Source organism: Rhipicephalus sanguineus, chromosome 10, assembly GCF_013339695.2.
Source record: "Rhipicephalus sanguineus isolate Rsan-2018 chromosome 10, BIME_Rsan_1.4, whole genome shotgun sequence".
Taxonomy (NCBI): domain Eukaryota; kingdom Metazoa; phylum Arthropoda; class Arachnida; order Ixodida; family Ixodidae; genus Rhipicephalus; species Rhipicephalus sanguineus.
Window position 1 is genome coordinate 13,061,297 of NC_051185.1, and position 72,089 is coordinate 13,133,385.

At 48.7% G+C, this 72,089-nt stretch overlaps 2 protein-coding genes and 1 long non-coding RNA gene across 3 annotated transcripts in view; all 3 read right to left on the reverse strand.

Moving 5' to 3' along the window:
• Window positions 1–5,218: 5,218 nt before the first annotated feature.
• On the reverse strand, window positions 5,219–33,617 carry LOC119372355 (ATP-binding cassette sub-family C member 2-like). The gene is made up of 10 exons (XM_049419873.1): window positions 33,594–33,617; window positions 32,628–32,838; window positions 30,543–30,853; window positions 24,879–25,211; window positions 22,810–22,911; window positions 13,668–13,841; window positions 10,110–10,268; window positions 9,168–9,334; window positions 6,206–6,400; window positions 5,219–5,366 (listed from the first exon to the last, which is right to left on the reverse strand). Exons 1-10 carry the CDS (start codon window positions 33,615–33,617, stop codon window positions 5,219–5,221), a joined length of 1,824 nt encoding a protein of 607 aa, XP_049275830.1.
• A 4,690-nt stretch (window positions 33,618–38,307) lies between these two features.
• LOC125760141 (multidrug resistance-associated protein 1-like) lies at window positions 38,308–42,244 on the reverse strand. The gene is made up of 4 exons (XM_049419874.1): window positions 42,189–42,244; window positions 40,929–41,105; window positions 39,967–40,134; window positions 38,308–38,493 (listed from the first exon to the last, which is right to left on the reverse strand). The coding sequence occupies exons 1-4, from the start codon at window positions 42,219–42,221 to the stop codon at window positions 38,308–38,310; spliced, it is 564 nt and encodes a 187-aa protein (XP_049275831.1). The 5' UTR covers window positions 42,222–42,244.
• Window positions 42,245–68,507: 26,263 nt separating this feature from the next.
• The window catches only part of LOC119407064 (uncharacterized), a 10,800-nt gene continuing 7,218 nt past the window's right edge, over window positions 68,508–72,089 (reverse strand). Inside the window, exons 2-3 of the long non-coding RNA XR_005186608.2 lie at window positions 69,306–69,464; window positions 68,508–68,644 (exon numbers count right to left, since the gene is read on the reverse strand). This is a non-coding gene — a long non-coding RNA (uncharacterized LOC119407064). The remainder of the gene's footprint in view (window positions 68,645–69,305; window positions 69,465–72,089) is intronic.

The following is a 72,089-nucleotide window of genomic DNA, read 5'->3' on the forward strand; positions in this document are numbered from 1 at the left end:
TTCAAGGCTGGTGCAAGAGCATTCGTCGGGACATCGAGACGGCCACCAAGATAGTCAAGACAGACCTCAACATCGAAAAGATGGATAGCAGATTGGCGCACCTGTTGGAGGCCAAAGAATCTATCGCTCGACGCTGGCAGGAGCAAAGACACAACCGGAGACTCCGTAAAAGGATATCCACCCTAAACAAAAAAATCGAGGCGCACTGCGACACCCTTTGCAAACAACAATGGGACGAGCTGTGCGAATCGATTGACGGCCAACTCCGAAACGGGAAAGCGTGGAACTTCATTAAACACCTCCTGGACGAGAAAGGATCGAGATCTAATCAAAATCATAACCTAGCCCGAGCGCTTCACGAAGCATGCAGAAACCAACCGGTGGAAGAAGTCATTGACCAACTGGTATCCAAGTATATGCCAATCGAAGAAGAAGGGGATAGGGTGGTCTTCCCCGAGTACGGAGGCCCACCGCTACCCGAAATGGACGAAGCTTTCACGGTAGCCGATATCAGACGCGTCGTCCAAGCACTCAACCGAAAATCAGCCCCGGGGCCGGACGGGATCTCAAACAGAACCTTAAGAAATCTCGACGACACATCTCTCGAACGGCTCACCGACTTTGTCAACGAAGCGTGGAGCAGGGGCCACGTGCCGGAAGAATGGAAGACTGCCAACACGGTGCTTATTCCGAAACCCGGCAAAGCTCCCAGCATCGACAACTTGCGACCGATCGCCCTCACGTCGTGCGTGGGAAAAGTGGCAGAACACGCGATCCTGAACAAGCTAAACGACTACCTCGAAGACAACAATGTTTACACATACAACATGGTCGGCTTCAGAGCCGGCCTCTCAACGCAAGATGCGATGAAACTCATCAAGCACGAAATTCTGGACGGATATTCCAGGGACACCAAGGCCATCCTCGGTCTGGACCTAGAAAAAGCTTTCGACAACGTCAAGCACGAATTCATCTTAGCGACGATCGAAAGTCTCGGGTTGGGACGCAGATTCTACGACTACGTCAGGTCCTTCCTGTCGGGGCGAAAAGCAAAACTACGCATCGGAGACCTGCACACGGAAGAGGTCACATTGGGACACCGAGGGACGCCTCAAGGCGCCGTCATCTCCCCAGTACTCTTCAACCTGTGCATGATCGGCCTCTCCAAGAAACTCGCCAACATCGACAGCATCAAGCACACCATATACGCCGATGACGTCACAATCTGGTGCGCCAGCGGCAGCGAAGGCAAAGTACAAGACGCCCTACAAGAAGCCATCGACACGATAGAATTGTACCTCCGGCCGACGGGTCTGAGGTGCTCGCCCACAAAATCAGAACTGCTGCTATACAGGAAAGAGCGAGGAGCGAGACCCAAGGGTTGGAAGCCGGTGGAAGAAAGCGACATTCGCCTTCACACGAGCGACGGAGCCGAAATTCCGAGGGTCAACAACATCAGAATCCTCGGCTTCTTCATCGAATCCGGTGGCGGCAACGGCACCGCCTTAAAAAAATTGCCGCCAAGACTGACAATGCTTTTCGCTTGATCAAGAGAATCTCCGGCAGGCATCGAGGACTTAAAGAAGACAATCTGCTGAGGTTAGTAAACGCTTTCGCTCTTTGCCACCTGTCCTATGCGGTGTCAATGCACAACTGGCTAAAGTCGGAGTGGACCAAACTCGACGCCATCGTAAAGAAAACGGTCAAGAAGGCTCTAGGTCTACCGATCCGAACCAGGACTGAAAACCTCCTCAAGCTCGGAGTGCACAACTCGGCGGCCGAGATCGCCGAAGCTCAAGAACGATCGCAACTGGCAAGACTATCTGGCACAACGACCGGCCGAAGAATCCTCGCCGAATTAGGATTAAACCCCACCAGCGATTCCGGCGGCGACGACTATGCACGAATACCGAAAGCGGCGCTGGAAGAAATCACGGTCGCCCCGATCCCACGCAACATCCATCCTGTCCACAACGAAGGGCGAAGAACGTCGAGGGCCAAGTGCCTACTGAAACAACTGGGCAAGAACGGCGCACCCGCACGCTTCGTCGACGCGGCCGCGCACAAGGACGGCAAGAAATACGCAGTCGCAGTCGTAGATCCACTCGGATCGGTAACCAACTGCGCCACTGTCATAACCTCGAAACCAGAAATTGCAGAACAAGTCGCCATAGCCCTCGCCCTGATCGACGATCGATGCGGGGAGGTGTACAGTGACTCGAAAACCGCCATCAAGGCATTTCAAAGAGGTCGCATCGCTAAGCAAGCGGCCCGTATTCTTAATCTCCGTGGCAATAGCGTGTTTCACACCTGCACCATTTACTGGTTCCCCGCACACGTCGGCTCGATCGAGGGAGTTGCCGTCAACCCCAACGAGTCCGCCCACGAAGCGGCGCGCGCATTAACTGACCGCACCGCTCACCTTACGGGCGACGACTCGACAACCGACTTCGACGGGGCACACAAAGATTCCCAAGCACGTACAACGAGGTCACCAAATATTATTACATGGCCAGAAGAGAGTTTCCACCTCCTCACCCCAAACTCAATAGAGCTCAGGCGGTCTCGTTACGATTATTGCAGACACACTCGTATCCGTCACTCGCACACCTTAACGAAATCTACCCGCATAAGTACCCTGACGCCTCCTGCACCGCATGTGGTCAGGAGGTCGCTACCCTAGCTCACATGCTCTTGGAGTGCGGGTCGCTAGGCCCAACCTACAGCAAGCCCAGATGGGAAGCCATGCTGCACAGCCCGAAGCCGCAAGACCAAATCCTGGCCGTCCGATACGCCCGCGACAGGGCCCACAGGCTAGACCTGTCGGTCCCCACGTGGGAATAGCCGGGTGGGCGCGGGGGATGCTCTTCCCCACGTCTGTAACGGACCACAATAAAGTTGTTCTCTCTCTCTCTCTCTCTCTCTCTCACGGAGGCAGTGCAAAACCACGTGAGGTGCAGAAAGCTTGCAGTGTCTCCGATCCTGGAGGCAGTGCAAAACGACGTTAGTTTCAGAAAGCTTTAGGAGGGGGGCGAGGGAGGATCGATACATATACTGAGAAGAAAAAGAGGAACGTGGCTTTCGCCTTCGAGTCGTCTTAGGCGAACGCATAAGGGAGTCTGAGTTTTTTTCCCCTCTTTAATAGCGTTTCTATTAGGGCAGGCTTGCTCTCTACTCTTTCTCTGAAACCTGAACTTGGCAGAGCTTACATAAACACAAAGAAAAGGGCCTGAAAAGAAGTACGAACGACGCGAATAAAGAAAGGATTCATAGAGTTCAAGGGAGGGTAACCAGGGTGTATAATCTGTCGTTGACTACCTACATTAGAGGCAAGTGTAAAGCTTGTAAAGGAGTCAATGACAACATTAAAAGGGTAATGACACGGTCACTCAAGAATTTCCGGATTTCAGCAAAAAGAAAAAAAACAAAAAAAACGTAAAGGACTTATTGTGCTCATACGTGTATGAAAAATAAACAGTAAAATAATATTTCAGTGCAAAATAAGCCCTAGAAGGTGCCGGCTATACATTATAAACCCCTCCCACAACCAGCGACCACCATTTTGCCATGGCATGTGTGACTTCATGTGCTGCATGGAGCGCAGCCCTCGTCTTCTATAAGTTTAAGCCGTTCTAAATCGTTCAATTTCAATGTCAAGCTGAACAAATATAAAATAGCTCGATTGCATGCGCAGCTGATCACGGAAAAAATCATCACCGGACTGCAAGTGCTCGCACAGCAAGCAGCTGGTTATGTCAAGGCTCACGAGAGCGCCACTTGCGTGTAATATATCCTTATAATTTACCTGCTCAACCTAATGCGCTAAAACGTCGACAGCATATTCGTGAAGGCACAAGGATTACCTCACATACCACAGATTATGATCGTCAATAGAGTGTCATGGCCCCTTTAAGCAGTTGACGACATAATATCGCAATGCCAGAAGCTTGGTTTGCGTAGTTGGCGCAATGAAAATGCGCGAGGATTGTACACAAGGAGCGTACGTTTAACAAAATAAAGAGAAAATATAATTTAATGCAGTCCGATTAGTCCGTCCCGTCTTTCTTCGGTACACAATGAATTTTATCGTAGCGGTGCTCCTCTTGAAGCAGTGTCAACTGAATACACACTATTCAATCCCTGTTTGTAAAGAATGTTAACAAGTAAGAATAAATTAGACTGTAATAAATGTTCTCTTCAAAAGATGGCATGGGCTATGAGGGGGTTCGTTGCCGTCTGCCCCAAGAACCAAGGCCATAGCTAGTTTAACTATAAGATAACACTTTCACCGCAACAGCGAAGCAATGAATGCGATAGCAACAAATTGTAATGTTATGCGAAGTAAAGCTGGCAGCTAACTCTTCTGGATCCAGTCTCACGTAACTCTAAAAAACGCTGGTTTAAGAGAATACGGCCACTCTAGGGAGTGATGCGGATTTCGCACAGTGTCCTTGCGTTAAGAGCGCAGCACGTAGACGGCTATACGAGCCATCCGCTGATGCCTGCCGAGATAGCGAGCGCGCCAGCGATCGCGACAGCGCCCCTAGAATCAAAGTTCACAGTTGTTGCTCGAACGGCAACCTCCCACACACACACACACACTCCTGCGTCCCTTTACGCTCCCTCAAGACAGGCGGGGCGTTCCCTCCTTGCTTGAGCAGCATTCGACGGCAGGCGTCGCACGCGGGGTGATGTTATCGCATGCGCCCTCCGAGCGACGCAGATGGTTCGTCTCGTTTGATCTCTGCTTCGGCCGCGTTCGTCGCCTCCGCTAGCGCGCTTTTGCCCGCGAGTGGAACATACGATGCGCGGGGGCATCTTATCGATGTGGACATTACACGGAACATGACAGCGACTGCGACGGCAAAAACACGCCGAGAGTGTCCATATAATTGCTATTGCAACAAAAAGAAGTGTTTATTAGTACCAACTGAACTAGAAAAAGCTACGCGCAACACAGGGGCACCCGCGCCTTCCCCTAACCATCGCCGCGCCGGGCACGCACTACCCGCACACACACCAACATCTTTGCCGCGTCCACCACTCTTGAGAGTCCGCCACCAATTGTTCGGGCAGCGCTACGGCTGCCGCTCTTGAACCCAGCCAGTGCGCCAGTGCGCAGCACGTGTCGCTTTGATAGCCGCCTGGCGATGGGCGTGGCTCCCACAGATTGTACACGATATGCAGATGATTAAAAGGCCGCTGTGAAACGCGATTATCACAAATAATTGCTGACAAGTTCCCCTCTTCGAGCACTGTGGATGCCAGCTTCGGTAGCCATATTGAAAAATGTAGACGATTCATTTGAAAGTAGCCGAGATACGGAGTTGAACTCTTTGACCTTGCCGTCTTCGAGAACGAGTATCCTGCAAAGATAAGCAACAAATTTCTGAACATTTTCTACCGACAGGAGCAGCAACAGACAGCATTGCGGCTTACGGATACATTAGGTACACTGCAAGCTAATCTCGATCACCTGTACTATTTATTCAATTAAATTCAAATCAATTGAGTTTATTCAGACAATTTTTTTCCTAGGTTGAAGAGACTAAAGGCAGATTATCACTGCCCACACATTCCACCCATATGGGTCCCTCCAACCAGCAGCCGAAAGACTTAATAAACAGTTCTGTACAGGAGAGTTTGTCGTCAATTCACTCGCTCAAGGCCTCCGTCCGCGAAGAACCTAACGGTGCATTAAATAACACCCGTGTTGTTGACGCGCTGGGCTTTAGCGGTACCTCCAGCCGACCTTGGAGGCTCTGCAATCACATCATGATCCCGGGCGCACTGCGTCACATGGTAACGCCATCGCATTTCTGTGTCATAACCATGAGACGTCAAGTTAGTAGTAGTAGTAGTAGTAGTAGTAGTAGTAGTAGTAGTAGTAGTAGTAGTAGTAGTAGTAGCAGCAGCAGCAGTAGTAGTAGTAGTAGTAGTAGTAGTAGTAGTAGTAGTAGCAGTAGTAGTAGTAATAATCATCTCTGGGGTTACGATGTCACGTTATGTGAAGACAGTGACGCCATTATGAAGTCACAGTGGCGTCATCAATGATGATAATTTTTTTTGCATCGCTTCGTGTTGGCGCCGCCACCGACGACCACTTTTCGCGTTTGATGAGGAATCTAAGACTATCGTCTTAATAATAAACTCGTAAGCGTCAAGGCGATGCTAGCGTTGCAATTATTGCATTTTCTGACCTTACCTGTCGTAGTCGAGGACGGTGTGTATGCGATGCGCGATTGTGAAGAGCGTGCATTGCGCAAAGGCGTCCCTCAGCGCCACCTGGATGAGCTGGTCGGTGTCTCCGTCCATCTGTGACGTGGCCTCGTCCAGGAGGAGTATCTTGGTTCCGCGAAGCAGAGCCCGCGCGAGGCACACCAGCTGGCGCTGGCCCACGCTGCAACCAAGAATCCGAGTGGAGGGTAGTTGCACACCAAGGCAAATCAGGTGCATTAAAAAGACAGGGGTCACATCTCTAAGTGTCCGTGAAGCTTCGCTCCACAAATAACCATGGGTCGCAAGACATCTATAAAAATAAATACATCAGGATAATTAAGATAGATCTCTTACAGGCGATAACTTCCCCGCGATATATTTGAGTATTGCGCTGAAGAACGCACCATGTTGCGATGAAGGCCCGGAGCATTTGCACAAGAAATTTCGTATAGAGCACGTCATTATTCTGCATACTTTGAGAAATCCTGCAGGACGCCAAAGGGTCAACCAGTGGAACCTAGGGCAGTCAATGGGGTGGGGCAGCGGATGACGGTGCTCGCCAAGGGCGTCATACAAAAAAGAGCTAGAACCTGACAGGCGATCTTATCTATGAAACTCGCATGAAGAGGCCTTCGTCATCATGAGCCTGACTGCGCCCACTGCAGGGCAAAGACCTCTCCCATGCTCCACCAATCAACCCGCTCCTGTGCTTTCTGCTGCCAAGTTATATCCACAAACTTCTTAGTTTCATCTGTCCACTTAATTTTTTGTCTCACCATCACGCGTTTGCCTTCTCTTGGGATCCAATCAGTTACTCTTAATGACGAACGTTATTTTGCTTACGCGCTACATGGCCTGCCCACGTCCTTCTTTCTCTTGATTTCGACTAAGATGTCCTTAACACCCGTTTGTTCCCTGACCCACTCTGTTCTCTTCTTGTCCCTTAAGGTTGCACCTATCACTTTCCTTTCTATGGATCACTGCGTCGTCCTCAATTTAAGTTGAACCCTCTCTGTAAGCCTTTCTGCTCCGTGAGTGCCGGTAAGATGCAGCTGTTATATACCATTCTCCTGAGTGACAGTGGTAAACTACCATCCATGATTTGAGAGTGCTTGCCGAAGAGGCCTTGGTGAGCCCCAAACAAACGGACCACTCGGAACACGGATACGCCCAGGCACGTACCGAAATTGGTGGCCTCAACCCACTAGCCGTCGCCATTCTATTTCGCAGTTATATCCTTCATCCTAGGCGGCTTTCTGGTTCTGTGAAAGTACAGCGCCCCCCGTTTTTCCATCATTATCATCATCATCAGCCTGTCTACACCCACTGCAGGGCAAAGGCCTCTCCTATGTTCTGCCAATCAACCCGGTCCTGTGCTTTCTGCTGCCACGTTATACCTACAAACTTCGTAATCTCATCTATCCACCTAATTTTCTGTCTTTCCCTCACGCGTTTGCCATCTCTTGGAATCCAGTCAGTTACCCTTAATGACCACCGGTTATCCTGCCGACGTGCTACGTGCCCGGCCCATATCCATTTCTTCTTCTTGATTTCAGCTATGATATCATTAACCCCCGTTTGTTCCCTGAGCCACTCTACTCTCTTCCTGTCTCTTAAGGTTACACCGTAAGACTTAAGACACTATATTCCAAATGCTCTCTCGAGGCCACTGTTTGTCGGTGTTATATATACTTTAGTATGGTGGACAATCTCACCCCGATATATATCTTGCATCGCGGTGAACCTCAAAGCGAAACACAATAATGTAGCTTGCTGGGCGAGTCTATTTATGCTATTAGGAGGGGGAAACCAGCGAAAAAAACGAAGAGAGTGAAGAAGAAGAACCAGACAGGACAAGCGCTGGACTTACAACTAAATGTTTATTGACGAAAGCTCACAAATCCACACACATGAACCAGTAGCGCATACGTAAACAGGCTATCTGGAGCGCTGTGAAGTTGCAAACCTAACACTACAAAGCCATAAAACGTGTCAATGTGATACAAACAGCACATTGCCACGAAACACCAAAATATCAACGCCAAGTGCACCAACTATCAAGAAACGTGTATTCTTTATCTATAAGGAAAACTGAGGGATCATTCACAAACCAAACATCCGCCAACATTGATACCAATACTCTTGCTGAGGGCCTTGCTGAGAGGTCACGGAGACTCACAGTGAACCCTGGCCAGCCGCTGTGACACAGGGGCAGTGGAGTCCGGCTTCCGTGCGTGAGGTCGCACGTTCGATTCCCTCCGCGGAGGCCGCATCGCGATGAGGTCGGAACGCAAAGCGCTCTCCAATAAAGATCATCCCGTGTACGTTAAATAACTGAAGAACGTAAAAATAAGCCCAAAACCCTGTACTGTCTTCAACACGTAGTAAACAGAATTCACTTTGAAGGAGAAAATCTGGATAATTTATTTATTCCTCTTTTACCGTTATGTAAGCGTGCCATTGGCATGCACTCTTGGTCACGAAAGCAAAAAATTGTGGACAGCTCCACTCTACGTGAACGCTGGGGAAGTGCAATGCACGTCCTGTCCCAGTGTTTCTCATGCGTTTATATTTGCTCGCTTAGCCCTGACGGTGGGATTCGCTCTTCGTCGGCGCTGCCGTTCTCGGGCGAGTGCGTGCTGTCGTTCTCGGCGAGCCTCCTCAGCGGCGTCTATGGCCGAAAAGACCAAGCCGGCGCCTTCCTATTAGCTGTCGTGGTGGCGCTCTCTCTCGGCCTAGCGGGGAAGCTCGGCCGCTGTTTCGCTTGGAACTGCGTGATTACGGATGGACGCTGTTCGCCTTCATTCTAAAAGTGCCTAAACTCACCTTTTAAGGGCTATAAGTTAAAGGGCGAGAAGAGTCGTGCTAAAGCTGTTAATAGCGCCAACTATGCGATGGCTTTCTTCGTATACTGGTCCGTTTAGACTGCTCTACATTAAACTACTTGCCTCAGGTTACTGCCGCCGTCAGCCGTCTCGAGCAGCAGTCCTTTGGGATCGTTGGAGACTTGCTTCGCCAAGTGGGCTCTTTCCAGGCACGCCCATATTTCCTGGTCCGAATGCGAGTCTGTAGGATCCAGGTTCATGCGCAGCGTTCCCCTGACAAGGCTCGGGTCCTGAGAGCCACAACAGAGTACAGGTGCATATAACAGAAGCAACAATCGAAATGAAACCACAACGAAGCTGCTTGATAATCATGTCATGAAAATGTAATTAGTTGTGTGCAGCGAGCCGTCTTACGGAAGACTAATTCCTACATATTTCCTACACGTCGTACTTTTTCGACAGAAATTACATAAATAGCTGTGTAAACTATAGTCGGATACAACTTTAGAAGTCCGTGGCATTTCCTCCTCAAAGGCGGATGTACACAAGCCTGCACCAACGGGCGCGCACTCTTGACTGACCTCACGAGCCCGACTGCCGGTGACCGCGCCTTCGGGGAACACTGCCGAGTGCATGAGTGGGACTATTTCTTTAGTCGCGGAGGCGATCGCCTGCCGCGCTTCAGCCGTCTGAGCGGTGCCTCTCCGGACTTTTTAAGTTGTATCCAACTATAGCAGTGTAGCTCTTTGCGTGTGTCTTCCTTATTTTTGTGACCCATCCCTGATGGAAGCACACAGAATATGGGTACACAGAAAGACAAGGACTGTGTAGTTATTAATTGTTCCATCCTATCCTAGGTAAGTTCCAGCTCCCCAGGTCTGCCATGCTTGTGCCAATCTTTTGACGCGCCTTTCGTGCTACGGTACATTATATGGGGTGTGCCGCATAGATTGAGGCAATAATGCATGGGTAAGAATTAACACTGCCAAGGCTGATGCGGAAGGCTCTTTCGGTAGAGATCTTCTTATTATTCCCCCCCCCCCCCCAGTTTCCGTTGGAAGTTACCTGAGGTATGACAGTGATGCTTCGACGCAGTAGCTTGAGCGGAACTCCTGCGATGTCCACGTTGTCGATGAGGATGCAGCCCTCTGATGCTTTGAGCATGCGTAGTAGAGCGAGCACAAGTGATGATTTGCCAGCCCCCGTGCGCCCGACAACACCGATCTGAAATTGTCAATTAGTACTGTCATGCTGCGCTTCTTCCTGAAAGCAGACTTGAAATATTGAGGCAAACGTATATTTCAGACGTAGACCAATGTGTTGCAGGCGCATGACCGGCGCCTTTAGGCACTGAACGTTATTTGTAGTAGAGGGCTTGCATTTTTGCAGTGGAAGGCAACATGAATGCGCTGAAAAGAAGAGCACGGCTGCGCCCAAAGCAACACACGTTCTATAATATACATTATATTGAGTGGATTTTTACGTGCCAAGCCCACGTTAGGATAAGAGGCAGGCCGAAGTGGAGGACTCCGGAAATTTCGGCCATCTGGTGTTTTTTAACGTGCACTGACATCGCGCAGCACACGGGCCGTCAGCATTTCGCGTTCGTCAATATGCGACCGGCGCGGCCGGGATCAAACCCGCATCCTTCAGGTCAGCAGCCGAGCACCGTAACCACTGCACCACTGCAGCGGACTACGCACGTTCTATCAAAGATGTTCAAACATCTTTTATCAAACACAACGTAATCTTGCGGAAAAGGCGGGAAGGTCCAACTAAATTTTTAAGTTGATATCCCTGAAAGGTAGGCGCCATAGAAGAAATAAATTTTAAGAAAATGCAAGACTCTTCTATTTAAGCGATGTATTTAAGAATGCCGGAGCTGTCCACGGTTGCAAAAGAGAAGCTGAAGATTCCCTCGTTGCGGCAAGGCAGCAAAATAAAGTGACTTTCATTCCCAGCTTAAACCAGCAGTTCTCCTGCAAACGCGCGTCATGCTGCTTCTCCTACGAAAGTGGAAATTTCCTATTTGGGTGCATTGATTGTCCCACATCTTCAGGGTCAAGTTGATGTTTTCTCCTTAGCGCCTGTGCATCAATATCGTAACGCTGTCACAGTGGATGCAGTGAATCTCATTTGAGTCCAACCGGCATCGAATTTCTTAATCGCGATTGGTTCTATCCCTTATCCTGCGCGAGCAAGCCAACTGTGATAAAGAGATAGAATCCCGGCTGAGCACGATTGCAACCGCAGGTACCCCATGTGACAGGCCTATTAGCTGGACCCGTTACAGGTGCCATTATCGTTCGAAATACACTGGGTCAGGGTGGAAGCTACAGATGGGTGTATCAAACACTAATTCAATACAGGGATACACAAGAATAAAAAAAAGCCGGCAGATCCCACGCATTGTGGGAATCGATGTAATGCGAAGCAGCCAGCAAAGAGCTGCATACATCGTCTTGTATGTCTTTGAGGAAAACGCGTGTGATGGTTTTCATATTAACTCCTATTCTTTATGTTCGTCACACAGTAACGTCGCGCAATACCAACTTCGGGGTCGATCAAGGTAGAGAAACGGCCGCCAGCGCCCCATGAGCGTGGCACGCAAGTCATGCTGTACATGACATACGTTTCATGACTTTCATGTTAACTCGTGTTATTTATGTTCCTCACACGGTCACGTCGCAAGATGCCAATTTTGGTGTATATCACGCTAGCGAAATGGCCGCCAGCACCCCATGAGCGTGGCACGTAAGTCATGCTGTACATGACATGCGTGTCATGATTTTCATGTTAACTCGTGTTTTTATGTTCGTCACACAGTCACGTCGCGCAAAACCAATTCCCGGGTAAATCAAGCTAGCGAAACGGCCGCCAGCGCGCCATGATCGTGGCACGTAAGTCATGGTGTACATGACATGCGTGTCATTATTTTCATGTTAACTCGTGTTATTATGTTCGTCACATAGTCACGTCGCGCAAAATCAATTCCGGTGCATATCAATCTAGCGAAACGGCCGCCAGCGCCCCATGAGCGTGGCACGCAAGTCATGCTGTACATGACATACGTGTCATGACTTTCATGTTAACTCGTGTTATTTATGTTCGTCACACGGTCACGTCGCAAGATACCAATTCCGGTGCATATCAATCTAGCGAAACGGCCGCCAGCGCCCCATGAGCGTCGCACGTAAGTCATGCTGTACATGACATGCGTGTCATGATTTTCATGATAACTCGTGTTATTTATGTTCGTCACACGGTCACGTCGCAAGATACCAATTTCGGTGCATATCAATCTAGCGAAACGGCCGCCAGCGCCCCATGAGCGTCGCACGTAAGTCATGCTGTACATGACATGCGCGTCATGATTTTCATGATAACTCGTGTTATTTATGTTCGTCACACGGTCACGTCGCAAGGTACCAATTCCGGTGCATATCAATCTAGCGAAACGGCCGCCAGCGCCCCATGAGCGTGGCACGTAAGTCATGCTGTGCATGACATGCGTGTCATGATGTTCATGATAACTCGTGTTATTTATGTTCGTCACACGGTCACGTCGCAAGATACCAATTTTGGTGTATATCAAGCTAGCGAAACGGCCGCCAGCGCACCATGAGCGTGGCACGTAAGTCATGCTGTACATGACATGCGTGTCATGATTTTCATAATAACTCGTGTTATTTATGTTCGTCACACGGTCACGTCGGAAGAGACCAATATTGGTGTATATCAATCTAGCGAAACGGCCGCCAGCGCCCCATGAGCGTCGCACGTAAGTCATGCTGTACATGACATGCGTGTCATGATTTTCATGATAACTCGTGTTATTTATGTTCGTCACACGGTCACGTCGCAAGATACCAATTTCGGTGCATATCAATCTAGCGAAACGGCCGCCAGCGCCCCAGAGCGTGGCACGTAAGTCATGCTGTACATGACATGCGTGTCATGATTTTCATGTTAACTCGTGTTATTTATGTTCGTCACACAGTCACGTCACAAGATACCAATTTTGGTGTATATCAAGCTAGCGAAACGGCCGCCAGCGCACCATGAGCGTAGCATGTAAATCATGCTGTACATGACATTCGTGTCATGATTTTCATGTTATGACTTGTCATTTATGTTCGTCATACAGTCATGTTACGCCATACCAATTTTGGTGCACATTCGATTAACCAAGCGACGAGGAGAGCACGAAGTCGTAGGCGGCTAGATAGATAGATAGATAGATAGATAGATAGATAGATAGATAGATAGATAGATAGATAGATAGATAGATAGATAGATAGATAGATAGATAGATAGATACGGCCAAAGTCGCAGAAGTTCGCTAAGAAATGCTTCGCATTTAAAAAACAAAGAAAAACACATAATGTAATTTAAATGGTTAACGTGGTCCGGAAACGTAACAAATTGACGTGTTAGCTAGAGAATGCACCTTTCAGGCCCTCTTACAGCATTCAGTCATAGTACGCTAAATTCGACAGTCACTTGTGATCGCAATCCCTGCTTTGACGCTTTGCAAGTAAGTAATACCGTAGTGATTCTAGTGCGAAGAAATACGCTGTGGTGATTGAGGTCGTTCAGACATCGTCAGGTGTGAGGACTCACCTTTTCGCTAGGATTCACCACAAATGTGACATTGCTGAGAACGTTGGGCAGAACACCGGGACGGTAGGAGGCGGAGTAGTTCTGGAACTCTACCTTGCCTTCGTTTGGCCAACACAAGAGGGCACCTCCAACTGGAGCTTTCTCTTCTTCATTGGGCCCGGATGTTACATCCTCCTGAGCAAAGAATTCGGAAACGGTCGATTCCGTTGGAAGTGTAAATTAAGACAAGATATAAATTCTATGTATGCTGTATACTAACTGTTCTCCCTGATCACTAGTGCCAATTTGGTTACATATACATCAGTCATCTAAAGGGAGATGTGAATGTTAAGTTGTCTCCTTCCTGTGCTATACTGTAGTATGTGAACTTACTTAAAAACTTGTTATTTCCCGTAAGTGAGTAGACTCAAGAAAAGACCACACACACACACACACACACACACACACACACACACACACACATATATATATATATATATATATATATATATATATATATATATATATATTATATATATATATATATATATATATATATATATATATATATATATGGGACGAGACGTCCACGTGGCACTGAGTAGTTAAAGGCTTAACTTCTTAAAAAAGCTCCTTTTTTCCCCACACCGCACCGCCGGAGCCACGCGGCGCCGCCTGGTGTTTCGGTTTCTACCTTACTAACCAATCAATTGTGCCAAGCATGACATTTCCCGCAGCACCCATTTGCACAATCAGGAGCCCCCCACTGCGGAATCCAGGAGCGGGCCAAAATTGACATTGCGCCCGCTTGCTAGCCTTTGCGGCAATACACGGTGCCCCCCTTTCGGGGACGAGACATCACCGTGGCACTGAGTAGTTAAAGGCTTAGCTTCTTAAAAAAGCTCCTTTTTTCCCCACACCGCACCGCCGGAGCCACGCGGCGCCGCCTGGTCGGGAACAATGCGTTAATGGAGGGAAGGATATGCAAGCCGCGGACAGGGGGCGGCCGGAGAAAAAAAAAAGGGGGGGGGGAAATCTACCTCATGTGCTTTTTTTTTTTTGCGCATATCCTCTTTTCTTTCAGATTGTATAAAGCTGAGCACCAACGAACTGTACCCTCATTCCTGATGAAGGCCAGACTCTGGCTGAAACGTCGAAATAAACAACGTTGTGACTTCTCACGGCGGATCTACCTGACTATATATATATATATATATATATATATATATATATATATATATATATATATATATATATATATATTGTAGCGAAGCGTTGGAAGTTTGTAATGGGTCGCCCTCTCGAGCGCTTTCTAATGGGTCGTCCCCTTCGGCTCTTCTCTGACAGCATGCTCCTCGCGCTCGGAGTCCGCGCTCTGTCTTGACTGTCGCCGTTGTGCTTCGTCGACTAGTGCCGTAAATAAACGCCTTTATCATTTGGTGGAGAGTGCTGCGCCGTCCAACCAGCTTCGGTCCGTTCGATGCCCCTGGCGCTTCGATCCCGTACCGTGCCCTCTACCATGCCTCAAGACGCCGCCCAGCAAACGCTTCCCCCTGTACCGACACCATGCTCCGGTTCCCCCCGCATCCGCGACCCTCTTATATTCACCGGCGCGGATGGCACTGACGTGGAGGACTGGCTCGCGATATACGAGCGCGTGAGCGTACCCAACAAATGGGACGAGGCAGGAAAGCTGAGCAACCTGGTTTTCTACCTCGCGGGTGTGGCCAGCCTGTGGTACAACAACCACGCAACCGACTTCCTCACGTGGTCTGATTTCAAGACCGCCATCATCAACGTGTTTGGCCGACCTGCCGTACGTAAACTGCAAGCCGAACAGCGTTTACGTGAACGAGCTCAGCAGACCGGTGAGTCGTTTACCAGTTACATCGAAGACGTCCTCGACTTGTGCAAGAAGGCCGATGTAACCATGTCTGAGTCTGACAAGATCCGACACGTTATGAAAGGCATCGACGACGATGCCTTCACCATGCTGCTCGCCAAGAACCCTCGTACCGTGACAGAGGTGATCACGCTCTGCCAAAGCTACGAGGAGCTGCGCCGGCAGCGGTTGCTGACCCGTCGACCTCCATCACGCGACGCCGACCTCGCTGGCTTGTCAGACATTTCCGATCACTCGGGCTTGCTCGCTCGCCGAGGTCAAGTCATTTGTGCGCGAGGAAATTGCCCGCCAGTTTTCTCTACTGACCTTGCCGCAGTCGCAGCATGTTGAACAGCCGTCGACCACACTGCTGCCTCCCTTACGCCGCGCTATTCAACAGGAAATCGCGGAGGTCATGCCGGAATACCACCAGCCACCTCCGGCGCTTGCGCCACTCAGTTACGCGCAAGTTGTAGCCAGGCCACCCCCAGCGATCCCTGTGTCTGCCCCACATCCTTACGCCGAAGTCGTCGCCAGACCACAGGCCTTCCAGGCGAGTGTGCCGGCTGCGTAGGCCGACGTCATTCCTAGGCCACGACTGCAGCCCACCATGCAGTCCTATCAGCCGCCACCCCGTCCACCGCGTCTTCGGCCATGGATGGGACCCACCCCGGCGAACCGATGGCGTACTTCCGACAACCGCCCCATCCGCTTTGCGTGCGGTTGCGCCGGTCACGTCGCCCGCTATTGCAATCGCGTGCAGTCGCCTCAAGTCGCCTCAGCCATGCCAAGCCAGTCGAGCCGCCCGTATTACGATTCACCGCAGCCTATGTCACCGCCGCCTCGCCCAGCGCCCTCTACCCGCCGTTCACCGTCACCACGACGCCGCTCACTGTCCCCGATGCGGCCACGTCTGGTCCCACGCGACCAGGAAAACTAGTCGTCGCAGTCCACGAGGCAAGGGCTGCGACGCGATCGAACTGCGAAAGCCCTCAGCGAAGCCCATCGAACGTGATAGACGTGTTTGTGGACGGTGTTCGTGCATCTGCCCTTATCGACACTGGAGCCGCTGTATCCATTATGGACGCAAAGCTTAGCCGAATACTGCGCAAAGTGACGACGCCACTTTCCGGGCTCTCCCTCCGTACAGCCAGCGCCCAACGTATTCACCCTACAGCGGTGTGCACAGCCCGCGTCATGATTAAGGACGCTATGTACGCCGTCGAACTGATCATAATTCCTGCGTGCTCTCGCGACGTCATCCTCGGATGGGATTTTCTCTCCCGCCACGACGCCGTCATTCATTGCGCACCAGCCGAAATAGAGCTGTCACCGTTCTCTAATTTGACGCCGGAAGACAGTCCATCGGCTGCGAGCAAGGTACTCGTCAAAGACGACATCAAATTGCCTGCAAACTCGTCAACGGCGGTGTCCGTCTATTGCGCCAGTCTATCCGACACCGTTGCACTCCTCTCGCCATACGACCGTATTTGCACGAGGAAAGGCTTGCTGGTGCCTTTCGCGACCGTTCAAATCACTCAGGGAAGCACCTCTATTTTTAGGGGCGAAGCTCCTTAAGGCGGCACCCGTTCGTCCCTCGTCGTGCTAGTAGTAGTGAGTAACAAGTCTTACCCTTTGACCTCCAAGGTGGTGCCGGTGGGAGATTTCTCCTGTGCGTTGTTGAACAATAAAAAATTCGCAGCGTGCGCGTTAACTAAAAGCCGAATTCTTCTGTCTCTGTAGAAGTGTAAGTGTTAGCTAAAAGCCGACTTCTTCTGTCTCTCATTCCCATTAGCAGCCATTGTTTACCTCCAAGGTAGTGCCTGGTGAGATTTCTCCTGTGCGTGATTAAACAATAAAAATTTTGTTCAAAACGCCGTTGATTGATGAAATAAACCAACGAAAGACGCCAGATGTTTTGTAAAAACAAAACGAAAGAACGCCAGATGTTTCTAAAGCAAAACGAAAAAGACGCCAGCTGCTTAACGAAAGACGCAAGGTGTTTTCTAAAGCAATGGTTTTCTAAACAATGAAAATTCACAGCGTACATGTAAAATTAAAGTGAGCTGCAAGTCGTCATAACTCATCGAACCTTTAGTATAAACGCGCCCGATCTCACGTCGGTGATGATGTACTGGGCAGAATTCACGGAAGATTCACGGTTTACCGATGAACCTCCGCAGCTTCGCCCACTCATCATCATTCACTCCGTGGATATGCTGTGATTTTTGTGTAGTCAACCCCTCCCCGTACAGTGTTACGTTGGTGCGAGGGGAATGTCTCGGCAGCGTGGAACCCCTCGAAGACGCACAAGTTATGGACGAACCCGATCACACGCACGGCCGCAGTTCCAGTACGCTCAGTGCTGTTTCGATGTCTGGTTCATCACCCGCTGACGTGTTTGCTTCCACCATAGCTGACAACCTTACGCAGGTCCAGCGTTCCCAGCTTCTGGACCTGTTGGAAGAATTTCGCTCTTCTTTCGATGTCGCTCAAACGTCTCTCGGCCGCACTTCGGCCGTTACGCACGGCATCGATACTGGCGCCCACCTGCCACTGCGGCAACGTCCATATCGCGTATCTCCCACAGAACGCCGTGTAATCACCGAGCAAGTCGACGACATGCTTCGACGCGATGTTATTCGACCCTCCAACAGCCCCTGGGCGTCTCCTGTCGTTCTTGTTGCGAAGAAGGACGGTTCTGTACGGTTCTGTGTCGACTACAGACGACTCAACAAGATCACTCGTAAGGACGTGTATCCACTGCCGCGAATAGACGATGCGATTGACAGCCTGCAAGGCGCCGAATTCTTTTCATCTCTCGATTTGCGCTCAGGGTACTGGCAAGTACCTATGGCTGACGACGCTCGACCGAAGACCGCCTTTGTCACGCCCGACGGCCTGTACGAATTCAACGTCATGCCATTTGGGCTGTGTAATGCGCCCGCCACCTTTGAGCGCATGATGGATACCGTTCTGCGCAACCTGAAATGGCACACGTGCTTGTGCTACCTCGAAGACGTCGTCGTTTTTGCTCCGGACTTTTCCACCCATCTTCAACGCCTACGGCATGTTTTGACGCGTTTGAGCGACGCCGGTCTGCAACTGAATCTAAAGAAGTGCCGATGTTCAGCACGGCAGCTGACAATCCTCGGCTACGTCGTGTCCGAGGAGGGAATTCTCCCCGATACAGGCAAACTTCGCGCCGTGACCGAGTTCCCGAAACCTACGTCCGTCAAAGAACTGCGCAGTTTCGTAGGACTGTGTTCCTACTTTCGGCGCTTCATTCGAAATTTCGCGACCATCACATCGCCTCTGACGAAGCTCCTCGGAAGTAACGGGCCCCTCCATTCATGGTCGTCCGAGTGCGACGACGCTTTCGAAAAGCTCCGCCGTTTGTTGACGTCGCCTCCCATCATACGACGCCACTACGACCCTACGGCTCCTACAGAGGTACACACAGACGCTAGCGGTGTTGGCCTTGGCGCTGTCCTTGCGCAGCGCAAACCAGGGTTCCCTGAATATATCGTGGCATATGCAAGTCGTACGCTTACTAAAGCCGAGACCAATTACACCGTCACCGAAAAGGAATGCCTGGCGATCATCTGTGGCCTTACGAAATTCCGACCTTATTTGTACGGTCGCCCATTTGATGTGATCACCGACCATCATGCACTATGCTGGTTGTCGTCACTGAAGGATCCCTCAGGTCGCCTCGCCCGCTGGGCACTTCGCCTACAGGACTACGATATCCGCGTGATGTGCCGCAATGGACGCCAGCATGCTGACGCCGACGCACTCTCGCGCTCCCCCTTGCCTGACGACAATACCCATAGCTCAGTGTCTCACAATGCCGTTTCTTCTATCGATATTCACACCATCGCTACTGAACAGCGCAAGGATCACTGGATCGCCTCATTGATAGACTAGCTGACTGATCCATCGGCAACACCATCCATTCGCGCGTTGCGTCGTCAAGCCCACCATTTCGCCGTTCGCGACGACCTCCTCCACCGACGCAATTACGGCGACGGCCGCCAGTGGCTACTCGTAATACCCCGCAGTCTGCGTTCTGGCATATGCGAATCGTTCCACTCTGATCCGCAGTGCGCACACTCTGGGGTATCGAAAACCTACCACCGCATTCGCCAACGGTACTTTTGGCGAGGGATGTACCGCTACGTGCAGAAGTTCGTTCGCTCCTGCATCGATTGTCAGCGCCGCAAAACATCAACGCACCTGTCGCCAGCAGTTCTGCAACCTCTGCCTTGCCCTGACCGGCCGTTCGGGCGCGTTGGCATAGACTTGTATGGACCACTTCCTCTAACGTCGGCTGGTAACCGCTGGGCCATCATCGCGGTTGACCACCTTACGCGATACGCCGAAACTGCCGCCCTCCCAGTGGCTACAGCGCACGATGTTGCTTCCTTCCTGCTGCACCGATTCATGCTGCGCCACGGTCCACCCCAGGAGCTGCTCAGCGATCGAGGTCGTGTCTTCTTGTCGGAAGTCGTCGAAGCCATCCTGAAAGAGTGCAACGTTGTTCACCGGAAAACTACTGCTTACCACCCGCAGACGAATGGCCTCACCGAACGCTTTAACCGCACGCTCGGCGACATGCTCTCGATGTACGTCGCCGCCGATCACACAAATTGGGATGCCATTCTGCCTTTTGTCACCAACGCCTATAATACCGCCCCGCAGAGCACTACTGGTTTCTCCCCCTTTTTCTTATTGTACGGCAGACACCCGTCGCACACAATTGACGCAATCCTTCCATACAAGCCGGATCCGTCTGAGTGTGCGCCTATTTCTGCCACAGCCCGACTTGCTGAGGAGTGTCGGGAGCTTGCCAAGACGTTTACTACGCATGACCAAGAGCGGCAAAAGAGCATTCGCGGTGACACCACTACTTCAGCGCCCATGTTCCGCCCTGGAGCACCCGTATGGCTCTCAGTCCCTACCACTGCACCTGGCCTCTCTTCCAAACTGCTGCCCAAGTACGACGGCCCCTACCGTGTCGTCGAACGCACATCCCCGGTCAACTACCTGATCGAGCCCATTGAACCATCTTCGGACATGCGCCGTCGAGGGCGCGACATTGTCAACGTGGAGCGCCTGAAGCCCTATCATGACCCGCTCATAGTGACAAGCAGTTAGGTCGCCAGGCGGCTCCCTTTTTCGTACCCGGGGTAATTGTAGCGAAGCGTTGGAAGTTTGTAATGGGTCGCCCTCTCGAGCGCTTTCTAGTGGGTCGTCCCCTTCGGCTCTTCTCTGACAGCACGCTCCTCGCGCTCGGAGTCCGCGCTCTGTCTTGACTGTCGCCGTTGTGCTTCGTCGACTTGTGCCGTCAATAAACGCCTTTATAATATATATATATATATATATATATATATATATATATATATATATATATATATATATATATATATATATATATATATATATATATATATATATATATATATATATATATATATATATATATATATATCGCCAGACTCTGTTAATGTACACAAACGTAAAACAACATTAGGGAGTTCGACGGAGATGGAGTTGTGGCCATGTCACACGGCGATTTTACGAGCTTTGCACAAAGCCGTAAGGGGTACATTAGGCGCTGCTGCGCCTACGTCTGGATGCAAGATTTCGCGTCTAATCACGCTTGAAAAATTTTCAATCGTTCGTATGATTTTCAAAATTATGCTTTATTCAAAGCGAAGTAAAAAAATTGTTTTGGCTTTTGTCACAGAAACGTGCATCTGCAAGCATGTTGGCAGTCATGTTTACGGGAGTGCTGGTAACATGGTATGTTTGTTTTGGTACGCGTTTTCACTGAGTGCACTGATTGTCAAACACACAGCAAGTTCACACCGATTCCTTTGAAGTTGTGCTACCACCTGGATCGCGTTGGGCTTTCCAATATCGGATGATCGCAGGTCTCACGTTGAGTCCAAGAAGCCCTTGCTGCGGGCGGGTCCCACAACAGTTCACATGTGCCGCCGGCACAACCGCCGGGGTCGACGAAGAAGAGAGAACCCGCGTCACTCACTGCTGCGACTTTTGGTAATGTTGAAGTAGAATGAAGAGCACCGCAATATGAACGGAACGAGATGCACAGACGTAAACACAACGGTGCGCACGGACTCCGAAATGACGGCACGACGATTTTCGCGAGCCATGGTGCGGAGAGTATGTGCACTTATGCGCGTTTTTTTTGGAGCGTTAGCTACACTTGCCTAGCCGGAGCCGATTTCGCGTGGATCCTCATGAGCCGTGCTGCGCATGCGCGAGGATCAGTGATGTCACACAGCTGGCTCACCGGAGCGGGCCTCTCACGCGCTCTCCGCCACCGCCGCGCCCGACTCGCCGCTGCGAGTCTGCGCGTTCGGGAAGAGTGTGTCGTAGCCGCGGCAGACACACTGGCGCCGGCGCGCGCGCGGACTCCGCCACCGCCACGCGCGACTCGCTGCTGCTGGTCTGCGCATTCGAGACTAGTCACGTCGTAGCCATGGCAGACACACTGGCGCCAGCACGCGCGCAGCTATTTGCCTTCGCTGTGCAGTCGCCGTCTGACACTGCGCTCAAGCCGCTTGATAGCGCCTCTGACTGGCGTTTGCAGGTAGGTAACGCCATGGAGAGAGAGCGCAAATGCAGCTAAACGGCGCAGAAAAGCCGAGAAGCTTATCTCATCGGATCCCGAAGTAGTTGCCTGGCAATTAGCGGTTCAGCCTACGAAGAATGAACAGAAGAAGGCTAATAATCCTAGACAATCTGGAAAGCTAAGAATAATCAGCTGCACCTTTGCTAACGCTACGTATAGCCTGGTATAGCCGAGCTAAGCCACTGCAAATAGTTTTTTCGTTAAACGCACGTTATGAACGGTTTATGAAGTGAAATAACCTTAAATATTGATAAAATTGATTATTGTGTGTACTGCGGCTGTTTTGTGTTTGCAGCTTTGTTTCGTGACTACGATTTACTGGGGACGAGAGTACTCTACGGCGCCGCTAACGGATATCACCGAACTACCTTTGAGAAATGCTCCGTTTAACTTCCTTGGCGTAAGGAAGACCATGTCACAGGGACCGCATCTCCGATGATGTAAAGACGAGGAAGTTAAACGGAGCACGACCGGACTCGACTCCTCCTCGCGGAGCAGGAGTCGAGTCCGGCCGTGAACGGAGTTCGCGGGTGCCCGTGTGATAGGGGTATTATATTCTAGGCTATAGACGGACGTGAAAAATGCTTTCTAGGTAAGAAATGGTGCAAGTGGAGTACCTCTGGCGGAAGCTCCGCGTATTCGATGCACCGCTCAATAGCCACGATCATTTGCAGTACGTTGAACAGCATCACGCACAGCGTCGTCAGCGAAAGAGGAACCTGGAAGAAATCAATGAGGTCGAAGCATCAGCAGTCACCTCATTAACGCACGATAATATGCACGCATATGTAGGCGGCACTTAAAAGTTAAGACACACACTTTACCAGTCCCGGTTGGGAAGCCGATATCGCCATAACAGGAACCTCATAAAGGCCAACTCCGGCGATTTTTTGGCCATGTCAAAGTATGTTCCTGAGACGCTCCTGTTACGGGCCCGATAGCAGAAATACTCGGCAAATTGGAGAATAATTTTAAATAAGCAAAAAAGCGCGACACCGAAACCGAAACCCAACCGAGCGTACTGTCTACGTATGACGTAGACGTTGTTACGAACGAACCGGAAGTCGTGCAAGGCATGCCGGTCATGCCGGCGCGGAGTATGAAAACTGTGACAGCCGGGACGACTAGCGAAGCGCCGGCCAAACCAACGCTGCCTGTCGCCTTGTGCACAGCAGACGCTCGCTGTAGTGGCCGAAGCGGCGAAGTTAGCGGTGCCCTCGGCTGCGTCACTTCCGCCGCCTTCCCAATACTGACGTCACAGACGCAATGTTGCCAATAATTGTGGGAAGCCAAGAGGGCGTTTGCAGACAACCTTTAAAATTCATTTGCAAACAATCTGCGCATGTCTCAAGCCTGTAATTTGGCATAAATGACGGAAACGTGCAAAGGAACGTACCCAGCGAATTTCATTGAGATCCATTGACCTCGAAAAATTGCCGGAGTTGCCTTTAAGTCCCAGCAAGCATTTTCCTGTACAATATGGAACTAAGGCCGGGTGTATCGCAGTTATACCAAATGTTTCTATAGGTCTTCGCTTTACTGATTTCAGGAAGAAGCAGAGAGGAATAGAGATTAAGTAAGTGCGTACACCGAACAGCGGTAGCTGGGGGTGCTCCCAAAGTTTCTCATGAAGGCCCGTACGTTTCAGTAACCTGCATAGCGCGAGCGACGTCTTCTGCGTGGAGTTCCTTTGAGAGCACTGCCTCAGAGCATTTTGTTGTGACAGTGCACGACTGTCCAGTAGATGTGGCACTGTGCTCATTACATACCTCTCGGTACTATTTATTTATTTATTTATTTATTTATTTATTTATTTACTTACAATACCCCGAAGGACACACGTGGGAGAGTAATGCATTACTAACGTATGTTTTACAGCAAAATGTGAAATATATCTAGAAGGTGAAATAGCTACAGATGGCTTGCACGTACGTCACTGAGACAGCCATGCCGGGAGCTCCAACATGACGAGACGCGAAGTTTGCATTGTAACGTTAGTGTTAACAGCACATCGCACGTTGGGTCTTTCGTTATTCATGTACAGAGCTAAAAAAAAAACCTTCCATCGGTGTCATTACCACACTGAAGCAAGTCAATCGCCACGTGATTATGATGCCCTGACGTCATCTAAGCCGGCATGTTGTACCACCACTACGTTAAGTACCCGCGTCCGTGACGTCACGCGCAAGCTGACTATATCTGAAGTGAACACACACAAACACACACAAGGAACAACCGCAGATAAGGCGCGGACGATAAGGTAAAGCCGCAGTAGTGCAGCACGTAACGTAGGGCGAGGTTGGAAAAAAATATTCAAGCAGTTTCACTCAAAGCTGTAGGCAGCGCCGAACACTGATTCGTCTGCCCTTAGGCGATGCTGGCGTTTCAAACGCGCAGCCAGCTAGGCGTCCATGGCGGGAATGGAAACCTTCATTTGTGATGATGTAGTGCCCTCCCCCTTCTCCTTTCTCTCCTTCTTACCCTAACATCACTCCTCCTCGCCATCACTTCCCTTTCCCACCCCCTTTTTATAACACACTATACACTGCTATGCTATACATGGTTTTGCCAGCCTGACAAGCGACGACATGAGACGATAGACGATGACAGCATACGACAGCCCGAGCCCCTAAAGTGCTCCGCACACAAAAATGTCAATGAGTAGACGCAGCAGTAGGAAACGCACCGAAATTGCCGAGCTCAGCGCCAGGCCGAGGCCGCTGGGGTCTGGACCACTGGGTCCAGCGAACACGGTGTTGCCCAGTAGGGTACACATGACGACCACGAATCCCGCGACCGAAGTGATCGTGCGCGTGAAGCGATAGGTGATGCTGAAGCCCGCCAATCCGCGCGTCGTGTCATCCGCCAGGCGGCAGAAGTGTCGCCGGAACTTGTCGGTGACGCCGTACGTTCGTACGCTGCTCAGTGCGTCCATTGTCTCGGAAGCGTGCTGCAGCAAGCGCGACGTGGTCACGCTCTCGTAGAAACGGGCACAGTGCGAAGCCTTCACGGCCAGGTTCTGAGCAGAGAGACCGTCAATAGACATTTACGTTTGTTTTTTTTGTTCATGAGATAAAAAATACACTTGAACAAACTTTCGCCAAACTGACCATGGCCAGGCGCCACTCTTGAAAGGTACACTGAAGGGAAACAACGAATCAGTTTAGATTGATAAATTTTACCCTGAGAACTCTAATGTCGTTAATTCCACCATCATACGTTAATAAAGGTCGAGGAAAATTAAGGTCAAAGTTTTATTTTTAACTTTCGCGATGAAATCGCCGCATGGGACGTCACGTATGTTAAGAGTATCTTTCGTCTTTTAGAAACACTCGCTCAGCGAAATTTTCTGAAACTTGGTCTGTTAAATGTATGGTCTCTTCAGAAAACAATGTTTCATTTTTACTGGTTAGGAACTAGGTAGGAGCTTGCAGATGCTGCCAAGATCTATGACGTTAAAAGGACAGAGCGTTGGGCGAGTTGGTACTCCATTACTACGAAAAACTGCGCAAAATAAACAGGGACAAGTGAGACACACGCACAAGCGCAGACTAGCCTGCGCTTGTGCGTGTGTCTCACTTGTCCCTGTTTATTTTGCGCAGTTTTTCGTAGTAATCTATGACGTCACGACGTTTGGTGCGGGAATTTCAAGGTGGCGTCAACGCCCGCATTTTCCTTTTGCTCGTTTTCTCGCTTAGCGAGGGTCTTCTCGTGTCAAGCGTGGTGATTTTGGAATTGTGAAAGAGCAATTTATTAATAATCAGAACAATCGTTTTCCTCTTTAGTGTCCCTTGAAACGTGGTTGCAGCAACGAAAAGGAAGAAGCACCAAATGGACAGCTCGGGCTCCCAAGGGAAACCAGTCAACTGGCTTCAATTCGTAAAGTAGTACATGCCTGAAGGTATGAAAAATTTTTGAGCAGGGGCTGTCGCTGGAGGCAACGTCTCGACAAGCGGACTTGCCTTCTTCAAAGCTGCAAGATGACAAGTCCCTTTGTCAAAACGCCGGTTCCAGCGACAGCCCCTGTTCAAATATTCTTCATATCTTCAAGTTTCCATATTCCCTTGAAAATTCTCCCTTATTTGGATGCCTGAAGATAATCACACGTTCGCAGGCCAAGTTCGTGAGTACACATGACGTACTGCTCATATCGTCCATTAAGCTGAGGTAATAAATTGAAGTAATAAATTCCTTTACATAAACTAATTAAACCAACAGACAATGAAGGGAGGCATATGGTTTATTAAACATATGCCTCCCTTTTTTATTTATAGTTTTATTGCGATAGTAATTATATGGACAGTCTCGGCTGAATTTTGCCGTCGCCGTCGCCCGTCATGCACCGTATATGTATAAGTATGTATATACATATAAAAGCCCCAAAGAAAAATAATTCCGAAGAATGCTTCCGAAGCGCGGAACCGAACCAGGGATCTCTTGCTCCTCAGCGAGTGGCGCTATCCACTACGCCACGAAACGCAGATCCTCCACGTAGCTAACGGCGAGCGTTATATACACACCATCTACCGCTGGACGGACTCAGAGACGCTAGGCGCTTATAAGCGTTTCTTCATTACCAGTGAGATGGCGTTAGGAGCGCGACGGGTGGATTTAAAAGTCGTCGGTGAGCGCGCTGGCTTCTTGTTATGCTTGCGCAGGGAGAACCTTGCCCCCTTGCCCTTCCGCTGTCTGCTCGCGCGGTTTTCTCGTGCTGAGGGGAAGAGGGGTGTTTCACGCTTTCACCGTGATGTCCGCGCTCATGTTACGGAGAGTAGGAAAGTCAATCGAGCTCAAGGGACGCCGCTAAACGAACAAACAGAAGATGAGCGCGAACTATCAAGTGTCACAGCTCGACACTTGAAGCACTCTAGTTTCCTTCGCTGCTTTGGCCGCCTTTGCAACAGAGCGCTGTTCAAACTGAGAGTATCCATTGGCGAGCCTCACTTCGTATAGCATTAGTTTCTTGCTATCGCATTCATTACTTCGCCCTCGCGGCGAATTATTTATAGAGTTATAGGTTTATTATATAGAGTTTATTAATACTGCACTAGAGCGAAGTCTAGCGTTAGTGTCTATAGGAGCTGCAACGCATAGCGCTTCAGCCAGGATGGGAACGATGGGCACTGCATGGATTTGCCTAAGCTTCGTTCTTTGGGCTCCCTGTGGCTCTTTGACTTTAAAAACTTGCAGTTATTAAGGTACAAAAACATGTTGTTAACAACTACGACGTGCACAGAGGCACTTTACATCAACACGCTTAAAAAATACGATCACTCAGAAATTTCAAATAATGTTTCTATAAATTCAATGTTGCCTTTTCTGCTGACGTCTAGATTTAACACAATTTCTGGAGGCGAAGTAGGAATTGCGAATACTTTTTTACGTACGATACACCTAGTTTAGAGGTCGATTGAACTTTATTATCGTTTTTAAGCGCGTAAGGAGTGAATGTGTATTACTAGTAACGAGCCTCTGCTCATTTGGTTCTTCGTATGTACTCAGCTGTATCACTACGCATTTTTTTAGCTCAACTGAACCATACAGTTTCCGCGTTTGGTAGTTGTACAATTGATGTCAGTGAAAAATATTGCGTCTTGCATGAACAAGCGCATATTTTGTGATGTGCAATGCTAAAGCTCGCAAGAAATTTAGCCTAATGATGAACTTGCCGATGTGGTGGCGGAAATATTTCTCGCCGACCCACGCCTCCTTGCTCTCGTTTTTCCTTATGTGATATATAGTTAAAATAACTGGCTTACCGGCAAATGCCTTCATATGTAGTTTGTGACTACAGTTAATGTGTACTGAAATAAATAAAATGCAACACCAATTGCTTGTTTCTTTCTAGCGCGCGAGCACATTAAAAAAGTGAAGTCGTCTGGTAAAACTGTCGTTGGTGCACTGGTACTTCACACCCACACGTCTGCACCAATCAAGCTACACCGCAGCTGAGAGGGTGCAGAAAAAAATGTGAGCTTGCACTAGAGGCGCAAGGCCGAGTTACAGCGAAGTTGGTGGCCTCCTAGCTAGTCACGGCTTGGCTCAATATCAATTAGGCCTAATTATGCCTAATTGGATTATTACGCTTAATTAGCATTAGGCTAAATGAAACTCATGTATCTCGGGCGGATTCCATTACACACAACATAATTAGTCTTAATTATACTATCTGATTTATCAATAATTAGACTTAATTAGATCAATTCGGTCACTAATTATTATCTTCCTGAGCTTGGCTTCACGAGCTTCATGGGGAATTCGACTTGGATTGCTTGTGGGTGGCCTCCTAGCTAGTCCCGGCGGGGCTCAATATCAATTCGGCTTAATTATGATTAATTAGCTTTATTAGGCTTATATACATTAGACTAAATGAAACTCATGTATCTCGGGTGGATTTCATTAGACACAACATAATTAGTATTAGTTATACCATCAGAATTATCAATAATTAGACTTAATTAGATCAACTCGGTCACTAGTAATTAGTATCTTTCTGTGCTTGACTTCACGAGCTTCATTGGGAATTTGACTTGGATTGCTTGTATTACTTGGGATTAATTAGACTTAATTATGTTAGCCTTAATTATGATCTACCATGCTCACCTGGCCTAACTTAAGCTTAACTTGGCTTAACGTGGCTGTGGCAAGCTGACAATGACGATGATAGTTTTCTGGTGACACCACACGGCATAACGAAAAGCTTAATAGCTCAGTTGTAAAAGCGTAAACCAGCGCTGCACCTCTGCATCTTTTGTTCCGAATTGCGATGTGCAGTACCTCGTGAACTGCTCAGGCGCATCGAACGGACCCCGTGTAGCAGCCGCTTTCTCGCGGAATGAAGTTCACGAAGTTCAGCAAAAGTTTAGCGGTCCCACTTGAGAACCTTGATTTTTTTAGGCTGACTAATCCAAATCTGCTCGCCAGGTTCACAACTAGCCAATCTTTTACCCAAAAAGAAAAGCCATAACACAATAATAAACAAAGCCATAAGCGCGTTCGAAGCCGCAAGCACGAAGACTACGCAAATCCATGTGCTATTCATCACCCCCACGGTGGCTGAACGCTCGCAGTGCCAGAGTTCCCTCTAGTAAATCTTGTAAGAAACTCTAAGATAAATGGGATAATATTTGTTGTTTCTCTAATTGTAGTGCAGTAACTATGTCATAAATACTAAGGAATTAAAGCGGATAAAAAAGGCGGCAAGTTCTTTTTTCAATCACTTTTTTTCTTCCATTTATGTCACAATTACTACACTACAGTTAATAAAAAGAACTACAATTAATACCCCTTACGCCTCTCTTGGGTTCATTGTCTGTTTAATGAGGTTGTGTGTAACAAGGAAACGAGCCCTTACTTAACCCATTCCCCCTTTCGTTCTTACACAAGCTTAACATTTTAACCAGTTAGTGCAAAAGTATGATAAACTTTTTGTAATGTTAGTGCGCTTGAAAAGGGGAATTTTATATTAAAGAGCACCTCCGTCTATCTTTTTCCAGTTCAGCGATGCTCACGTGGCCATGGACTGTAATTAGTACATCCCAGCGTTTAAGGCATTGCCTAGAAATGTCGAACTATAAATACAGGGCTAGCATAAATGACTAAATAGTTTTGAAAAGGCCATTTTTCCAAAAGTATGACACGCACACACATGAAAGTTATATGAAAAGAATCACACACTTCCGAAGTGAAGGATTGGTCTCCTGCCTGCGTGGCATGCGGTGCAGCCATGGGCGAGAGCCTTAAACACATACCTACCAATCTAAGACCTGCGACCCTGGAGGAGTGGCTGGCGGACTCCGCCCCAGACATCATGAAGGCACTACTCGGACATTTGAAACTTTTAGGCCTGTCTGATGACCAAGCCTTGCCTTTTTTTTATTAGTGGACCCGGACTGGGGTTCGTATGTTTAATGAAGTTGTTCTCTCTCTCTCTCCCGATGTTTATACACCCTCTACAAAAAGTTCAATATACGCCCCGTTATTAATGACACGACACACGTCTAATCGATGATTAGCTCATTCCATACATTTTGTATCATAGTCCTGTCAATAGCCTGCCCTGCAGCACTCATGCGTTCTTTGAGCTCGACTAAGAATTGCGGTAGTGGGACTGTCATCTGAAATACACGATACACACTCGGCAAGTCTGCGGTTCGTTTCATAAACCGCTAAATTGCTTGCAATTTCAATTTCATTTATTTCCATTTTTCTTGAAACAGACAAAAGTGTAAGTACACATCTATGTAAGTGAAACAAAATGATAGCCTTTTAAAAACGAATGAATCATTTATGCTAGCCATAGTTTGCCGTATTTTCCTCATATATACATTTTGAGCCGCGACGAACTGACCATTCCGTATCCGGTCAGTACGGTGACGATGGCCGTGATTCCCACCACGACGGGCGATTGAGTTCCGATGACCGCTACCTTGGCTGCAGTGATTAGCGTGTTCTGAATGCTCTGCTTGGCGCTCAAGAACGTTCGCCCGTCTACAAAGTCGATGTCGGCCGAGAAGCGATTCACGATCCTTCCTTGCGGCGAGGCGTCGAAGAAGGACACCGGACTGCGCAGCACGTGCTCCAGCATTTCGTTGTGTAGCGAGCGTGACAACCTCTGGGCCGACATGCTTAGCAGTACGCTGCCAACGATGCGGCAGGCCACTGCACGGGAAAGGGTTACACAGGTGGTCAGTGAGGGAAAGAGATAAAGAAAGTCAAGGGAAAGAAAAGAGGCAAATGGGAAAAGTGAAATGGCGAACGAAAAGAAACATACACAAAATTCCGCAACCTCCGCTTCGCGGATACCGACGAAGCAGCGAAGCCGGTGGCCTTCCCTTCATCAGGATAACGCATTTCTATGCTTTGCAAGTGTTTCAGGTATGTTGTATCACTGATCTTTATCAAACACTCTTTGTTAAGCTTTGAGGTGGTAGTATAGTTTCATTGCATCTTGACCATACCACTCTGATGCACAGGTTTACAAAGAAGTTTCAACTGTTGCCTTCTGCATTTTTAGTGGACCAGTGGTGAGAAGTGGTATTCACCCAATTTCTGTGGCACATACCCTTTTATGATCAGCGTTACCATGGCAGCGGACATGAAATCCTCGATTGAAAACAGCTGCGCTGTTAAGAAATCCAGCCAACTCCACTTCGCGAACACTGTCGAAAGAGCGAAGCTGATGCTCCTCCTTGATCAGGCTACCCCTCTTCTGTGTTGTTCAAGCCTTCCCTTCGTTGGCGCTCAGCATCGGCTTCCCTAGCGCGTACAGCCGTCAGCACGCTTAACTCGAACGCTCCGCCGCGTGGCCTTGACCCGCTTCGACGTACGCCAGCGCCGCCAAGCGTTTACACGGTATGTTTGCTGCAGCTAACGATAGATGGAGCGCGGGGCGATTTCACTAGTAAATTTCTGTTTCCCTTCTGCCTGACGGGCGGGTCGAATACACTCACTTGGCCGGTCCGTGTTCGCCACGTTTCGCTCGTGACTGCGTTTTCACGCGCGCCCATGAAGTTCGGTGCCGTATTGCTTATCTCGGCGCCTGAGTTGTCGTACGCAATGGTTCATTCCCGAGATAAGCATATGACGACTGATTTCACGGGCGAGCGTGAGAACGCAGCCCCAAGCGAAACGTGTCGAGAAAGGACTTGCCATGTGAGTGTATTCGACCCTCCGGTCAGGCAGAAGTGAAACAGAATACTAGTGAAATCGACCCGCGCGCCATGTATGGTTAGCTGCAGCAAACATACCGTGTAAACGCTTGGCGACGCTGGCGTACGTCGAAGCCGGTCAAGGCCACGCGGCGGAGCGTTCGAGTTAAGCGTGCTGACGGCTGTACATCGCGGGTTGGCTCGGCGACGACATGCCCGTTCCAGCGTCAGCTTTCGCTGACGCTCATGTCGGGCGGCTTCTTCCTCGGGAGCAGTCTTGGCCATTATGAATGTGCAAACTCACAAAGAACCAGTAGCCTCCTCTGCACCCCACCGAGACGCTGACTGACCTACTTCTCGCAAAACAGCTGGATTCCTCCGCTGAGCCACACTCTCGCCCCTCTTGACGCGCCTCTCATCAGTTCACTCTTCACACAGGGAGGTGAACGGGAAAGGGAAGCGAGGCTGAAGGTGAGGAGGAAGGCGAGATTGTAAAGCATATTAAAGCAATAGGGTGTCAAGACAAGGAATGAGTGAGGTGAGGGGGGAGGAGGGAGGTGAACGGGAAAGGGAAGCGAATATGAGGGGAAAGGGAGAGAGTAAAGCATAGTAGGATTTTTGTCGTTGAGGCTTTCCGTCAGCTCCGCTCTCCATTGGTGTTTGCAATAGTAAAGCCAGGCCTATATATAACCTTTTTGATACCGCACCATAAAGAAATAAGCCCAGAAGCATGTTTCCTTAAAATACATCCCTTCTGTGGTGTTCTAATGTGTACGGCATCTTACCGTCTGTGACGCACAGGGACACGAGAGCTCGAACCCATGTCTGTTGTGCCGCTTTTGAGCCGGCGTCCATGCGTGCCGACGAGTCCGTCCATTCCTTGACCGTGAGCTGCTCGAGAGCGAAAGCGCACGCTCCGGCGGCGATCACCAGCACGCCGACAGGCGCTGGCCACTGGGACAGGCGCAAAAGGCAGCGCAGAATTTGCCAGCCTGTCTGAAACAAGAAAATGACCGCGAATTTCGCTTGCTGTGGCAATTGAATTTCACGAACTGGCAAGCACAGCTGTACGGTAGTAAAGATGGCAGTGCGACCTAGATCAAGGAATGGACGGACCGAGATGCAGTCACGTAGCCGGGGGGGCAGGGTTGGGGGGGGGGGGGGGGGGGGGCAAGGGGCCTGGGTCCCCTTGAAGTTCTGATGGAGGGGCGTGTTTTACAGAAAACAAATAATGAAAATAGGTCTTTTTGTAAAATAGTCAAGGCCTTTAGCAAGTGACCCTTACCCCCTCCTAAAAGAATTCCTGGCCATGGGCCTGCGCAGATATATGCTACGTATTAGCTACACTGCAACACAGCAGACGGGCAAAGTAAAAAAAAAAAAGGTAATCAAAGTGCTCCTCTAAGTGCTTTTCTTTAAAGTGTAGTTCTTCCCCTTAGCGCCAGCAAGGAAGCACAGACAATGAGACGGCACTAGCCCGAAACGTGCGAAAATATCGCAAGTATTATGGTATTATATGCCATAGATTTCTGTGGGTACCGTTCAAGGATTTTAGTGGTTGTGTGGCTCGGGGAGTGCGATCCTTTGGGCAAGTTGGTTGTTCATGTCGAGATATTTGCAGCGCAGAAAAAAACGCGGGCAAATGTAACGACACTACACACGGAGCGCAACAGCATTTCGTCTGTCATGTCCTCACGTTTTTCCACGTTTTTATCTGCGCTGTAAATATCTCGGCATAGTTTGGGACCCACAGACGGGGCCTCGTAGGGGGCCATCGCCTCCTCAGGACCAAATAAAGTTATTTAGATGGATAGATAGATGGTTTGGGGCGATAAGGCGCGGCATACCGCGAAATGTGTTGATAGTTTGCAAGTGATATCATGGACGCAAGTTCTTCACGTACTGGTACTCCAGCACGGCAACTTTGATGACGTCAGAGCAGCATAATCACGTGACGGTTGACCTGGTTCAATGTAACAGCCTCGCCGCTATGGAAAGTTATTGGCCTCAGTGCATGAATAACGAGAGAACCTACATGCGACGTACAGATAAGATTAACGTGACATCGCAAAAACTCGGGTCCCACCGTGCTGGTACACCAACATGGCGGGTTGAGTGACGTAGGCGCAAGCTATCTATAGCTAAGCTATTAGCCGGACGATGCAACAGTCAAACGCAGGCGTTTTTGGGCGAATATGCTGAACTCGATCGCATCGCTGAGGGGCATGTCTCGGCAGCCTGTAATACACGGGCTCACATACCCGGGGTGCGTTTATTGCCGAAGTCTACTGCACGCCGTCTTGTAACGGTGGGCCGTTTCGTCGTGACAGCTCAGCAAAATTTTAATCGGCTAGCACGACTTTTCCAAAACGTGGGATCTTCGTTGGTTTAAGATTACGGCGCGAAAAGCGCGTGCTCTTAGTGAAATGAATGAGCGACGAAGAAAAATAAATGCCGTATTGTTAGATGTCATACTGCCGTCATTGCGCCGTGCCCTGATGCCGTCTTGGTCGTGCATCATGGTGCATCCAAGGTCAATCTAAATAGGTCGCGAAAGTCGGAACGAAAAGTGGTCGGAAACCTATTGCGACAAACATCAACACCCGCGTGACGATTAAAGCGCTACTAGGTGAGGGGGGGACAAATAATGAAAACAAAAAATTAATTAGGCGTTTATTTTCATTAGTTTTAAATTTATTTGTCACGAATTAAATTAGTAGATTACTTTATTCAAACTTTAGTCTTGGGTATGTGGTTGAGTGGCCAATTTTTTTCGTTTATTTTCAGAAACAGCGGGCACATGCAGGCAGTCTGGTAACATGGGCGAACGGTTTTGCTATGGTTTTGCTCATTTTGAGATGCAAATGGCGTCGCTCGTTTTTGCGCAGTAGGTTTGTGCCTGTCGTCCGTAGATATTTCCTCGCATAACCGTTGTTTTCTAGTCGTGGTACTTGGCAGAAGGTAATATAGCCCATCGCAGCCATCGGGAACCGTTTCAGTGACTGTGTTTTGCCAGCGCACGGCCGGCGTGCTGTCGCCCTTCGGGATGATGAGTCCGCCACGCTACGCGAAGAAACGCTGCGCTGTCTACGGATGCAAGATCAACACGTGTGCAAGGTTTGTGTGTGTGATGATGTGGATTGTGTGGCCCGTGACGGGGCGAAGAGGGAACGACAGTTCTGCTTGGAGGGGAAGACGACGAAAAGGAAGCGCGAGCGGGGCGTGCGGCTCGAGGAGTTGGAGCGCGACACGGTTGGAACGGCAGCCGCTGGTCGGCGGTTCGGGTCGCGACATCGCTTAACCAGGCGTGCGGCAGCCATGTGGACCTGGTGAGCCTGATTCCCGCTCTGTGCCCGGTGCTGACACAGAGACCGGCAGCCTAGTCTGTTCCTGGCCTGAGGTCCTGGGGCCCGAGTGGTGTCACGAGGTGGCCGCGGCTCATGTTGGCGACGGGCAGCGAACCTGCGCTGCAGTGGCCTGGTGATCTACTGGCCTGCAGTGCCATCATCACCACCACTACCACCTCGCCACGGTCAAGGCAGCGTGACTGTTGACTGCCCAAGGAGTACCGGTGACGACCGACCTCGCCGCAGCGGCAACAGTTCATAACGGCGAGTAGGACAGTTTGTGTGCGAGGCGCGTAGGACGTTTAGGATGTAAATAAGGAATGCTGTAGTGTGTTGTGTGTGAATCGTCAGAGTTATCGGTTGTGTTAAAGTCTGTGTTCTCTGTACAGAATCACCTGACTGCTGGTTGAATTATTTCAGATCTTAAAGCCCACATTACACCATCACAGTGTGCACGTTGAATTGTTATGCTACTTCTGATTTCTGTGTTATATATTTTGTGGTAATATCCTCTTCAACTGCAATATTTCGCCAATAAAATACACCTTATTTATCAAATCTGTCTTTTTCGTCTTCCCGTTATCTTGCAGGCTTCCATTATGAAGCCGTCATAGTGATAAGAAAAATAACATGCAGCTATAAAAAAAAGTAAGAAGCGGCGCCCTGTCAAAAAATTTCATAATTTCGCGCCCATCGCGTTAAAACGTGACGTCATTTCCGCTTCCGTTTGTGACGTCATCTTTTTCTTTTTTTTTTAATTCTGTTTGTCCCCTCCTCACATAGATGGCGACTGTTGCAACAACTAGCCACCGGCTTGACACGTGGGCTTCTACGGAAGTTACGCTACCAGTTTACATATACCTTGGTGCATCCGCAGAAATAAGCTTTGGGCTCTTATGTCGTCATACCAAGTGGCAACATGAAAGTGCCCAACGAGGCAACTGACCGGGTAGCCAAACAAACCTCCATGCTTTAAAACGTTCATCCTTACTCACTTTTGTCCACGTGTCCCCCTCTTCTTCGGTTATACGTCCCACTGTGTCATTTTCCTCCATATCTTCGCAACCTGTGCTGAAGAAACAAGGCAAAGGCATTCATTCCGACAAAACAAGCGAAATTCGCCGCAGTAGCTATGCTTTGAAAGGGCACCTAATTAGCGCTGCTTCAAACAAAATGTTTGAGAATGAGTTCGGTGTGTGTACGTACAGTCAACTGCAAAAGTTCACTCACCACGGGAGTGCGTGGCAAACAGTTTTTCCCGACGTTTCCGCAACGTCAGCCGTGATCGACAGCAGCGCTACGCTCAAGGCGCATCTTTCCCTTCATCGATGGCTTGTCTATTTCATTACTGGACATTAATGGTTGCTTTCTTACTCAACTTAACGTGACGTACTCTAGAGCAACAATGGCTATAGGTCACTGTGTCGAGGGCAGTATATCAATATAACTGTCATTAATCGCAACCTTTCGCACAGGCTGTTATTCACCCAAAGGCGCACCACTCAAGACAAGTCGTGATTGCAGTGATTATGCTATCAAAGTAGTGTTGTGAAGGCGTTACTGCAGATGAGCGCTTTCCGTTAAAACGATGAACTAACAATGCGCTGCGCGCCTGTGTAAAGTTTGCATGCCAGTGAATAGCAACACCTATTGCCAGTCTAGCCCTGCAGCCGACGGCAAGTAGCGCAAGTTAAGCACGCGTTCGCGTGGTCTCTATACTTTTGGGGTCGACTGTGCAACAACCCGAGTGCCAGACCTACATAATGCGCGCCTTGATGTCATTCTACAGGCTCAGCATCTTTAAGAGTTTATAGTTGATAATCTTTTTTGTTTTCTGATTTTTTTTTTAACACGAAAGTGTTTTATGCCGGGGTCCACCAAGTACATCCGTCACGGATATGACGTTGATAAAATGGACGCCAACGGGTGAGAAAGAAAAAAACCAAGAAAAAGATACCCCGCTGGGAATCGAACCCACGACGTTGCGGCCGCGACGGCAAGCGCCCGACGCTCTACCGACTAAGCCAACTCGGGAGATGCTAGGCACGGCGCGAACGCGCCTTATATCTTTCACACCTTCTCTTTCGCGGCGGGCGGAGCGGGGCGGTGCCGCCGTCTGTGAGAGGTGAAAAGAAGTAATGCTTCACGATCGACACTTACTAGCGCTTACTCCGAGACTGCACGTGATATCGGAGGTCATGGTTAAAGCGTCTCGATACCAGAGAGGTAGACTGGCCGCGCTGGCGTCGCCGAGGCACCCTTGACGCAGTTACGTTCTTTGCCTTTGGATTCGTGTTAGCGTGCGTCGGCTCATCGGAGTAGTGCAGCTTCCACGTGCACGAACGGGATTTCTCTGCCGCCGACTGCTTCAATTGCGAGAGCACCGACTAACAAAACTGCTGCAATATGCGTTGCAGAAAGGACGCGATTTCGACGGGCGAATGTCGTGCCTTGGTGGAGCGAGAGCAGCGCCTGCGAGACAGAGGCCAGAGGGACGCACGCGTTTGCGGCTCAGGCTACGAACCTCTACCTCCCGCGTTGAAGTGCAGTGTGTGTTATGTATGCATGAGCACAGGCGTCGGCTACCCATTACTAGAAAGCGCACACCGTGCCGTTTCTCTCCTTAATTGACGACGCTTTGAAGAAGTGCATACCGGGTACCAATGTTGATTATGAGCTTGTTGATATCATCCTTACGCGGGATTCACGATTCGCTGTGTCCAAATATATGTTCGCACCGTCAGCTACCACAATGGTTTAATCATGATCATGGGCGTTAGTCGTCGCGATAGAGACATGCTGTCAACATGGGTGCATCCACGTCAAACGGTGCTATAGCTGCCAAACACGAATAGACATTGTACAAGCTCTCATATATCATAAGCACTACTTCTGTGAAGACACGTTTCACTTTCGTGTTATACCGATTCCTATGACGGAGGGATCAGCCATGTTTTTTAGTTTTCCCGCTTCATAATTCCCTGCATGAATTACTTCTGCCGATATATCTTATACGGATGAGAGAGAGGGCAACTATAAGTAACTTTTCCAACGAGAACCATGACATTGACACCACGGTATAATCAAAGTGCATACTGATTACTGTTGGTTAGTTATCTCACCGCATTTGATTAGAGCGTTGGGACGTGCACTGTTCGAGAGCTTCTCGAAAGTTCTGGGGCGAGTCCGGGTCTGATACGAGATCTTCAAGCTTATCGTAGATTTTGATGCGCTTCCCGTCAACCAAGACAAGCTTGTCCATGTGCCGCAGGAAATGCCCTTGGTTACAGACTACGATCCGCGTCTGCAAAAAAAAAAAAAAAAACGCATTCACGTTAAAAACGTGCTCCAAAAACGGGATAAGATAAAATGCAATCATAAAATACAATACGTGAGTGGAATTCGAGCGATGAACACCAAAATCAGAAGGCTAATTTCTTTGTGGTACCAGCAACGTTAACAGAAATGGGTTGAAACCCGGCCCGGTTGCTGGTGCCGAGCTCAAATAGACAAGACAAGCACAGCTGCAACTGCGCTAATCGTCTCTATGCTACATTGCTACTGATGTGTGTGTGTAAGCGAACGGGCGCAATCGTGAATTTGTTGCATTCGTAAAAACTTTGCATTCCTAAAAACTTTGAATACGGACATTCTGTAACGTGTAGTAGCGATGAATATAATAACTAAGGGCCCAATGGTGGCAGTGCCATCAATTCATTTCAAATAATGCATTCACTCGCACAGTACAAGCACTCGTTAATTATCACGGGACGAAGGTTACGAAAAGGTAAGGTGGGGGGGAGGCTAGGAGCACTGCCCCTTCCCTAGAAAGCGAGAAAAACTACACCGCGGCTAGTTAGCACAAGCTAATGTAATGTCAGTGTTGCTCATGTTGGCCAAGTCAAAGCTACTACTGTCTAATGCCGGCTAAACATGGCTATATGGTTGCTAATTCTGGTCAGTGACGTTAAATATTGACTAATGTTGGCGTGAAGGGCGAACTTGTCGTGTATTTAGCTCAGCATATTGACGTACGAAAGCAGCGCTAAAAAACAAGGACAGAAAAGACACAAACAATTTTCTATCAGCACTCACACAAACAATTTCTATTAGCAGCTCTACGCGTGGTTGTTTGTGTGACTTTTCTATTCTCGTTTTCTTTTTTTCGCGCTGTTCCCCTACATCAATTACTGTTGGCTATCCGCCACATTAAAAAAAACTTTGAAATTATATCTACTAACATCATAAATTATTCTATGTAGTTCTTTTTGATTTGTGATACAACGCTTGTATTGTTGTAGTTGTATCTATTACTATGTTTTATCGTTTCGTTGTTTTGCTATATATCCTGTTATGTAACATTGTTCTGTTTTTACTATTTTGTCTTGCCATTTGCCCTTGCATTTTTTTTTTTGCTTTCTTTATCGTGGGTCCCCCTACAGTCTTCGGACTATGGGACCCTAGTCTGTAAAACGTTTGCTTCATTTTATGTATCGTTACTTTGCTAATAATAATAAACTTCAAACTTCAAACTTCAAACTTCGTTAGAACACCAACATTATTTTCAGTGATTTTTTAATTGGATGAGGTGGTGTCCACTGACATTCTTTTTTTCCCCACACAAACACTAGTAAACTGCACAAAACATGTTTGTAATACTGGCTGCCCGAAACGCAGCGAGATGTCGCTACCGTTGTTTTGTAAAGCGGTATAACGCAAATATCATCACGTATACCGACAGGACATGCTACAACGTTCTATCAGCACATCGTGTCACCTTGCTCCTGAGCATGCCACGGCTTCCGATGACGTCTCTGAACACCCGACTAGCAACGACAGGGTCAAGAGCGGTGAGAGGGTCGTCCAGCAGGTAGATGTCGCTCTGGCTGTAAACAGCACGGGCTAGAGAGATGCGCTGCTTCTGTCCGCCACTCAGGTTCGTGCCCTGCGTCGATGTCCGCGTAAAACAAATGTCCCGTTATTTTGGCTACGCTACACCGAATCATATTCTTCGGCAGCTTAGTTTAACACACATTCAATAAAGCTTCGTCGCACGTCAAGCGGTAAAAATGCGATTAAATAATATGCACGCTCAAAATAGCTTAAGCACCTGCAGAACGACTCCACGTCGTATTGTGCTTCAAGATATGCACATATGTTGTTGTTGAAACGCGTTGACTCCGATAATTTCACCGTTCGTTTTGACGTTGCCATCAGGAGTTCATGAGACTGAAGTATAGACATTAGGTTCCAGTCACAGAATTTGCCTCTCCCGGTGATATGACTCACCAAAAGCACACAAAAAGTGTGTCAGTGACATTATGTCTATTCGGTACATAATGGAAATATAAGCGTGATCCACTGTTTAGTAGTAGTAGTAGTAGTAGTAGTAGTAGTAGTAAGAAGTAGTTAGTAGTAGTAGTAAGTAGTAGTGGTGGTGGTAGTAGTAGTAGTAGTAGTAGTAGTAGTAGTAGTAGTAGTGGTAGTAGTAGTAGTAGTAGTAGTAGTAGTAGTAGTAGTAGCAGCAGTAGTAGTAGTAGTAGTAGTAGTAGTAGTAGTAGTAGTAGTAGTAGTAGTAGTAGTAGTAGTAGTAGTAGTAGTGTATTTGTCCCTCCACAACCCAAATAAACCGAATTCTTTATCGTTGGAATCTCTGGAAGAGTACTGGTAAATTTGTTTGCGGGCGTGTGACCTATATAACATTTGAAGAGACTGCACAACGCGCATGCGCAGACTTACCTTCTCGCCGACTTCGGTCATGTCTCCCGTTTGCAGCTTGTTGATGTCATTTACCAGTTGACAGTTTCGAATCACTTTCTCGTAGAAAGCGTGGTCCATCGCCTTCCCGTAGAGGATGTTGTCTCTAATTGTCATATTGTGTACACATGGCAACTGAGGTGCGTAGGCTACGCTTCCCTGAAAACAGAAAAAGAGAGGACACAGCTACGTGTGCGCTCTCCATATTTTTGTAGATAAATCGCAAGCAGCTCACTACAAATGATAAATGTCTTCATTCTCATCAATGCTACACTCACATGACGTAATCTACTTTCTGACATGCACGCTGCGTCTCTGGGCTTGCCATCAAAACAGCGCCGATGGGCTGAAATCGTTGTTCTTATGCATTGAACCTATGGACCTGCTCTCCAAACTGTGACCCAGCCATGAAGGATGGATGGATGGACGGACGACGGACCGATATCTATCTATCTATCTATCTATCTATCTATCTATCTATCTATCTATCTATCTATCTATCTATCTATCTATCTATCTATCTATCTATCTATCTATCTATCTATCTATCTATCTATCTATCTATCTATCTATCTATCTATCTATCTATCTATCTATCTATCTATCTATCTATCTATCTATCTATCTATCTATCTATCTATCTGTCTGTCTATCTATCTATCTATCTATCTATCTATCTACCTATCTATCTATCTATCTATCTATCTATCTATCTATCTATCTATCTATCTATCTATCTATCTATCTATCTATCTATCTATCTATCTATCTATCTATCTATCTATCTATCTATCTATCTAGATCTAGATAGATAGATAGATAGATAGATAGATAGATAGATAGATAGATAGATAGATAGATAGATAGATAGATAGATAGATAGATAGATAGATAGATAGATAGATAGCTCTGCCGGCCTACGCGAATTATGGTAAGGACTTATTCCTCTCCATTCTATTGTCTATAGGGTAGCATCTAAGGGAATATACGCTGGCTAATCACGCCGCTTTTCAATAAACAGCATTTTCTCCCTTTGTCTTCTCACACATTACATCTTTAAGCATATTCAAAACTCTGGCACACGGTGCGTTGTCACGTATACTGTACAATATCATGCCGACCTTCACCGCGGTCTGAAAGCCGTTGCAAAGCGCTCGAAAACAGCCTTCCCATGAGTGCCACTCCCACACCTCGGCAGGTGGAGCCGATTTCACGCCCCACTGAATTGACATTCTCACTCACCACGCGCGTCACATTGCCTTTGATGCGGTGCATGTCTCCCAGTATTGCGGCTAAAAGCGAGGATTTTCCGCTGCCGACGAAACCAACGACGCCAATGAGAGATCCAGGCTCAACAGTCAGGTTGACGTCATTAAGATGAGCTTCTGATTTCCTGTCGTCACTCCACGCAAAAGTGCACTTCTCCATCGTCACGGTACCTGGATATAGTCAATCGTAAAGAGAATCACCATCTTTCATTAAACGGCATGAACTCCAGTTCACGCGAGAAAAGAATAAATCTTAATCCGATCTGTAGTAATCGATGAGTGACCCTGAAATCCAACCCCGCTTGTAAATTTCATAGTAGCATTTTTTCTGCTACAAAGGCAGTACATTACCTCTCTCGATCGAAAAGCGAGCGGTCGGATCTTGCCTATTTTCTTCTTGATCATCCGCCGTGCAAAAATCAGCAATTCTTCCAAGAGCCAGTATTCCCTAGACAAGGGAAACCAACAAAAGATGATTGATCCCTCTGTCATAAGAATCGGAATAACACGAAAGTAAAGCGTGCCCGTACAGAAGTAACTGAATGTTTACTGTACATTGATATAAGAAAGTTTGTACAATGCATATTGATGTCTGGCAGCTGTAGCACCGTTTAACGTGGATGCACCCACTTTGATGATTGGTGGTACGTCTCCATCCCGACAGCAAACGTCCATGAAACCCTAGTGGTAGCTGTAGTAGTTAACGGTGAAAGCGTAATCAGAGAACGAGGTGTGATAGCCAGAAGAGCGTCACATATTGGACGCAGAACTTGGTCGCCATCCCGCGGCATGTTAAAATGCGATTGAACGCCACGGCCGGACTAGAGGGAAACGCAAAGCGCGGCGTGCCGCCCCCCGGCCGCGATATTTCTCGGGGCGAGCGCGTGAGCGGGGAACGCGGTGTAGCAGCCAAGTGAGGCAGGCGCGCGTCGCAGAGCTATTTTTGGTTTGGATTAGCGTGATGCTATGAGCGAGGCCGACGCTTTTACTACGCTTGGGCTAAGATCGCCACCTCGTGGTGTGTCAAGGCTTTGACAAAATTGAACTTCTATTGAAAACGCACCGAATTGGACGGACGTGTAACGCGTCGCAGGCGTTATTCGCGGAGGCCACAGTAATGACGAATTACTTTACTTTACCGTTCCCAGAAGGAAACACCACCCGCCGACCTGGAGAGTGGTAGATATAAAAGGCGCGCTTGTAAAGCCTCTATAGTCTGTGACCGTGGTGCAGTGGATAGTGTGCCCGGCATCTGTGCCCGGGCATCGAATCCACGACCGAGCAGTCGTGGGTTCGGTGCCCGTTGACGGAACTTTTTTTTTTGCCATCTGATCGCGTAAATGTTTTCGACGTCATTTCCGTGACGGAAATAAGTCACTGAAGTCTTGGTGGACCCCGGCATAAAACACTTTCGTGTTAAAAATTTCAAATATGTTAGGAATTACTACTCACAAAATACGAATCACCGAAAAAATCGGCGCAAATGAACATTACTTTTGCAGTGTGCCAAAGGCCGAAACACAACGCGCACAAACATGTTCATAATTTATTTACATCCACGTGTCGCAAACAACGTCTAGTACAACCTGTGCTATACCACTGATGTATAATGATAATTGTTGTTGTTTAACGTCCCAAAACCACGATATGATTATGAGGGACGTCGTAGTGGAGGGCTCCGGAAATTTCGATCATCTGGGGTTCTTTCACGTGCACCTAGGTCTAAGTACACGGGCATCAAGCATTGTCGCTTCTATCTAAAATGCGGCAGCCGCAGCCTGGATTCGATCCCGCGACCTTTGGTCAGCAGCTGAGCACTCGAGGTCACAAGCCGAGGATTTTATTGCGACAGCAATTATATGGCCACTCTCGGAGGAGGCTTTCTGGCCGTCGCCGTCGGCACCGCCGTGCCGTTCTGAACATATATATATATATATATATATATATATATATATATATATATGTACTCCCAAATAAGAACTGTTCACAACAAAATTTTTCTAAGCGCACGACCAGGGATTGACATCTCGGCCACAATGCATTCACTGACATGCATACACTGACATTTCAATTTGTTGCTATCGCATTCATAGCTTCGCCCGTGCGGCGAAACTGAGCTTTTTGCCTTTTTATACCCCTAGCGTCGGTGCTCTTAGACGTAAGGTGTGGTATGCAATTAAGCATTCACCTGATTGAGATTCCGCAGCCCCTGTCCGCAGCTGTTCATGGATAGGTCAATCATGTACAGCAGCGACACACAGGAGAAGGACAACGCAGGGGTGAGCACCATGTTGGGTTCGAGCGCGTACAGCGTCGAGAAGAGGATGATTATGAGCTGAAAAGTTGTTTGCATTTCTGTTATTAACCAGTTATGGCTGCAGATATGTCACTGCACGACAGTTGCCAAAAATGTATCATGCACTATGGTTTCGAAACAGAAAGAAATGGAATATATATATATATATATATATATATATATATATATATATATATATATATATATATGGGTGAAAAGAAGGGCCCACCAGCCGAAACGTTAATAAAACTACATTTCGTACGCGAGTCCTTCTTTTCACCCATCTATCGTACCGGACCCATCGATCCATCGATCTTCACATCCAAGTATTATATATATATATATATATATAGTTAGTTCTCATTAATACTCTCTCTGACAACGAAAAACAAGCTCTTAAAAGTAATCTTTCCTTCATTCATAGTGAGGGTCTCGTTCTGGCAGGCAGGCTTGGTGCCTTCAGGTAGTATGCCAGCTATTATTAATCAGCTACCAGCTCGTAAAAAGATCGCGTGCTACGTGACGCCTACAGGAAGAAAAAGAGCGTTCCACACTCGATGCCATGGCTGCGATCGGCGCGGACTGACATTCCTGCGTTTAAACGCACATATATGCTCCATAAAGTGGACGGGAGGGTGACCGTCACCATAGCTCAGTGGTAGAGCATCGTACGTGTTATTGGAAGGTCGCAGGTTCGGACCCTGCAGGTGGGAAGTTATCTTTTCGTCCACGTTACTTTGTTCACATGTATATCCTAATTACTACAAAGAACGTCGCCTATACTTTCCGTGGTATTATTGTGTGTTAGTACTCATTAATATTGCGTCTAACCACGAAAAACGAGCCCCCTTAAACGGAATCTTCTTTCCTTCACACACACACACACACACACACACACACACACACACACACACACACACACACACACACACACACACACACACACACACACACACATATATATATATATATATATTTTTTTTTTTCGAATATTACCGGTGCCAGTGTAATGACAAGCAGCAGATAATGAAGCCAAGGAATGCGTACGCGACGTTAATTGTACGGTTTTAGGTGTATTGCAGTAATTGCGATATACTCGTACATGCGAAGAAAGTAAAATGGATGAAAAGACAACTTACTTACTAGAAACTAAGCGCACGAAGTATTGCTTATCCGTGTAGACCGAACGACAGAACAGCGCTGTACTGCGAACAACATTATTTGAAAAAGCGTGTTGCGTGGTGTGCGTGTGGGTGTGTTTGCGTGTGCATGCGTGTCTGCTTGGGTGTGTGTACGTGTGTATGTGTGTGTGTAAAGTTCATCGCTGCTGCATCGTCTATATCTCGCGTTAATGTTTTCATTTGTTTTTTGTTGCACTCTTACACTAAGCAAACCAATATTCTTGCGCAATAAGTACATACCACTTAGCAATCGGCCGGCGTGATTGTAGCAATCACATGCGAGCGAGAAAAAAGTGACTCACAACAGAGCTGGTTGCGCCGTAGAAGCAGTCGAGAATGGCGTCCAGCAGATTGATCCAGAAGAGCCACTTGAGTTCGACCTCTCTTAATCGGACCACGTTCTCCTGCAGGGCGTCTTCCCAGGCGTACATCTTCACCACGCGGATAGTGGACAGTAGGTCCGCAGTCGCCTTAAGCCGCTCATCCCGAGCTTTGATTGCCTTTCCCTGTAAATGCGTTGTGCCAATATCGCTTCTTGAATTTTAACCGTTTTCCTGAAACGCGCCCACAAGAAGGAGGCGTCAAAGAACACGTAACATTCTATACATTAATTGCCTGTTCAGCGTAACAATAAATAAAGGCACAAGTGCGTTGGAAGCCGCAAGCGCGAAGATGGTAGGCAAGTTCATGTACTGCCGGTCATTGCCATGGCGACAGAACAACCAATCGCCACAGTGGGCCATTTCGTATGGTACTCGACTGCGGACTCGAAGTTCACGGGATGGAATAACGGCCGCGGCGACCGCATTTTATATGGAGGCGAAAATGCTTGAGGCCCGTGTACTTAGATTTAGGTACACGTCAAAGAACCCCAGGTGGTCGACATTTCCGGAGCCCTCCACTCGGACGTCCCTCATAATAATATCATGATTTTGGGACGCTAAACCGCAACAATTATTATTATAGTTATGGTGGCTGAACGATCGCAGTGAATGTTGTAGGAACCTCTATGGCGCTATGTACACGACCTTTATTGTGCGGGAACACGCGGCACTCACCCACAATCGTTTCTGCGAGGACGAGGCGAACGAAGGCAGGCAGAGAACCAGGAGTGTCCCGGATGCCGTGCAGACCGAAGGCCATACGCCGGCTCTCGTCGCGATCATCCAGAAGAGGAAAGGGAAGAGCAGGAAGCCGATCAGGAGGGTTGGCAGGGCGAAAGTGAAAAAGGTAATCATGGAACAGTCGACGGTGAGCATCGAACTGATCTTGCCTGTCGGGTAACGCGCCTTTGTACTGGCGGACATGGTCGTCACCTGCAACAGAACGAGAGCTCTATACCTCTGATGCGGGAGCATTAGGATATGTCAGAGTGGTAAAAGGTACGTGTGCCTGATCGCGGTATCAAGTGGTCCCGAGGTAGAGGAAGAAGAAGCTTTAGTAAGGCCAAAAGATGAAAGGGAAGTGCACGGCCGAACTGGATATGACCGCTTGGAGCACATGACCCAAAAGTGCCAACTACACCTCCGGGTCTAAGCTGACGAGGTGTGCTTTCCACTGCTTCATACTAATTTGAGTTTTCTTGGCTAGAAATGTCTCTAGGTTCTTGGGCTTTTCATTAAACGCCTTTAGATGTGATCTAAAGCTAGTCTGTCGCCGCACCATGAACAGGCGTCCGGAAACAGCGTCGGATGGATTTTATTCAAGTTATAGAAATGTGAAAAGGTTAAGCCTAGATCATAAGTGAGTCAACCCAAAGAGGTCAACTAGGTATGGTTAAGACTGGAAGTGAGATGAGAAAGTGAACTTATATCCAGCAATCTGTATAGGAAGTCAAATTAGGACGTGAATATAGTGCGCGAAACTCATGTAACCGAAATAAGAAGTGAGGCCCAAGGGGAGAGACAAACAACATGCAAGCGAATGTATTAAAATTACCGCCAGCATAAAAGCGATGATACAGCGCACGACAATATTATATATTATTCGGTATGAGAAAAATAGATAGCGACGAATAAAACATAAGCACGTTTTTCAACACAACTTGCTACGTTAATTAGTATTAGCAATAACATGATGTGTGTGTACCTTAGTGTATATCTGTACTTGAAGCAAAGAGCGGACCCTGCAGCCAAACATGTGAAATACGTCAATTTGGTAGCAGGAGAGGAGCAGTTCGCATACTGTGGCGGCTGCAAACAGCAGCACTGCTACCGTCATGCCAACTTGGTCCTGGCTGTTTATCAGCAACCTGCGAATACGTGCGAACAGCGTGACGCGTTAACCAGGGTAGTAGTCCAGTTGGTTACTCTGCACTGGGACGTGGGGATGAGGGAACACAATACGTGTACGAAAGCAAACAAAAGAAAACATGTCCGCACACTATAGCTTTTCATTCGGTACTAACTGACATAAATAAATGAACATCTGGAAGCCAAGCGCACTAGATCCTTATGGTTGAAAGTTACGCTTTAAACATCCCGGACGGGTCAAAACGTGGCCGGATTCAAACCTTGGAGGAGCCTCGCAGCACTCTTCCGAGCAATCGTCGAACGGTTCCATTAACAGAGCTTATTGCGTCAAGAATCCGTAAATTAGAAGCTAAAGTCGCGCACACGATGCGACTCATTAAACGAATCACTAAAAAACATCAGGGCATGAAAGAAGGAAGTATTCTTCGGCTTATCCACTCATTCGTGCTCAGCCATATTACCTATGTAGCTGCCTACCACCGATGGTTCGCGGCAGAAAAAGCCAAACTCAACGGGCTCATTAGACGAGTTTACAAACAGGCGCTAGGGCTTCGGCAGAGTACCAGCACGGAACTCCTCCTCCAACTAGGCCTTCATAACACCCTTGAAGAAATAATTGAAGCGCAACAGATCTCGCAGTACGAGCGCTTGAGCAATACCAAAGCCGGCCGCAACATTCTCGACAGTCTCGGCATTTCTTATCACACACAACACGGTAACAAACACGACATACCACGCGATATCCGTACTAAACTCATAATACCACCATTGCCAAAGAACATGCATCCTGAACACAACAAAGGCAGAAGAATCAGTAGAGCCAGAGCTATGCTCCAAAGTTTTGGCCGCAATGAGGAGGCCGTGTTTGTCGATGCAGCGCGCTATCGAGACGGTCGCCGTTTTGCTGTTGCGGTTGTAGACCATACGCACACATGCATGACCAGTGCTTCGATCAACACAAGGCACGTAGAAACAGCGGAGGAGGTAGCTATCGCGCTGGCCATAGCTCACACCGATGGCCAATATATTATCAGTGACTCACAAACGGCAGTTCGAAATTTTGCAAATGGTAGGATCTCTCCAGTGGCTTTACAAGTCCTTACTAAAGGCAAAACCCGCTCTGACGAACAAAATGCACACATCCTCTGGTTTCCCGCCCACACACCCGTCGACCGCACGGAGGTCAATCTTAACGAGGTGGCGCACAACGTGGCTCGAGGTCTCACGTTCCGAGCTGCGTCTGCGGTTGACACTACCCGAAATGACTCCCTTGTGAACGAATGGGAGTGGGCGGATAGACTAACCAAATTCAGCGATATTACCCAACACTATAAAATTCAGCGACGGGAATACCCCCGCCCCACCCCAAACAGACGGGCCCAGTCCGTTCAATGGCGGCAATTACAAACAGGCACCTACACCAATCCCGTAATTATGAAGCACATTTACCCTGATTTGTATACAAACCACTCATGCAAGTATTGCACCAATAGGGCCACACTAGCGCATATTCTCTGGGAGTGTCCAGCACTAATACGCAAAACTAGGGACGCGGCCTCCAATGAGGACCTTCGGGTGCGTTGGCGGGCCGCGCTGCTCAGCTCAGGACTAGACAATCAACTCTGGGCGATCCAGCAGGCCAAGGAAGCTGCTGAGAGACACGGTCTCTCGGCCGACTCCTAGGCGGGAACCCAGCCCGGAAACCTGCAGGAACTTATTAAAGTTATTCACTCACTCAAGTACGAGCGGAATTACAGGGATTCGCCGCACGCTTCAAGCGCTTTCTCTCTCCTTTCGTGCAAACAAGCCCGCTGAAAGGTACGTAGGGGGGAGGGGGGAGAGGACAAGGGGGCAAGGAGATGTGTCCATTCTTCAGGGCGCGTCATCACCTTGAGTACTTTCTTTTATTATTTTCTCTCCGAACGCGCGGTTTACTTTCAGTGTGATTGCGAACGCGAGTGCGGATACGTGGCGCCATCCTACGGCGGCCACGGCAACTATGCAGCACACGATGCTCAACTCAGCCAGTGGCCGTGGACGTTGTGTGTATGGCGCAGAAGTTTGGGTATATGGAATGATTTGTAGAGAAAAGAGGGACCGATTTCTTGCTCAATTCGGGAATTAGGTGTAAATTCCAGGCAGCGTGCAGCACCATAATTTTTGGATCGCGTGTTCACAGGAGCTTCGACTACCGATAGGCAGCGTTTTCTTAACATGCTGAAAAAGTGTTACAGGGCCCCTTTAAACTCAGCATATTGCCACGCACGCTCCTTTTACTATTTCTATGTAACCGGTTAAGTTACACGTAGTACAACCACTGCCTTTCACGAACCGCGCACGAATGTCTGGGAACATTCCAGATTATTTTAGAATTTTCTGATAGGCTTGCGCGCGTAAACGCGAACAGTTGAGTTTTTTCTGGAACTAGCGCGGCCACCAACGATAAGTCTCGAACTTTCGATGCGGCATGTACAAATGCCGACGCATTTAAACTACAGATCAGATTATCGACGGCCGACGCTCTGTTCGCCGCTATAATTCTACAGCGTGTATCGCTTGTAGTTTGACTTCTTGTTTACCGGGCACAGGTTAGCTCAAGTTTAAAGTTTCTTCTTGAACGCACCGACTGCTTCCTTCTCCAACGTCACGACCACGAGACAATATCATCCGGGTTGGCACACAGTTTCTGCCTGCCTACACGGATTTATCCATCGTGCGTTAAAATATCTGCCAACATCTTATCAAGAAACGTTTCCAGTATCAATCAATCAATCAATCAATCAATCAATCAATCAATCAATCAATCAATCAATCAGGCTGTGCGTACGCGCGTGACATGTGACTCACTCGAGTGCTGGTACCCTTGAAAATATGGCTCCGTAGTACGCAGCTGTGACCACGAACGCTCGCAGCACGTCAATCCAGAGCACCTTGGCCAATGCGATCAGAAATGCTGACCGGCGTCCAGGAGCAATTAGCCTGAACAGGTATGCGAAGGATGAGCACATCAAAGCTTTGAGCTTGTCAGGCAAGGATGGTGAGGAAGTCTGTTAATTACAGTTATAGGTATACGTAGCATGCCTGCGCACATGCCCATGCATTGTCCTCAGCACAAGCGACACGTCCTTCGCCATTACCATGTCCTGGGTAAAGTGCTAGTTATGACATGTTGTTTTTAGGCAATACTGTTGTCACGACATTGTGGTGTCGTCACAGACTCTTCTTCTATTTCATTCTTTTACACCACCCTGTACTTTCCAAGTACAGGGTAGACAACGGGAGATTTTTTTCTGGTTAACATCCCTGTCTTTCCTCTATATTTCTTTCTCTCTATAGTCAGGAATCGAGAACGAAAAATCCGGCTTCCAGGATGTAGCTAGCGTACTACGCAGGACCAGGTTAAGAGTGCTCGAACGCGTGGGTTGACTATGTTGAACTAGAGTTGCTGCACATGGCTTCCATAGGAAGCCCGCAGTAAAGGTAGGAGCCAACGGATGGAAACGCACAGTGCGGATAGGTTGAAAGAACAGGAATAATTGCCTCAGACAGGCTGGCTGACCTTTCTTGGGGGCATCTCTCTTTGTCAAAAGCACCTTGTCATTCCTTACCTGAGGACTGCCTGGGAACACCGTTATAGAGCTCGAGAATCGCGGAGTTCCCCGCCTTTTTAGTTTTAGACGCGGAGCAGCTTTTGCGCTGGGCTGTGTCCGTAGTTTCATTGGCGACCGTCCAACCTAGCATAGCCATCTGAGCGCTCGCTCGCGCCATGGAGAAGTCTTCTTCCTCTTGTTCATCGACCGCCTTGATGATGATACGTGCAAAGCACTTCAGGGGCCCGGGCTGCCGTATGCTGTCCTAGCTTGGCGTAGCGAAGACAAAACCATGTGTGCTGGCACGCGCTAGCGCTTTCGGGCCTGTGTAAGGAAGGGGCTGGGTAAGACGCTGTGGCCTCTCTCCCATACACTATCGCAGCGATCACGTGATGGCGTCTGGGAACGAGATTCTGCAGACGCGCGATGAACCCGCGTGGCGTGCTCCAACAAGAGTACGGGACGAGTAACAGCGACAGCAACTACAGTGAATTCGTGGTGTGCTCCATTTGCAAGGACGCCTTAACATCAGGCAAGGTACCCGTGATGAACGGAACTCGACCCATGCGCTGCTTCGCATCCCCACATGGTTCCCTTTAGTGGGAGATGGTGTAATTTTTTTGCCTCATTTTTCGCCCATTTTTCGTTTTTACTTCTCCCCATTACCTCCGCGATTGCTGAGCTTCGTGGCAATTTTCAAAGTCAGGATAGAGCCACATTACTCTTCTTTTCAGTTTCTTCTATGCCAGATTGCAAGTACAGGCCGTGACACCACGGGACATGACGTCAACAATTATTTTTAACACGGATGTCAAGGCGCCCTTCTCAAAACCCCCTTATCGAAACGTCGGACACTATGTAAGAGACACCTATTCCTGTACATTCAACCTTATACAATAACTCTATGTCACACTGCATCACTGCGCCACCTAGCATCTAGAGCGTCATATATTTAACATTGCTTTTCAGGGCGCACACAGTTCGTTGCGACCGGTAGTGAGAAATAAAACCCATGCTTTGTCAGTACAAAGATAACGTTCTTTAGCCCGCTTTTCAGGGAATCCTCGAATGGGCAAATACGGACACGAGGGTGTCAGTTCGCCCAACTTACCTTGGTGCGAGGTTGGCAGTGAGAGTCCGGACGAGGTTCTTACAATACCACCCTCTTCGTAGGGGTGGAAGACGGGCCGAAGCTGATGCGCCCTTGGTGTACACGTCTTTGATGAGCCTGCATATCGACGACAACGAGACATCGCAGAATAAACGCGGAAATACCTCGACCAACTAATACATTAAATGCGAAGCATTTCTTAGCGAACCCAAGGCACTTTGGGAGTTTCGATCTATCTATCTATCTATCTATCTATCTATCTATCTATCTATCTATCTATCTATCTATCTATCTATCTATCTATCTATCTATCTATCTATCTATCTATCTATCTATCTATCTATCTATCTATCTATCTATCTATCTATCTATCTATCTATCTATCTATCTATCTATCTATCTATCTATCTATCTATCCGCCTACGTCTGGGTGCTCTCCTGATCGCCTCCTTAACTTGGTGTAGACCAAGATTGGTATAGAACGGTAAGAGGGTTTGACGAACATGACTGACTGGCCGTGACATGTATGACATGAAAATCCTGTCGCGTACATAGTCAAAGCCTTTTTCAGGCACGTGTGGCACTTACTCGTATATCACGGGTCGCGTGTGCGTGTATGCGCCACAGTTTATTGAGAGTTTACGAGTATACCTATCGAGGAATGGCGCGAACAGACATCGGCACTTCAAATGCGAGAGCGTTAACAAAAACCGCCATCGGCATCCTTGGCCCGACTAATGCAAAGAATAAAAATTCGACAGATCCCACGTACCGTGGTAATCGATGTTATGCGAAGCATGCGCAGGAAGGTGACTGTGTCGCACTTTTTCACATTGAGCGAAACGTTACGGAATGATCCTAAAGAAATGTGCAAATGGCGTACGCACACACATATTTTGAAGAGTCGCACATGTGTTATGTAACCAGTTGTTTACAGTTGCTTTACGATGCCAACAGCAACATAGGTGTTACCAAAACCAGACGCAGTAAGCTGATATATAGTGCTTATATTCTTCATTGTTGGATAGCGCGAATTCGAATAGGTCAATGAAGGAACACAGATGCACAGGACAGCCGCTACTGGCAACTAAGTTTTATTCAGAAAAGTTTTCCTAGATATATACACAGCCGCATGGCACGCGCAGGCGCACTGCACGTACGTTACAGTCACAGTTGCAGTTGTTAGAGTTGCGTTACAGTTGTTATGCCTATACCTCTCCGCTATGACGGAGAAGCAGGCACGTTTCACGAACTTGTGTGCATGTGGGGAAGGGGCTCTTGGCAGTTCTTGAATAAGGTCATCATCACTGTGTTAAGCGAGCACCAGCAACTGGACAGGACTTGCTATCGGATGCGTTCGTGATCGCGGCTACGAGAGGTCTAAGTGTAGTGAAGTACAAGGTATAGTAGAGCTCGTGGGAAACCGCGGGTAGCTTTTACGAAGACATAATCTATGATGCCTCCTGTCCTGGACGTGGCACCGATGTCTCGTGATGCCTTGTCCACATTCAAGCAGTCTTTCATGTCGTCTAAGAACGAGGTGTTGTTGAATATTGATAAATCAATGCTGAAGTCACCGGTAATCATGAGGGACATGGTCCTCTCGGCAGAGTTATTGTAGGAAGCATTTACCCCGTTTTTTTTGCGTAATCCACGTGGTCGACGTTGCGGACCGCGTGGACAAGTGGATGGTAGCCCAGTGTCTTCCAGGATTGCTCTGTCTTCAGCTCCCTAACTTTCCTTGCGTCGGCCGCTGTGGTTTAGTGGTTACGGTGCTCGGATTTTGACCCGAAGGCCGCGGGTTCGATCCCGGCCGCGGCGGTCACCTTTCGATGGAGGCGGAATGCTAGAGGCCCGTGTACTGTGCGATGTCAGTGTACGTTAAAGAATACCACATGGTCAAAATTTCCGGAGCCCTGCACTGCGGCGTCTCTCATAATCATATCGTGGCTTTGGGACGTAAAACCTCAACAATTACAGTTATTATCTCTTTCCTTCCATGTCAATGTGTATGTTCGCGGTACTGTGTTGATTGAGACTCTGTCATCACCTGTGGCACATGCCCTGCTGCGGTGGTCTAGTGGTTATGACGCTCGACTGTTGACCCGTAGGTCGCGGGATCGAATCTCGGCCGCGGTGGCTGCATTTTCGATGGAGAAGAAAATGTTTGAGGCCCGTGTACTTATACTTAGGTGCACGTTAAAGGAACCCCAGGTGGTCGACATTTCCGGAGCCCTCTACTACGGCGTCCCTCATAATCATATCGTGCTTTTGGGACGTTGAACAAGATATTATTATATTATTACCTGTTGCACATACCCGCATAATATGAACTCTGGTATCCGGGTACGTGCCACACGCGCCTGAGAGAAAGGGTTTCATGACGTACGCAGCAGGTATTTTGCGTTATTCATTTCATCACCAGTGAATCGTATTCGTCATACACTCATCCTATGTTGTGCAAATTTTGGTATATTACAACCTATGGAGACGACCAGGAGAGCGTGCAGACGTAGGCGGCTAGATAGTTAGATAGATAGATAGATAGAAACGCCCAAAGTGCCTGAGGTTCCTTAAGAAATGCTTCGCATTTAAAATCAGGATCCCAGCAGTAATCCAGCCCAAGCGTTCTGCGTGGCAGTGAGGTATTCCACAGAGCCACGCAGGCCTTGAAGCTGCTTTGGAAAAAGGCACTATGCAGGCGTAATATCGGTGCAACGTCAATTGTGACTGTAGTGCTGGCTATCTAATTTTATACCAAAGCAATGACCATTACATATGTACTCCTATGATACAAGGCAATTGTGGTTCCAGTGTTGGCTCCGCTTTAGAGCACTCTGCGCGTGTATATAAGTTATGCGCGGACTCACATTACAGTTGCATTCCTATGATTCAGTAATATTGTAGAGAAGCATTGGAACGTTGTAATGGGCCGTCCTCTTCAGCGCCTTCTAGTGGGTCGCCCTCTTCGTCTCTTCTCGGAGACGACGAGCTCCTCGTGCTCGTGAGAGTCTGCGCTTCGTCGTGACTGTCGTGCATCGTCGCCGTCAATCCAGCCGTCAAAAACGCCTTTACAAAGTGGTGGAGAGTGCTGTACCGTCACCACAACTTCGGTCTCCATTCGATGCCCCTGGAGCTCCGATCCCGTACCGTGCCATCTACCATGCCGCAAGACGCCGCTCTGCAAACGCCGCCTCCTGCCCCGACCGCTTGTCCCGGTGTCCCCCGTATCCGCGACCCTCCTGTCTTCACCGGCGCGGATGGCACCGACGTCGAGGACTGGCTCGCGATCTACGAGCGTGTGATCGTCCCCAACAAATGGGACGAAGCAGGCAAGCTGACCAACTTGGTTTTCTACCTCGCGGGTGTGGCAGGCATGTGGTACAACAACCATGCATCCGATTTCCCGACGTGGTCCGATTTCAAGACCGCCATCGTCAACGTGTTTGGCCGCCCTGCCGTTCGTAAGCTTCAAGCCGAACAGCGCTTACGTGAACGAGCTCTGCAGGCAGGGGAATCGTTCACGAGCTACATCGAGGACATCCTTGACCTGTGCAAGAAAGCCGACGCGAGCATGTCGGAGTCTGACAGAATCAGGAATGTTCTGAAAGGCATCGACGACGATGCCTTCACTATGCTGCTGGCCAAAAACCCTCGCACAGTGGCAGAGGTCATTACTCTGTGCCAAAGCTACGAGGAGCTGCGCCGGCAGCGCTTGATGACCCGTCGACCGCCATCACGCGATGCTGATCTCGCAGGCTTGTCGGCAATTCCTGACCACTCCACCTTGCTCGCCGAAATCAAGTCGTTCGTGCGTGAGGAAATTGCCCGCCAGGTCTCTCTACTGGCTTTCACTCCACCGCAGCATGTTGACCAGCCGCCAACTACACTTCTGCCTCCTCTCCGCCGAGCGATTGAGCAAGAAATCGCGGAGGTCATTCCCGAATACCACCAGCCGCCTCAAGTGCCTGCACCACTAAGCTACGCGCAAGCTGTAGCCAGGCCGCCCCCAGCGATTCCTGTGACTAGCCCGCGGAGTTACGCCGAAGCCGTCGTCGGACCACAGGCCTTCGACGCGGCTGTGCCGCCTACATACGTCGACGTCGTCCCCAGGCCCCGACTGCTGCCCACAGTGCACTCATATCAGCAGCCGCCTCGTCCATCCCGTTCTGCGACATGGATGGGACCCGCGAACCGCTGGCGCACTTCCGACAACCGCCCCATTTGCTTTGCGTGCGGTTGCACCGGTCACGTCGCACGCTACTGCAATCGTGTGCAGCCGCCTCGGGTCGCATCAACCCTGACCAGCTCATCAAGCAGCCCTTATTATGACCAAGCGCCGCCTATGTCACCGACGTCCCGCCCCGCACCATCTACCCGCCGTTCACCGTCTCCACGACGTCGCTCACTGTCGCCGATGCGGCCACGTTCGGGCTCACGCGACCAGGAAAACTAGTCGTCGCAGTCCACGAGGTAAGGGCTGCGACGCTATCGAACTGCGAAAGCCCTCAGCGAAGCCCCTCGAACGTGATTGACGTATTTGTGGACAGTGCTCGCGCATCTGCTCTTATCGACACTGGAGCCGCCGTATCCGTTATGGACGCCAAGTTTAGCCGATTACTGCGAAAAGTGACGACGCCGCTTTCCGGGCTCTCCCTCCGTACAGCCAGCGCCCAAAGTATTCACCCAACAACGGTGTGCACAGCTCGCGTCATTATTCAGGATGCTCTGTACGCCGTCGAATTGATCATAATTCCTGCCTGCTCTCACGACGTCATCCTAGTATGGGATTTTCTCTCCCGCCACGACGCCGTCATTCATTGCGCACCAGCCGAAATAGAGCTCTCCCCCTTCTCTGAATTGGCGCCGGCAGACAGTCCATCGGCTGCGGGCAAGGTACTTGTCAAAGACGACACCAAGGTGCCTGCAAACTCGTCGACGGCGGTGTCAGTGTACTGCGCCAGTCTCTCCGACACCGTTGCACTTCTCTCGCCATCTGACCGTGTTTGCACGAGGAAAGGCATGCTGGTGCCTTTCGCGACCGTGCAAGTTACTCAGGGCAGTACGTCAATTTTTGTTATCAACCCATCTCCGTACAGTGTTACGTTGGTCCGAGGGGAATGTCTCGGCAGCGTGGAACCCCTCGAAGACGCACAAGTTATGGACGAACCAGATGAAATGCACTGCCGCAATTCCAGTACGCTCGGCGCTCTTTCGACGTCTGGTTCATCACCCGCTGATGTCTTTGTTTCCTCCATTGCTGACGACCTTACACCGGTCCAGCGCTCCCAGCTTCTGGGCCTATTGGACGAATTTCGCTCTTCTTTCGATGTCGCTCAAACTTCTCTCGGCCGCACTTCCGCCGTTACGCATCGCATCGACACTGGCGCCCAGCCGCCACTGCGGCAACGTCCATATCGCGTATCTCCCACAGAACGCCGTGTAATCAACGAGCAAGTCGACGACATGCTTCGACGCGATGTTATTCGACCTTCTAACAGCCCCTGGGCGTCTCCTGTCGTTCTTGTTGCGAAGAAGGACGGTTCTGTGCGGTTCTGTGTGGACTACCGACGACTCAACAAGATCACTCGTAAGGACGTGTATCCACTACCGCGAATAGACGACGCGATTGACAGCCTGCAAGGAGCAGAATTCTTTTCATCTCTCGATTTGCGCTCAGGGTACTGGCAAGTACCCATGGCTGATGACGCTCGACCGAAGACCGCCTTTGTCACGTCCGACGGCTTGTACGAATTCAACGTCATGCCGTTTGGGTTGTGTAATGCGCCCGCCACCTTTGAGCGCATGATGGATACCGTTCTGCGCAACCTGAAATGGCACACATGCTTGTGCTACCTCGACGACGTCGTTGTTTTCGCTCCGGACTTCTCCACGCATCTTCAACGCCTGCGGCATGTTTTGATGCGTTTGAGCGACGCCGGTCTACAACTGAATCTAAAGAAGTGCCGATTTGCAGCACGGCAGCTGACAATACTCGGTTACGTCGTGTCCAAGGACGGTATTCTTCCCGATCCAGCCAAGCTTCGGGCCGTGACCGAGTTCCCCAAACCTACGTCCGTCAAAGAACTGCGCAGTTTCGTAGGACTGTGTTCCTACTTCCGGCGCTTCATTCGAAACTTCGCGACTGTCATATCGCCGCTGACGAAGCTCCTCGGAAGTAACGGGTCCCTCAATTCATGGTCGTCAGAGTGCGACGACGCTTTCGCGAAGCTCCGTCGTCTGTTGACGTCGCCTCCCATACTACGCCATTACGACCCTACGGCCCCTACAGAGGTACACACAGACGCCAGCGGTGTTGGCCTTGGCGCTGTCCTTGCGCAGCACAAACCAGGGTTCCCTGAATATGTCGTGGCATATGCAAGTCGTACGCTCACCAAAGCCGAGACGAATTACACCGTCACCGAAAAGGAATGCCTGGCGATCATCTGGGCCCTTACGAAGTTCCGACCTTATTTGTATGGTCGCCCATTTGATGTCATCACCGACCACCATGCACTCTGCTGGTTGTCATCATTGAAGGATCCATCAGGCCGCCTCGCCCGCTGGGCACTTCGCCTACAGGACTACGATATCCGCGTGCTGTACCGCAACGGACGCCAGCATGCTGACGCCGACGCACTCTCGCGCTCCCCCTTGCCTGACGACAATACCCACAGCTCAATGTTTCACAATGCCGTTTGTTCCATCGACGTTCACACTGTCGCTATCGAACAGCAAAAGGATCAATGGATCGCTTCACTGCTAGACTTGCTCACTGATCCTTCCGCAACACCATCCACTCGCGCGTTGCGTCGTCAAGCCCACCATTTCGCCATTCGCGACGACCTCCTCCACCGACGCAATTACAACGCCGACGGCCGCCAGTGGCTACTAGTAATACCCCGCAGTCTGCGTTCTGAAACATGCGAATCGTTCCACGCTGATCCGCAGTGTGCGCACTCTGGGGTATCGAAAACATACCACCGCATTCGCCAACGGTACTTTTGGCGAGGCATGTACCGCTACGTGCAGAAGTTCGTTCGCTCCTGTATCGATTGTCAGCGCCGCAAAACTTCAACGCACCAGTCACCAGCAGGTCTGCAGCCTTTACCTTGCCCTGACCGGCCGTTTGGGCGCGTTGGCATCGATTTGTATGGGCCACTCCCTCTGACTTCGGCTGGTAACCGCTGGGCCATCGTCGCTGTAGACCACCTTACGCGATACGCCGAAACTGCCGCCCTCCCAGCGGCTACAGCGCGCGATGTAGCCTCCTTTCTGCTCCGCCGGTTCATGCTGCGCCACGGTCCACCCCAGGAGCTGCTCAGCGATCGAGGCCGTGTGTTCCTGTCGGAAGTCGTCGAAGCCATCCTCAAAGAGTGCAACGTTGTTCACCGCAAAACTACTGCTTACCACCCGCAGACGAATGGGCTCACGGAACGCTTTAACCGCACGCTCGGAGCCATGCTCTCGATGTATGTCGCCGCCGATCACACAAATTGGGATTCCATTCTACCTTTCGTCACCTACGCCTACAATACCGCCCCTCAAAGCACCACTGGTTTCTCACCATTTTTCCTATTGTACGGCAGGCACCCGTCGCACACAATCGACACAATCCTTCCATACAAGCCGGATCGATCTGAGTGTGCGCCTATTTCTGCCACAGCCAGACTTGCTGAGGAGTGTCGCGAGCTTGCGATGACCTTTACTACGCAGGACCAAGAGCGGCAGAAAAGCATCCGCGGTGAGACCAACACTTCTGCACCCACGTTCCTACCTGGAGCACTCGTGTGGCTCTCGGTCCCTTCCACTGCAACTGGCCTCTCTTCGAAACTGCTGCCCAAATACGAAGGCCCCTACCGTGTCGTCGAATGCACATCCACGGTCAACTACCTGATTGAACCCATCGACCCATCTTCCGACATGCGCCGTCGAGGGCGCGACATTGTCAACGTGGAGCGCCTCAAGCCCTACCATGACCCGCTCATAGTGACCAGCTGCTAGGTCGCCGGACGGCTCCCTTTTCGTACCCGGGGTAATTGTAGAGAAGCATTGGAACGTTGTAATGGGCCGTCCTCTTCAGTGCCTTCTAGTGGGTCGCCCTCTTCGTCTCTTCTCGGAGACGAAGAGCTCCTCGTGCTCGTGAGAGTCTACGCTTCGTCGTGACTGTCGTGCATCGTCGCCGTCAATCCAGCCGTCAATAAACGCCTTTACAATATATATATTCAAGGGTTGCTCGCACTTGGCGGAATGCGCTAACGAATGATATTCACATCATGACTCCGTAGCGTGCCTTTCGTTTCGATAATACTGACGTCTGTGCTCTAAAGTGAGTGCTGATGTTACGCCCGACCATAAGTTACCCTTTAAACGTCAGTGTAGTCGACGCTTCTGGTAAGCCCACGATGTGCACACAGCTACCACACTAAGAAAAACCCGTCGATCCACCTCGTAACACTTGGCTCAAAGCCAAAAAATGCAGTACAGACCATTACTCGCAGACTGCTTCGCATGAAACCGATTCCCACAAGGCATGGGATCTGCCGAACTTTTATCGTAAATGGGCTGTATCATACTTGGAGAAGGGTAAAGAAGAAAGAAAGACAGTGGGGTTTCTAGACAAGGCGGTCATAAACTTGTGAGCCTAACATTTCACGGCCATCAGTATGAGCCCATAATCTCTGATGAAATATTGCTATCTTTTTCCAGCAGCTATAGAGGAGATAATAAAAACGAAGAGCTGTTTTTAACACATTACGTAAATGTAACGTGACATTTGCATAATGAATTTTGATGCTTATTAAGCAAGTGATCTGGGTTAAAGAATATCACAAAATAATTCGCAGGTTTCACATTTTTTTGCATATTTCTAAGGGTTTCGCCTTAAAAAGTGATCTACTTTCGGCACTTACGGCATGAGCAGTATGCAGGCTTTTCGACCAAGTGGTGACAACGTGTCCTCATCGGACCCTCGCTGAAAAAAAAAAAGCACGAGACAAGAATGATGTTCATTTTTAATGTCCGGTGAAATAAATATGCTGGTTTTATTTAGGAGGAACGCAGTGGAAGGTACGAGCCTGTGAGGAAACGAGCAGGGACTTTTCAATTCTGCTCAGGAAAGAAAGCACAGAGGGAACTCTAAAATAAATATCGACATTGTGGTACACCTGAGAACGCTACATCAAAGGTGGAAATGAATTTTAAATACGTCTCGGGATCAAAGCCCGCAGCTCAGTCGTCCCAAATAACCAAACGATAAATTGTAGGCTAACGCAAAAAAGTCATACCTGACTTTATAGTTTCCCCAATGCTATGAAAGAAATGGTAACAGTTATTTCTCCTATTGTCGAAAAAAAAAAGTGAAACTTGCTTGCGTATGCTTTAGGTTCGGTATATTTTAGCTAAAAGCATATCACCGAAATCGCGCAGTACTCCTATTTCCTGTACCCGGAGACCAACAGCGTTCCAACGGCAGGCCATGTTCGAACACAAGGGTACACGGAAAAGTTATCCGTAGCCATTTCATGGAAACTGTACTCTCCGTCGTGATTATGATGATGATACATCGAGGTAAATGGTGCAATGGGCAGTGATTGCACTAGTACTACAATGCACTATTGGAACTGCTATACTAGGTACTACTCCCTCACACGGACCCTTGCGAGCAAGGGCACGGAGGGTGGTGCATTAAAAAAGTCACAGTTTCGCCGGAAGGGCGAAGCAATGAATGCGATAGCAAGGAATTGGAATGTCACACGAAGGATGAGTAGAAGCTCGATACTTGCAGCGCGCCGCTGAAGCACAAAGAAGGACGCCCGAAAAGAACGCACAGGCACGCGCAGGGCAAGCACGAACTAACAATTGTCGCACTTGTTGCGTCTTTGTGCTTGAGCAACGTGCTGCATGTAGCGTATATATTATTGTTACTGTTTTGTGGAAATTTGTTTGCCCTTGTGTTCTATGCTGCCTCACTGTTGGAGCAATGTATGGGTGACAAGGCCTCAGTCAGGCAGACAGTGTTCTGCCTTTAGCCTTGCCATCGAAGACTCATTCTGTGTATCAATCAATCAATCAATCAATCAATCAATCAATCAATCAATCAATCAATCAATCAATCAATCAATCAATCAATCAATCAATCAATCAATCAATCAATCAATCAATCAATCGTCGACAATAGAGAATCAAATGCTGTTAGATATTTCTTTTATTTCTTTTAAACTGAGGCGCGTGGAGTGATCCCCTGCCTTTCTTGCCACACGGGGTGTCTGATGCGAGCTGCTCTCGGTGTTCTTTGTTTTTTTTTCCTTCCACATCCCGAGTGGGTACAAAAAAGGGCTACATTGTCGTGCGTGTCTCAAGGGCAGTTTTCAAATCGAAAGAAAATTAGGAGCGATGCCTGATAGAAAACACGCTCAAGCTCCTCCAACATTTGCTTAGCAGCGGTAAATTGTGTATATAAACAGCTCGCCGTTATTTAGCCGGCGCATGCATGGGGCGTGGTTGAGTTGTTTAATGCAGCGGGTTCGGAAGCGAGGGGTCGATGGTTCGAATCCCGCGGTTAGGTGCTTCGGGTTCTTTTTTTCTTCTGCTTCATTTTTTTGTGCTTTTATACATTTATACATACATATACATATCAGGGATATGACGGCGTCGGCGAGTGTCCATATAATTGCTGTCGCAATAACGTGGCACTGTCGTAGCAGCATCCTGTTACAGAGGATGTGTTATAAATATCGCGTCTAGGTTACTCTCAATGTGCATACACTCTCAATCTTGTCACTCACCGAACTGCTTTCCGGCTTTTCGATGACCAAGTCTTGAATCTCAGAAAGCAAGAAGTTTCCGAGGACGGTCGCAAGCGCGACAAAACTTACAATGAATGAGCTGTTCTCGAAGGGACGTGCTGACAGTGTTATGTCCTGAAGAAAAAAAAAAACTGATATTGAATTTCGACATCCCAACCCATATCACACAGTAGATAACGAGGTGTGCAAAAAAATAACGATGCACTTGCTGCTCTAAAAAATACGTCGGCTGTTATCAAGCCCGAGGTACAGTTATAGGACGGCTAGTTCTATAGCAGTAACAGTCCTGTAATGGCAGTAGCCGTCGTGCAACAATCTACTACGATTACCACTTAAAAGTGGTAATTTTAAGGCTCCTCAATTGTTTAACTGTTACATGGCACCTTCGACTCTTCAGCGTAGATGTGAATGTTGCCGTACATCATGTAAATGTAATGCAACATTTACATAATAAATTTTGATATGCATTGAAAAAGTCATTTCTGTCTAAAAAGTATCACAAAATAATGTTCAGGTTTCACATTTTATTGCTTACTTATGTAGACAACAAGTCGGAACAGGCAAAGAAATTGTGTAAATCTGGAAAACATAGGGATCATTTTCGGATTTACCGCAGACCACATTAGCACCGTCTTAAGGGACTACAATGTTCACACGCTCTTTAAAGAGAAAAGTCGTTAACAACTGCTGCACGAAGACTTAACTCGCTCTACAGATACATGTCGTTAACGCCTCTGTTTTGGTCTTAATGCGGACCGTGCATTTCAAGAAACGGTAACTGTGACTGAATTGGTATTAATAAAAAAAAATTCTCTTTAGCTAAAGCGAAGGAAAGCACAGGTGAAAGCCTGTGCTCTCACAAGACACTCATTAAATTACATTGATCTTTTCTTAATTTTCACGCTATCGGTAGTTTTCTTTAATATCATGCAGTTAAGTACAATTTAAGTGAATTTTTTTCAATTTATGGTCGCAAATATCATGGCACAGGTACAAAGAATTTTTTCTTTATCCCCGGGATCGATAAAAAAACATGAAATTTTCGCCCTATTCGTTAATAAATAAAAATTAAAAATTAAAAATTTCAAGCATACCTACAAAGTGAATAATGATGAATGGGCGGAGTACTGGGGGTCGTTCGGTAACCGTGAATGTCCCGTGACATTGCCCACTCGCGCATGTAAATGAGTGACAACGCGTGCGTGCAGTTATATACAATGTTTATTGGCCACAAATGGTATGTGGTGTTGAGTTGTGGATTCAGTTTTCCCTTCATTATTACTGCTTTGCCGTCCGGGAAATGTAGAGCCAATGGTTCTTCGATCGGATATAGCGGCCCTCTCGTGTATGTGTATTTTTTTTTTCACGGATTTTTTTTTTTCGCTGCAGCGCCCTGTCGTGTATTTTTTCACAGATGTTTCTTTTTTTTTTGTTTTGGTTTCGTGGACCGTGACGGGCGCGGACGACGACAAGGCTAGGCCCTAAGGATCTTCACGCCTAAAAATAAATAAATAAATAAATAAATAAATAAATAAATAAATAAATAAATAAATAACAGGGCGGCGAGATGTGAGAAGCACTGGCATTGCGCCGGTTAAAATGTTTTAGCGCTGCCTGCTGTCAGTATATGGATCACCAACTACCAAAGCCAGCCACGTTGCAAAATTTGTGCCAGTAATGCCGCGCAACAGCACACTTCTCCCGCCTACTAGGGCTGCACATTACTATCGATGCCTTCCATTGTGAACCCTTTTCCTGCAGTGTTCACGGCCGGAAGATGCCACTACGCGGATAGAGCAGTGACCTGACTACTGGCTAAACCAGTAAAGCAAGTCCGAGATCGTAATCGTAAAATGAATTGGTACAATATAGCAATTGAGGCTGCGTTTAGAGCCTGCAAGTGTACCATATACCATAAATTTTGCCCCGGTCCCGTGTACTCCATATATTTTTCAACACAAAAAAGCAAATCATTTCGCAATCGTTTCATTTCCTCCATCACTGGATTCGTGTGCAGTGACGCACGTATGTGGAGTTTCGTGGCAAATAAGCTAAGGTCGTTTAATAGACTTTTTTGCGGATTGGTTTAGGTGCCGCCATGTCGGGCTGTTAAGCTTGCCGTTTTGTATTTTTAACAACTAACGAACAGCGCTAGGGTAGACGCATGCGCATGAAAACGGTTGGGACGATGCATTCGGTGTTTCATGACCTTATTAATTCGTGTCACGATATACAAAGAAAAAACAAACAAACAGTAAAGCCAGTTCCAAGCCTGTGAAGTCTTAATAAACAGCGGAGCAGGCAAGCAAGAACCAACACCTGGCAAACGCAGATTGACTTCTTTCATCATCGTCGTCTTCCTTCTGTCATTACCTGTTTCTACGTCTTCTTCTCTTGTTCTTTCTTCTTTCTTTCATCTATCTTTCGTTATCTCTTTCTCTACTGCTCTCTCTCCTCCTAATGCACTCCTCCTAACCCACACAACACATCTCCTCTCCCCAACTTCTCTTTCCCTCCCCCCTGCTATGCTATACTGTACGTGGTTATGCTATGATTTGCCCTTCTCACCCTAACAATAACCCTGCTCACCCTCATTTACCTCTCCCATCCCCTTGCTAAGCGATACTATACAAGACTATTCCATGCTTCACCCTCTCCCCTCCTCCTTTCCTTCCTCCTCACTCTCACATCACTTCTCCCCTTACTTCCCTTTCTCCCGCCCTTGCAATATTATACTATACATTGCTATGTTACTCTAGGAGCTGCTTGGCATATACCGGCTTTCTATGGCGCATACCCACCGAGTTTTCGGTCTACGACACCGGCCTTACTCCGAGCTTAAAATAAGGAAACAGTCGCTTAACAGCTCAGTCCAGCGGCGCCCATGTGTCTTACGTAAAATCATCTATGTAAATCTCTGTCGTATACTATCTTACCGTCGTGCGGCGGCGAATGCCCAGCGCGGCATTTAACATCACCCTTTTACGATTACAGCATACCTGCGGTTGCGTTGTCGTGGCGCATAACCGGAAAACGTCAAGCACACATGCCGTCGACATGAGACCCAAAATGGCGGCAGCAAATCCCGACGGTGGAAGGCACCGCCGCCATCGACGCCACAGCAGAATCGTCAAGAGAACCTGCGGCGTGTAAGAAGTAGGCGTTAATGTATGAAGACCCATTTGTCCACTTTACGGGATTCCGCAATGGTCATTTGCCATGTTCAGTGTCCATGCGCATCGAGTTGACGAATAATCGGCGCTCAATTTCGACTGGCGGCAGAGAAGTAGACAGGAAGGAAAAAACAAAACAGAACAGCATGAAAACGAACCTTACTCTAACATAAAGCCTAGAAACTGAGGCTAGGGGTATCGTTTTTTTTTTTTACTAAAAGGAAGAGTACTTGCGAGTCGATGATCACCAAGAACACTTGGTTTTTCGTGTCCCACATTTCTTCTTTTGGTGTGTGTGTGTGTGTGTGTGTGTGTGTGTGTGCGTGTGTGTGTGTGTGTGTGTGTGTGTGCGTGTGTGTGTGTGTGTGTGTGTGTGTGTGTGTGTGTACGTGAACACTGCATAAAGTGAACGCCGAAGCAGCCGCAGCGATTTCAGCTTAGGATTAGATAAGAGTGCACGCTGGAGCGTGCAAGCCCACTTTTAACGTGTTCCTGCGGAAGTGGGTTTATTCCTGCAGCCCTGTTCAGGCGTTTGCAGCTGACTGAACCGCTGAAACAGGTGCGCACTCACGTCACTGTTGCCGATGTGCCAATACATCGTGAGCCAACTGAGTTTATATCAACGGAAATGCATATGCAGGTCTAGGGCGCTCTGAAGCGCAAGCTGCACCATGCCGCAGCTTTAGGCGTATGTGTTATGATGTCAATAGCAATATAACTTTTTCCCTGTAGCACTCCCCGTTTACAAGCCGCAATGCACGTTTTGTAAACAGTGCTAAGCTCACATTCTAACTCCATAAGAAGTGACCAATGAGACCAATAGACAATCAAGGCAAAGAAAGCACCCGGGGCATTATTTCTTGTCTTTAACTGTAGTGCAATGGTTATGTGCTAAATTGCAAGTAATTAGAGTGGACCGAAAAACACCCTTTCCGTCAGTGGCATCCGAGCCGACTACCTTCGCAAAACGCGTTTGACGTTGTACCAACTATGTAGCTGAATTAGTACATAGGACGCGTAATTTGAAGGTTGTGGGTTCGCATCTCATCGAAGGAAAGGGTGCTTTTTCGTCCACTCTAGTTCCTTTCGATTTAGGCCGTAATCATTACTCCACAGTCAACGACAACAGATGATGACCTCTGCGTTTTCGTTGACTTTTCTGTCGGTTCCATTGGTTGTGTCCGACAAAGAAACTAGTCCCACAAACGATTCCCCTTCTTTCGCACTTCCGTAGGGAGTGGAGCTTCAACGCGACATAGTTTTGAAAGTGAGGTGCCGGTTTAGTGAAAGCGAGATTAGTACTGACTCGCCCCGGTATTAACGTGGATATGGTCCCACGATGCTCTGTAAAGAGGTTGCGAGTTCGACTTCAGGCCAATAAGGTCTCATATAGAGAAAAGAGATCGCGATGGTGCATCGAGCTTAGGGTGCACGTGTACATTAGCGAGGTGATGAATACTATACAGGAACACTCCGCCTTGGCGCAGATCCAGCGATACATTCGACATCACACTTCACCGAGCAAGAATGATTCATTCAGTCATTGATTAGGTCAGTCGGTCCATCAATCACTCGATATATCGACGAGTGCGTAAGGAACTTACTTACTTATCGAAAACTTATCATGCGGTTCCTCAGTGAAAGGAGTAAACATTTGTACGACTTTTTAGGGATACAAGATGGAAAATCATAGCACTTGTGCTTGTCTACTGTTATTGCTTTTTTTACTGCATTAGAAGATAACCTGTTTATTTTTCAGCTAGAAAGTCATTCAGTGGTTCAGCTGACCAGAGAGCCAAACGGTTAGGAATTCCTTCACTCGGTCAAAAGTTTATGAGCCAACGAGTCAGGAGTTTGTCGAGAAATACAAGTCGGAGTACTTACAATAGAGAGCGCCATAGCGAAGTCCGATATTGGCCCTCGTAGTGCTGTTACGCTGCTGTGGTCCAAGGGATAGACGCCCTCCAAAATGATTGAGCCTTTGGTAATGGCCAGCACAGTGGAGACCAGCAGAAGCACCTGTATGGAGGAAGCACTGACGTGTTAACTAAGCGCGGAAAGCAAAGTAGCTCGAATGTCTACAACAGAAATGCTTTCTTTGGCCTAACGTTCTTTGATCGGGTTTTGTCGATGCTCAAGACCAAGTATCACAAAGGTGTAAGGCACATTCGAACCGGAAGCCTCCGAAGAGATACTTCATGCGCCTGCCAAGATAGAAAGTCACGAGACGACAGAAACTTGAAGAAACGAAAAATTCTTGAACGGGGATGGGCGGGGGGAGGGGGGGGAGGGGGAGCAGGGGCTTCAAGGCAGCAGATGCCTTGAAGACATGACCACTAGTCGAAACGTAGGCTTCAGTGATATATTTGGTTCGATGATTTTCATTCCTGCGCCTGAATACGATTACCGGACATACACCGTATCTCTTTCTTGCGGAGAGGTAGTCCCTCTCTCTAAATTGCGTAACAACGGCTTTAAAGAAATTAAATGTAAGTAAGGAGAGGCCGGTGCCAAGGCACGACGCCAGCTGCTCCTCTTCTCTGGCATGCTAGTTGCCGTCACAGAGTAGAGAACAAGCACGAAACTATACAAAGGCACAGGGAAGAACATTCACGCACATACTCCCAGTTCTTCAATACAAAAACTGTCCTCATGCAAACAGTCCTTGAGGAATGCTTACCATTTGGGCAACATTGAGAAGTGTCCAATACGGACCGTTTTTAACAGCTGGATAGCTGTTGGGTAGCGTTTGGGGAACACCTAGCAGTACCACGATGACCAACGTCGAGAACTTAAGCAGGAAGGACGCAACCTCGGCCGGCCAAAGGACGTCAGCCATCTGCGCCAGAATGCTGTAAACATCAACACGGCGGAAGCACCAAAACAAATTAAATTTTATTTGAAATGATGTAAGAATGGGCTTGATGGTGGTACGTGATACATAGCGACACTTGCAGCGCATTGTGAAGGACACAGACGAAGGAAGTATATGCGCCTCCATAGAAAACAACTGTTTATTGTGGCTACGGTGCGACGGGAGCCCCGTCTTCTTCAGGAAGTCCTGAAGAACACGGGGCTCCCGTCGACACGTAGACAAAATAGACAGTTGTTTTTTATGAAGGCGCACATACCTTTATATTTCTATATATATATATATATATATATATATCGCCACGCTGATTGCTGCGACGAAAACATATTCCGCGGCCGCAGCCAATGGTTCTCCAGGCGGCTCACCCGACGATGCTACGAGGATCATCCGCGCAGCCACGCGCTTGTCCGAACAGCTTCACAGCTTGGCGCCTTCAAACTGTGGGTTCTCAACCGCCGCCGTGAGTACCGGAGGGCCCGTATTCTCCACGGCCATCTCCCCTGGCTCCTCGGGATCCTCGCTCAACCTTCCCACGGACGTCATGCGGGCGACATCCTTGCTTGCCCAGGAACTAGACCGTTTCGCCGCCAGAGCCTCCAGATCGTTGCAGTCCACACTACCATCAGCGGTTGCATCGGAACTACCGGAGTTCCGAGGATTCCAGGATAATGCCGTTCTGTGGATCAAAGCAGTAAACGACCTCGCCACCCACCATGCCTGGCCGGATCATCGGAAATGGCTGGTGGCCATAGACCGCCTTCGCGATGCTGCCAAGGCATGGCATGGCTACGAAGGCGTCAAACAACAATCCTGGGCTGAATGGTGCGCCAGGTTGACTTACGTATTTCGCCCGCTTTCACATACCTGTAGCCCCTCCCCTACCGACTCACTGTGTACCACTCATGGCAGCTGTGAGACGCACAACCTCGATGGTGCATCTCGGGCCCCTACTACCCTGCCCTTCCTCGGTGACCGAGATCAAGAGCTCCATCACGATGGTGTAGCTGTGTCCTGCACCAACATCTCCGCTCATGAACCCCGGCCCGATGGTACAGCTGTGTCCTGCAGCTCCTTCACAGGAAGCTTCGCGGAACGCTCCGCGCCAGACACCGACACAGGCCGCCAGCTGCACTTGGTTGTCGAGAACTCAAACTCATTGTCGCGACCCACCTCACGACCTTCCTTTCTCGTGACCAAGCCTGCCTCCAAGCCACAGAAGTCGATCACGCGAGCGCCAGGCTTATCTTCACCTTGGCACGTGGACAAGCCGGCTCCTCCGTTTTCCAACACACTAACCGTTCCCAAGCTGGACGAGCCCATGCCAGCAATCGATATTAATGTGCTCTCAGACCCACCGGAGCTCAGTACGCAAAGTTCATCGCAGTCATTGGCCGAGTGCGCATATGGTCACCTTGCCCTGAGTAAGATCCAAGCTGCTGGTACAAGAGGCCGGCCAGTACAGCCTAAGTGCGCCGATGGCGTGACTGATGAATTCCGCAGCGATGCTGTCACGTCAATGACTCCGCAGTCGGCGTTTCTAGCACATCGCAGACGCGCACGGGAAAGCGCTTGCATGGACGTTCACATCCCGTTCAAGGATGTCTCTCGGATGAAGGACGGAGAGACCACAACGCCTACAGACATCAATGACATGCCACTTCGATCCAAGTGTCGCTCTCTTACAACCAAAGAACACGAAGTTCTGTGGCACGCACAGTATCCACATGTGTGTGGTACTAAAGTAGTGAGAATTGATGACGCGGCAGTGCGGAAGCTTGTCCCGAGGTTGCGAAAACAGTGCCAACTGCTCGCGTCGTCTTCCGCCGCTCACCGCGTTAGGCCACAGCGCGACCGAGGCCTTCTGCGACCCCCCCGACACAGCCAGCATCGCCCCCCAGAATGTTCGGCAACTCTGCAAGACAAGTCGTGGCGTAAGCAAAACCAACCACCGCGGCACAGCCAATGCCGACCGCCAGACGTCATCCGCCAAGCACAAAGGCAAGCCCAGCGGCGTTGTATCGACCGACCACGGCGACGCAGTCAACGTCAGCCACCAGGGACGCTGTCGGCGGCTTCGTTCGTTCGCAGTCATGGCCGAGTGCGAGGACCATGAGCGGAAGCGTAGCTCGGGCCCTCGTGCTTGAGCAGCAAGAGGAAGAGAAAGACGAGGCAGAATAGAACAGCCGGCCTATTGAACAGGCGTTGTGTCTATGTCTGTTGTTTCTCGGCATCACAACACATATATATATATATATATATATATATATATATATATATATATATATATATATATATATATATATATATATATATATATATATAGCCGGAAGAAGCATTCTCGCTGAACCCGAAAAACTGTTTGCATATGAAAATACACACGTCTAACAAACACAAACAGCTGATAATTTATTAACTAACGTTGCGGCCGGCCGCACGGTCTTCGCCAGAGCGTCCCGTCATTTTCACACCCTTGGGTGGAATAACAGCTTTTTTTGCCTTTTTTTTCGTGAATGGGCACAAAGGCAGAAGAATGCACGAGGGGGCCGCCACAAGTATGCGTGTGAAAATATCACGTTCACAGTATTTTGTGGA

What these genes read in the sequence shown, in the direction of transcription:
- LOC119372355 (XM_049419873.1), bottom strand. Translation starts at nt 33,617, where the DNA reads ATGGCCCCCTACGAGGCCCCGTCT. An exon ending in GTCCCTGTGCGTCACAGACG is followed by an intron (nt 30,854 to 32,627) that starts GTAAGATGCCGT and finishes TTTCCCGTGCAG; the next exon opens with TGGCCTGCCGCATCGTTGGC. An exon ending in ACGCGGAGCTTCCGCCAGAG is followed by an intron (nt 13,842 to 22,809) that starts GTACTCCACTTG and finishes TTCTTTGCTCAG; the next exon opens with GAGGATGTAACATCCGGGCC.
- LOC125760141 (XM_049419874.1), bottom strand. Translation starts at nt 42,221, where the DNA reads ATGCACCGCATCAAAGGCAATGTGACGCGCGTG. An exon ending in AAGGCAATGTGACGCGCGTG is followed by an intron (nt 41,106 to 42,188) that starts GTGAGTGAGAAT and finishes TTCTGTTTTCAG; the next exon opens with GGAAGCGTAGCCTACGCACC. An exon ending in GTGGCATGCTCAGGAGCAAG is followed by an intron (nt 38,494 to 39,966) that starts GTGACACGATGT and finishes TTTTTTTTGCAG; the next exon opens with ACGCGGATCGTAGTCTGTAA.